The 72,089-nt window shown below is 38.1% G+C and overlaps 2 protein-coding genes across 4 annotated transcripts in view; one reads left to right on the top strand and one right to left on the bottom strand.

Annotated features, from left to right (window-relative positions):
• The first annotated feature begins 36,424 nt into the window (after positions 1 to 36,424).
• On the top strand, positions 36,425 to 62,521 carry LOC131948250 (NF-kappa-B inhibitor zeta). Of its 3 annotated transcripts, none has more exons than XM_059309783.1 (18): positions 36,425 to 36,724; positions 48,298 to 48,464; positions 49,370 to 49,510; positions 50,019 to 50,136; positions 50,789 to 51,027; positions 51,682 to 52,083; positions 52,337 to 52,528; positions 53,015 to 53,257; positions 53,562 to 53,645; positions 54,123 to 54,286; positions 55,092 to 55,228; positions 55,558 to 55,639; positions 55,951 to 56,065; positions 56,524 to 56,613; positions 57,110 to 57,251; positions 57,883 to 58,004; positions 58,474 to 58,593; positions 59,555 to 62,521. In XM_059309783.1, exons 1-18 carry the CDS (start codon positions 36,643 to 36,645, stop codon positions 59,657 to 59,659), a joined length of 2,745 nt encoding a protein of 914 aa, XP_059165766.1. In that variant the 5' UTR covers positions 36,425 to 36,642; the 3' UTR covers positions 59,660 to 62,521. The 3 variants fall into 3 exon arrangements, with proteins under 3 accessions (XP_059165766.1, XP_059165765.1, XP_059165767.1); XM_059309782.1 differs by having other exon boundaries at positions 36,426 to 36,724; positions 53,012 to 53,257; XM_059309784.1 differs by lacking the exon at positions 36,425 to 36,724 and adding an exon at positions 47,568 to 47,769 and having other exon boundaries at positions 53,012 to 53,257.
• An 8,650-nt stretch (positions 62,522 to 71,171) lies between these two features.
• LOC131948252 (uncharacterized) overlaps positions 71,172 to 72,089 on the bottom strand; it is a 1,974-nt gene continuing 1,056 nt past the window's right edge. The window contains exon 2 of the mRNA XM_059309786.1: positions 71,172 to 72,089. This exon is cut by the window's right edge and continues 612 nt beyond it. Coding sequence (XP_059165769.1) covers positions 71,172 to 72,089 — 918 coding nt within the window.

Raw genomic sequence — 72,089 nt, 5'->3', positions numbered from 1 at the left:
GATTTCAGAGGCTTGAATTTTCGGAGGGGGGGGGGGTACATGCAACTTTCGTGGGGCTGGAGACTGGTAAAACTATAATTTTTTTTTCTATAAAGTGTATAACTTTTCTACAAGATGTTGGTATTTTTTAAAAGTACCGAGAAGAATCACTTTTCTTCGTTCCACGGCGGAAATTTATACTCACGGCAAGGGTCATAGCTAAGGTAAGAAAAATTAGATTCGATAAGCTCCTCCGGAAAACATAAAATTTACCAGATAAATAATATGCCGAATTATTAAACCATGATAACTGTTAGCTGCGCATAGCTTTACCTTATGACTTATTCTAAATATTGCTCCTATAAAAAATTCTTATTCTAATACTATGCTGGATAACAGTATCGTATCGATATTTTATCTTACGAGTATCGCATTTAAGTCCAAGGTTAGAATTATTGTAACTAGAGTCGGAGTTAGAGTTACCATCACGGCTAGGGTTAGGCTAAGTGATGGGAGTTATATCCAGGGTTTTGGATACGGCAATGATAATAAAAGACAAGTTCGTCTTGTAATATTGTTTTGAAAATGTTGGTTGTAAAGGTTGGTTGTGGAACGGCGTGGTCGGGTAATAGTGCGCATGATTGCTACAAAGGTCCCGAGTTCGGAAAGATGAGGCCCGACAGCTAAGGACAGCAACTCGTCTAAGAGAGACAACTCAGTCAAACAACTACTGCGTGATAGTTTCTTCTTGGGTGGGCGATGGAGGTAAATCCAGAAAAAAAATCATGCTTAAGTCGGAGTCAACGGGCGAAATGACACATAGCAGGTTGACACGTAATACTTAATTGTGTTGGAGAAAATCCCTTCCAAGATTACAATTAAAAACACTAAAGTGGGTACGTTTGACCGATAAGAACCGGATATTTTGTCTCGCTTCCTATTCACTTTGTTGATAGCTGGCCAACATTACAGCGATCGTTACAGTTATCTTTCAAATTTTGAAGTACGATGTTCGCAATTTTCCGGAATGTTGTATTTTCCCCACAGGAAATCATTTCAAATCAAACCGCTGGCTAAAAATAGAATCAACTGTAACACCTTGTGTTGTTGTAGAAGATCTATATACTGTTAATTAATTCGACGAAGCTAATTCAATCAAATAGTCGGGAGAAAATATTAAACAATATCTTCTTTCTTCTTCTTCTTCTTCGTTCTTAATTTTTAGTGTTTAAAGGGATCAAGCTTTATCTGCCATAGGGTTTGAAATCGAGACTTTTTTTTAGAAATTAACAACCATGAGCTTTGCCGACGCGACCAACTGGTTATGCGCCATTGAGGCAATTGACTCCGATTTCAGCCTGCTTGTCTTTTTTAGAATTGCTTCCAAACTACAAGGCAGTTGTTTGAACTCGAAACTTTTCGTTTTAGCAACGATGAGCTTTACCGACTCGACCACGCCGACCCCATTTAAAGATTATCAAAGTCAGTGCTATATAGTATTTATATATGCAGCCCAGTCCCCATGCAAATGTGTATATCGCTAAACCTAATTATGGTAGTCCTAGATGTGAGGGTGGGGGTGATTAAGAGATGATAACCCGCCTGGTTATAGTTTTGTGAAATGATCAAACACACAGTGGCGTAGGCAAGGGGGGGGGGAGGCGCCAAAGTGAAAGTTTGTCCCGAGGGGGGGGGGCCAAATTGAAAGTTTGTCCCTGGGCGCCGTAAGGGTCGCTACGCCTCTGGTAAGCTGACCGTCCCACGTGACCGGTCAGCTCCTGCATTTCCATTGGTCTGTTGAACCAACTAAACTATAGTCTGTTTCTACCATCTACTCGACTTCTAACCTAAAGTAGCGTCATCACACTTAACATACTATGGATACCGGCTGTGATTTACAGCCACTTTATTTTTTAAAAAAAAAAGCCCTTGTTCATAGAAAATATGACGCCGCACTTCAGTCTACCCCATCAATCACAACTGTAATTTTTTTTCTTTTTATTGAAAAATTGCTGAAACCGGTAAAAATGGAATAGCCTACACTGATCACTTTTTAATACAATTTAACATAGGTCATTTTAAAAATGGCTAAAAGTTCTAACTTACTAAAGTGTCGTCGCAATTTCTGACCCCCCCCCCCCCACCCCTCCTCACCCATACTATCAACTAGTCTTACAGAGAATACAGACGAACCCTAAATAATCCACTTCCTATTTTTAACGTCTAAATAACCAAGGGAGACAACCCATAAGAATGTCATAAATGTCATTAAAATCCAGAAATTACGGACGAACCCTAAATGATTTACTTCCCATTTACTCTTCTGAATAAGAAAGGGATACAACCCATAAATATTTTATAAAAGTTATAAAAATCCAGAAAATTGTATATTCATAGAGATAGCATTATTTATCATAAGTCAACTGTGCATTTTAAAATTGTTATGTAATTGATTATTAATGTCTTCTTTATGCTCCAATATATAATTATTATAAGACTCTATTTTAAAATGTGGACGCTTAGCTTAATTTTAATATTTTTTAGACTAATGTAAGATCCACCATATTATCTATTAGTTACAAGCAATAGCCGTCTTTTGGGATCCAGAAAAACTTATTATCATTATTATAAAACCCAGTCTAAATTTAAAGAAAAAATTATATTTAGACGTTTTGTATTAGATCTATGTATAAGTAAACCATCTTAAATGAATGAAAGCAGGCTACAAGTAAGAAAGAAATATTACTATTGTAAATCTGTATCAGTCCTCACAAGCCGATGATGAAAACTGTAATACTAAAGCGAACACACAACTGACGCTATAAATTACGTGTCTGAGTCAAAAAAAAAAAAAAAAAAAATATTATAAAACCCAGTAATCCTAGATACGGTTCGTAACTTTTTTGAGCCGGAAGAACCTAAAGTTACAATTTATATAAGTTCTCAGTTTTCAAAGAGCCACTAACATATTTATTTCAATAATTTGTTATTTGAATAGGATTAGATATATACATTTGAATTTCGATTTTAAATAAATAGCTTTAAATATGAAATAATATTTATACTTAAAAAACATACTAATATTTCGCACAAAAAAAAAATAAGAAAGTATTTTAGTTAGCTCTGCTATGATAAAATTAGTAATAAAAAATATAACTATACGACTATCCCAGGGGTCGGCAACCTTTTGATACGCAAGAGCCAAAAGCTACAATTTACAAAAATTCCCAGTTTTTAAAGAGCCACTAACATTTTTATTTCAATATTTGGTATTTGATTAGGATTAGGTAAATAAAGTTGGTTATTTAAAATAAATAGCTTTAAATATGAAATAGTATTTATTCATATAAAAACATAGACACTTTTCGCCAGAATAATAAAATTAGTAATCAAAAAATATTATTCCAGGACCATCTCAATCCACTTTAGAAGCTGTTAATTTGTATTTTTTTCTTTACGGATATCACCGGCTCAGGATGTGTCTCCCATTAGCCAGGCGGGCCTCAACCCGGCAAACAACTTCTAACTGGCTTGGATATCGGTTTGAATAACTTGCATCGTTCGCTTCTGTCCTTTGGTTCTCATCTGGCTTATCTTCCACCCCACTGAACGCAGTAAAAATGAAATTATATAACTATTAATATTTGTCCAAGGAGCTGGAGAGCCGCATCTGGACGTCAAAAGAGCAACATGCGGCTCGCGAGCCGCAGGTTGCCAACCCCTGGACTATCCCAATCCACTTTAGAAGTCAAAAAGTTTTTTTCTTTATGGACACCACGGGCTCAGGCTCCCTAGCCAGGCAGCCTTTAACACGACAAACTCCGACTAACTTGCTTGAGAAATGGTTTGATTACCGTGTACCGGTCGCTTCGTCTTCGGTTGTCACAGGGCTTATCTTCCACCCCACTGAACGCAGGGGAAACTTGTATCCCATCGTCCGGTACGTGGCTCAACCGTAGGAAGCTAATAATTTAAAAAAAAAAACACGTCACTCAGGTCAAATAAATGCATACTGACCGATTGAGAAATCCATTCTGTTTAAAATAACATTCCACATTTAACGATATTCGAAAAAATCGGCACTTCGACAGTGGCAAGCATGGAATTGTTGCCATAGGGCTGGTCACAGCACGGCTTTGGGGCTGGGCCTGGTGTCCAAGCGGCTGTCAGCTGTCCATTTACTGTCTACCTCACCTACTCTCAGTTTTCTCTGATGAGTGTTTTAACCCTATTTAAAGTTGTTTTTCTTTATAATACTTTTAATGAGTTTTGAAAATAATATAAAAATAATTATTAATATTTGCGCATAGAACTGGTGAGCCGCATCTTGACATCAAGAGAGCCGGATGCGGCTCGCGAGCCGCAAGTTGCCGACCCCTGTCCTAGATAACCCAGGCGAAGCTCCAAATCCGGTTACTCAGCGGAACAATCAATATTTCTCTCCCTCCCCCATTAATCCATAGTTATCTCAAATAAGCGCCTCTGCCATTGGCGGTCGCTTTTTACCCAGTCACTGTAAACTTAAATTGTATGTTATTTTCACAAAATGGATGTTAAACAGTTAAATTAATCTGTCGTATTTAATTATCTTAATCAGTGAATAATTTAATAGTGCGACTCAGAAACAGCTTTTTATTTTTTGAAATTATTTTTATCCAGTTGGGCCTCCCCCCCCCCCCCTCTAAATTCGGAGCACTCCTTTAGCTACGCCTCTGCTAGATGACCCATATCATAAGGATAGTTTTCTGTAAAGCACCCGCTTGCTCTGATCACTAGACTGATCACTGATCAGTCTCCAGGTAGTACACATTTTCTTCTTCAACTTTATCACCGTTCACATTCTTTCCCCTCACTTTGTTGTCCTTCACTTGTATTAAGTTCGTAACCTTTTCATAGGTCATCCGCGCTTCTCCTCTTCGTCATAGGATTACCAACTTCAAATACAACATTGGCGAGACTAGATGTATTAATAGTTCCTTGTTTAGATCTAGATTCTCTATATTATTTTAGGCAGTAGCGTACGCAGGGGGGGAGCAGGGGGAGCGACCGCTCCCCCTCTGGCCATTTTAAGCAAAGTGGCGCCTTTTTGGAAACTTTTTAAACTCAAAGTTTTAAACATTGATATTGTTAAAAAATTATCTTTGGTCGGCACATTTGAAACGTAAATCTCTGTGAATATTGTTTTTGCAATTACCAGTAAAAGGTGTGTGAGCAATACAGTGATCTAACCCATACCTTCTCATTATGTCAAAAATTATGTTTAAAGAACACAAAAAGTCAGTAGCTAATAAAAAAGTGCATGATTTGAAATATAAGACCGATATTTTAGTTACGTGTGGGCTATTATTCCGATTCTGTTACTTCTACATTGAAAAGCTGGCTTTTATACCAACTCTGATTTTTAAAAACTTTTATTATGTTGTGATACTTTAGCATTTATGATGACAATATATTTAGTTTTGATTGTAGACAAAATATTTTTGTAAAAACGAATAGTGTTAAGCAACTTTATTAGATTCTAAAGTAATTATTGATTTGTTTTGATATTTATAATAAAATATGTAGACATATACATATTTAAATTAAGATATTGATTATTTCCCCTTTTCGCTAGTCTTAATAGATGTCCCAGGAATTATTATGTAATTTTTTTACAAGGATTATTACGAACCAGATTATGCCGCGTTAATTGTTTTTGTTGTAATATATATAAATATATAAATATACATATAAATATATATATAAATATATATATAAATATATATATATAAATATATATAAATATATATATATATATATATATATATATATATATATATATATATATATATATATATATATATATATATATATATATATATATATATATATATATACATATATATATATACTTGTATAGAAGATCTTACAAATTCGGCGCCTTTTTTTTCCATTTCCGCTCCCCCTACACCAAAAACCTGGATACGCCTCTGATTTTAGGTAAAGGTAAAAATACAGGAAGTTTCGTGGAAAGGGGGGTAGGGGGGGGGGACTTCTTATGTCGGGAATATATTCAAGGTCCTGATGTTAGGAAGTTTTGGTTTAAGTTTATTTAACTTATACAGTTCGAATCTAAAAACGAAAACAATATATATCGCGGTTATTAAAAAAGAGGTGGTGACATTATAAAACTATGAGGTGTTTATATAATATAAAGAGATGGTTGTATAAAACGACCGTAGAATAATAAAGGTATGCGAGAAAGTAGTTTTCTGTCGGTGTAAGTTAGGATTAGGGTTAAGTTAGGAATAGGGTTGACGTCAGGATTTCAGAGGCCTGAAACTTCCGGAGGTGGGGTACGTGCAACTTTTGTGGGGGCGGACACTGGTAAAACTATTTTTTTTCCTATAAAGTGTATAACTTTTCTACAAGATGCTGGTATTTTTTATAAAGTACCAAGAATAATCACTTTTGTTCGTTCCACGGCAATTTATACTCACGCTAAGGGTCAGAGTAAAGGTTAGGGCATTGATACCAGAAACATTAGATTAGGGTCGTCACAATTTCTGAAGCCCCCACACTCCCCCTCACCCATGCTATCTACTATTGTTACATAGAATGCAGACGAACCCTAAATGATCAACTTTCTATTTTAAACGTCTAAATAACCAAGGGAGACAACACATAAGTATGTAATAAAAGTCATTAAAATACAGAAAATACGGACGAACCCTAAATTATTTACTTCCCATTTTAATCTTTCAAGCAAACAAGGGAAACAACCCATATATATTTCATAAAAGTTATTAAAATCCAGAAAACTGTGTAGTAATGGAGTGATCATTATTTATTATTATTTAACTGTGCATTTTAAAATTACTATGTAATATTATTATGTAACTGATTACTAATGTCGTCTCAATGCTTCAATGTTGAATTATTGTGTGACTCTATTTTAAAATGAGAAGCCTTAGCTAAATTTTAATATTTTTTAGAAAAATATAAGATCCACCATTTATCTTTGATAACAAACAGTGTCCATCTGCTACAATCCAAAAATATTTATTCTTATTTATTCTTGCCTTAAAACACGCAGTCACCCTCTCCACGCCTCGTCAGACACATTTACCCACTCCCCCCTCTCCCCCTCTATCCACTTACCCTTAGACATGAAAACACCACTTTCCCTTTAACTGTTCCAACGACCCCACCACCCACCCCAACATCAATTTCGAATATCTATTCATTTACTTTTTAAAGTTCTAAATCTTGTTTTTTCCCCTCCTTTTTACACAGCAACCCTTTGAAAACTCAATGCGACCAGTACATAAATAAACACTCTTTTAACTAGTCAACTTATTTTGTTTCCCTACATTGAAAATGCTCCACTGGCCCTTTGTCATTCTCGGAAAAATATCCTTTCCACTCCCCACCCAGACTTTTGACACGTTTATTTGACCTTCACCCCTTTTACTGCCATCTTTTGTAATTTTTGTTATAATCATATACATGACATCATGTAAATATTCTTTATGTACATGTTTAAAAACTTTCGTTTTCTTTTGAAACTATGTAAAAAAAATGTGATGTTGATGTACTTGTTTTAATTGCAAATAAAAGTATTAAAAAAAAAAAAAAAAAAAAAAAAAAAGAATAAAAAAAAAAAAAAAAAAATATTTATTCTTATTATAAAACCTTTTAATCCTAGATCTGGGGTCGGTAATCCTTTGAGCCGGAAGAGCCGAAAGATACAATTTAGAAAAGTTCTCAGTTTTTTAACAGCCACTAACATTTTTATTTCAACATTGTGGCATTTTAATAGGATTAGATACATACATTTGAACTTTGATTTTAAATAAATAGCTTTAAATAAGAAGTAATATTTATAAATTAGAAATCAAATAATATAAGTATACGACTATCCCAATCAACATTAGAAGCATTAGAAGCTCCAAATCCGGTTGCTCTGCGGAACAATCAATATTTTGCTCCCTCCCCTATTAATCCCTAGTTATCGCAAATAAGCACCTCTGCCATTGGCGGTCGCTTTTTACCCAGTCTCTGTAAACTTCAATTGTATTTTATTTTCACAAAATAGATGTTAAACAGTTAAATTAATCTGTAGTATTTAATTATCTTTATCAGTGAATAATTTAATAGTGCGACTCAGAAACAGCTTTTTATCTTTTGAAATTATTTTTATCCAGTTGGCCTCCCCCCTCCCCTTTAAATTCGGAGCACTCCTTTAGCTACGCCTCTGCTAGATGACCCATATTATCCAAAGAATAGTTTTCTGTAAAGCACCCGCTTGCTCTGATCACAAGATTGATCTGTCTCCAGGGAGTGCACATTTTTTTCTTTAACTTTATCACCGTTCACATTCTTTCCCCTCACAGTACATGCAACTTTCGAGGGGGCGTACACTGGTAAAACTATATGTTTTTTCTATAAAGTGTATAACTTTTCTACAAGATGCTGGTATTTTTTATAAAGTACCGAAAATAATCATGTTTCTTCGTTCTACTGAAATTTATACTCACGGCAAGGGTCAGAGTTAAGGTAAGGGCATTGATACCAGAAAAATTAGTTTCGATACGCTCTACGGGAAAACATAAAAGTTACCAGATAAATAATATGCCTAATAACTAATGCATGATACTTATTCTATACGCCTAATTCTAAACATTGTCCCTATAGAGAAATTCTAATTGTAATACTATGCTGAACAATAGTATCGTATCGATGTTTTTTTCTTACGAGTATCGCATATAAGTCCAATGCCAGTCAGAATTAGTAATGGGATGGAGATATATCCAGGTTTTTGGATACGGCAACGATACTAAAAGAGAAGTTTGTACTGTATTGTTGCTGTCTTTGGAAGCTAGATAGTAAAGGTTGGTTGTAAAGGTTGGTTGTAAAGGTTGGTTGTAAAGGTTGGTTGTAAAGGTTGGTTGTAAACAGGGGCGTAGCGAGGGGGGGGGTGGGGGGCGGGGGGTGCGGACCGCACCGGGTGACACCATTTAGGGGGGTGACACCAAGGCAAAAAATAGCAAAATATATAGAAAAAAACTCGAGGGGGGGGGGATGCAAATCGAAAGTTTGAGAGGTGGGGGGTGCAAATCGAAAATTTGAAAGTTTGTCCCTGGGAAGGGTCTCTATGCCTCTGGGGGGTGACACCATTAAGTGCCGCACCGGGTGACACCCGACCTCGCTACGCCACTGGTTGTAAAGGTTGGTTGTAAAGGTTGTTTGTAAAGGTTGGTTGTAAAGGTTGGTTGTAAAGGTTGGTTGTAAAGGTTGGTTGTAAAGGTTGGTTATAAAGGTTGGTTGTAAAGGTTGGTTGTAAAGGTTGGTTGTAAAGGTTGGTTGTAAAGGTTGGTTGTAAAGGTTGGTTGTAAAGGTTGGTTGTAAAGGTGGGTTGTAAAGGTGGGTTGTAAAGGTTGGTTGTGGAACGGCGTGGTCGGGTAGTAGTGCGCATGATTGCTAACTCAAAGGTCCCGAGTTTGGACAGATGAGGCTCGTCAGCTGAGGACAGCAACTCATCTAGGAGAGAAAACTTCAAAATCAAACAACTACTGCGTTATAGTTTACGAGCCGATCCGCAGCGTATCATACGCTGCTATTTAGTTGTTTTATTTTCTACTTTTCAGTTATTCATAATTTGTGAATTCGACAATACCAACGCTGCCACTGAAATTGTTCGCCTTAAAACACTATCAGTAGCTCGTTAAGGACGATAACCCCCCCCCCCCCTCTTTCCCCCACCCCCTAACCCCTAACCGTGGAAGTAAACTCCTCTTAGTTACCTGCCCTAAGTTTAAAATCGTTTCAAACTAAATTATCTGCCCCTAATAACCGTCACTAAACCCGGTTCTACGATTGTAAACATTTAGCGTGAACCACAGCTCACCAGACCGTGTAGGGGTGGGGGTGGTATGGAGCGCACTTACAGCTTGGTGTTTTCTATCGTCTATATGAAGAGAATTATATATATACGAGCCGACCCGCAGCGTATCATACGCCGCTATTTAGTTGTTTTATTTTCTACTTTTCAGTAATTCATAATTTGTGAATTTGACAGTACCAATGCTGCCACTGAAAATATTTGCTTTAAAACACTAACCCCCCCCCCCCCCTTTCCCCTAACCCAGACCCTACACCCCCCCCCCCCCCCCCGTGAAAGCAGCCTCCTCTTATTTATTTCTTAGTTACCTCCTGTAAGTTTAAAATCGAACTAAATTATCTGCCCCTAATAGAAACCCGGCTCTACGGTTCTACGATTTGTAAACATTTAGCTTTGTAAACATTTAGCGTGACCACAGCTCACCAGACAATGTGGGGGTGGTGTGGGGGTGGTAGTGATAGTGATAGAGAGAAAGAGAGGGGACTGCAAGGAGGCGCTTGCAGCTTGTTTTCTAACGGCTCCCAGAAGAGAATTATATATATAGATAGATTGTTGGCTGGGCAAGGGATATGGAAACAAATCAAGGGAAAAATCAGGCTAAAGTTTGTGTCAACGGGCCAAATGGCGCATAACATGTTAACACGTAATACTTTATTGTGTTGGAGAAAATCCCTTCCAAGATTACAATTAAAAACGGTAAAGTGGGTACGTTTTACCGATAAGAACCGGAGATTTTGTCTCGCTTCTTATTCACTTTGTTGATAGCAGGCCAACATTATAGCGATTGTGACAGTTATCTTTCAAATTTTGAAGTACGATGTTCGCAATATTTTCGGGACGTTTTATTTTCCCCACAGGAAATAAAAATAATTTCAAATCAAACCGCTGGCTAAAAATAGAAACAACTGTAACCCTTGTGTTTTTGTCGAAAATCTATATAATGTTAAATAATTCGGCGAAGCTAATTCAATCCAATATTTGTAGAGTCGGGAGAAAATATTAAAGAATATCAAAGTCAGTGTTAAATAGTATTTGTATATGTAGCCCATTCCCCATGCAAATGTGTATATCTCTAAACCTAATTATGAAACTAATCTTAAACATACTATGGATACCGGCTGAGATTTAAAGCCAGAGGCGTAGAGAGCCCGGGGACAAAAATTCAATTTGACGCCCCCCCCCCCCCCCCCCCCAATTTTTTTTTTTATATTTGTAATTCAAAACTGCAGCTAAATTGAGCTTTTAATTTTTTTCCCAACCCACTTTGGCGCCCCTATGGTCGGCACCCGAGGACATATGTACCCCCCCCCCCCTTCCGCCGCTACGCCTCTGTTTACAGCCAAAAAACAGCCCTTCCTAATAGAAAATATGACGTCACACTTCACCCTACCCCGTCAATCCTAATTGTAATTTTTTTTTTATCTGCAATTTCTGTTTTGAAAAATTACTGAGCCCGATCAAAATGGAGCACACTGATCACTTTTAATTACAATTTAAAATAGGTCATTTTAAAACGCGAAAAACGGGCTAAAAGTTTTAACATACTCAAGTGTCGTCGCAATTTCTGACCCCCCCCCTCCTCTAACCCATGCTATCTACTAGTGTTACAAAGAATATAGACGAACCCTAAATGATTTACTTCCCATTTTTATCTTCTAAATTATCAAGGGAAACAACCTATAAAAATGTCATAAAAGTTATTAAAATCCAGAAACTTGTATATTAATAGAGATAGCAAACTTTATTATACGAAAACTGTGCTTTTTAAAATAGTTATGTAAATAATTATAATGTCTTCTTAATTGCATAAATGTAGAACAATTGTATGACTCTATTCTAAAATGTGGACGATAAGGTTAATTTTAATATTTTTTAGGTCAAAATAAGATCCACCTTTTGATGAACGATGATAAACAGTGGCCGTCTCTAGGAATAATAAAAAGCTATTATTATTAAAAATTATGACCCAGGCGAAGCTCCAAATCCGGTTGCTCAGCGGAACAATCAACATTTTGCTCCCTCTCCTATTAATCCCTAGTTATCGCATATAAGCGCCTCTGCCATTGTCGGTCGCTTTTCTTTTTACCCAGTCTCTGTAAACTTCAATTGTATTTTCACAAAATCGATGTTAAACTGTTAAATTAATCTGTAGTATTTAATTATCTTAACTAGTGTCGACCCCACCCCCCCCCTCCGGCAATCGGGGACAAACTTTCAATTCCCCCCCCCCCCCCCCTCCCTCCCATATATTTTATTATGTTTATTATTCAAAACTGCAGCTAAAATGAACTTTTAATTTTTTTTAAACCATTTTGGAGCCCCTAAGGTCGGCGCTCGGGGACATATGTGTGAAATCACGTGTAGGTCACGGAGGATTAATCACGTGACAGGTATATTGGTCACGTTCCACTGCACGTGACACATTACCTTTACGATTTATTGACGACTTGACGCTATGCCGTGTGCTTATCTTTATCTTCTACCTGTACAACGTGTAAAAACCTGCCTAGATCTACGCGCTGTACAATATGTCCACCTGACCTCACCTGTGTAATCATTTTAATGCCCCCCCCCCCCGCGCTCTTTAATTCACTGGCCTATTTAATCGCTGTAGGTGTCTAAGCAATGACGTCACAATACCATACCTGTCTGCCGATTCCTAAAAATGACAAAGTAAAAGATCCCTAGAATGGTATGGTTGGGCTGTTGTTATATTTATATTTTGGTAGATATGGCTGACCTGAGGACGCAGGTGACCTTTAGACTAGATTGGTCTTAAGATTAAACTGACGTAAGGACTGTCCTTGGCACTGAAAAAAAAACAGAGCCCTTGAGACTAGACTGGCCTTAATACTAGAGTGACCTTGAGAGTATAATTTTAAAACTCGACTGAGTAACCTCGAAACTATAACGACCTTAGGACTAGACATTTTAGCTATCAGCATTTTAGCTATCTACATTTTAGCTATCTACATTTTAGCCATCTACATTTTAGCTGTCAACCTTTTTAGCCGTCAACATTTTAGCCATTTACATTTTAGCTATCTACATTTTAGCTATCTACATTTTAGCTGTCAACCATTTTAGCCATCTACATTTTAGCTATCTACATTTTAGCTATCTACATTTTAGCTGTCAACCTTTTTAGCCGTCAACATTTTAGCCATTTACATTTTAGCTATCTACATTTTAGCCATCTACATTTTAGCTATCTACATTTTAGCTGTCTACATTTTAGCTATCAACATTTTAGTTGTGTATATTTTTGTTATCTGTGCCTACATTTTAGTTATCAACATTTTTGTCATCAACATTTTAGCCATCTACATTTTAGCCATCAACATTTTAGCTATTAACACTTTAGCCGTCACCATTTTATCCATATCAATACAAACAAGTAGCCTTAAATGTCATTCATCATCATCATTTTTCCTATGTGGCCCCTGGGGAGCAGAGGGCTACATCTCCATCGGACTTGGTTTTGGGCTGCTCCCTTTATCAGTGCCCACATGAGCCCAGCGGCCTTTGCCTTTTACTCTAACGTTCTTCTCCACGATCTCTTTGGCCGACCCACTTTCCTTTTCCCTAAGAATTCCAGTCCATAGCATTTTTTTTTCAATATTATCTTCTTCTTTCTTAAAGGTATGTAAATGTAGTAGCCATTAAAATGGTAGCCATTGTTAGCTTGATAGACAAGAAAGTGATACCACTAATATTGTTAGCCGTAAAAGTCATTAAATTAGTAGCCATTCACCTATTCGACCTGTGTACTTCTTTGAGTTGGTAGAAAGTCGCATGAAAACTGTAGCAGTTAGCCGTGAACCCGGTAGCCATTAATCTGGTAGCCATTAATCGGGTAGCCCCCAACCTCTGTACAGAGTGAGTAGTATCTGGCTGTTGATCTGCTAATCAAAACAAATCATACCTAATATTTGTTCTCTTGCAAGCAGACTGGCGAATGAATTAAATAGAAACACATAAAGTGATTATACGTTGAATAAAGCACACATTTTATACATAACCATACGAATAGAGAATGTAAACAGCTTAACATTTAGAAATTAATGTTTGTTTGATGATACCCTGACGATCTATAGGGCAAGTGAAGTAGAGTTCATTTGTTTCTGTGACCTCAGCATATGAGGTATGCCCAGCCTAATGTTGGGTGGACTCAGGGGCGGTCTACTGACTTGAATCCAGATTCGAGCTCGAGACTTACGGGTTAGCAGTCCAGCTCTCTACCGCTAGACCACTCCGTCTAATAGAAATTAATAGTTTTGCGTAAAATTAAAAAGCGTGTCAGGACTTTGAGCCAGGTTAGCAAGATGTAAAACATTTTAAAATAAACATTAGCTTTCTCTCAACACCTCAAGTTAAAAAAAAAATTATGCCTCTATATCGATAACATCATCGAAATATTAGCGAAATTAAAATGTAAGTGGCATGTTCTATCAGTTTAATTGCAAGTAGATCTGCAACATTTATAAAAAAAAATTAACGTTGCAGGTGTGACGCACGTGTCGTTACTTCCGTGTTTGCCCAGAGTAACTGAAACGAGAACTCGTTTAGTCACTAGTAGATCTGCTTATGGACGAACTTACATGAACGCACACACACACAGACACACACACAGACACACGCACACACAAACAGACACACACGCAGACACAGACACACACGCACACACACACACATACACAGACTCACACACACACAAACACACACACAGACATACATACACACACAGATACACACACAGAGATACACCCACCCACCCACACACACACACACACACATGAGGTGTCAGCTTATCTATTCCTGGTATACGGCCTTTTCTTGGCGGTCGGGGGTTTCTTGGCACGGCAGCGTTTCCAAGAAAATCACGTGAGCAGGCCGCCATGTTGGCGACCTAGTTGATAGTGTATAAAAAGATACGCAAACTCAGGTGCATAAGGCACACGCTTTGTTGGGTAAGGGGAGAGTATTTGGATAGGGGGAGGATGGGGGGGGGGGGAGGTCAAGAGTATGAATGAATGATTTCTCGTTTCTACTAGTTCAATAATGAAAGATTTAAATAAATGAAAGTAGTGGGTTCTTAATGAGAATAAAACGCCAGCTTAGAGTTGCCCTTGACGTAAGACTCCCCCCCCCACCTCCTGCTTCATACCACGACCACCACAATTCCCTTCAAACATACAGACGTTAATGATTAACAGTTAAAATACCTTACTAGACTTTACTTCATTGTATTAAAATTTTAGAATAATAAAATCTGAATAAAATGGAGACTGATCCGCGAAGAAGCGGTAGATAACCTATCGACCCCGTAGGTCAATGACCCGCTGACAAGAACACTACAGACGAACTGATACAACAGTCGCATTGACGTTGTTAGTAGATATCCATGACGTCAATAGGTCGGGTGTCACCCGGTGCAGTAGTTAAGGGTGTCACCTCCAACACCACAAAAAAAAAAATTTGCAATTTCAGTTTGGTGTCTCTATTTTTAAAATTATTTGACCTGAATCAAATATTGTTTTGATAGTCTTCTTTCTTCTTCGTTCTTAATTTTTAGTGTTTGAAGGGATCGAGCCTTATCTGGCAGCGGGTTTGAACTCGAGACTTTTTTTTTAATTTATCAACCATGCGCTTTTGCCGATTCGACCACGTTTCCATCATAGTAATTTGATAGCAATTTTTACGAATGTTTGCGATCTATTCAACCCCCTCTCCATTAATGGCGTCAGTCGATGTGGACCTCGCCCCCCCCCCCCCCCCCCCCATTGTGACGATATTGGTAGGTAGAGTTCTTACTAAATACAATTAATTGTGAAACATTTGTTCTAACCAGCCCCGCCCTTCTTTTGATGGGTCGGTTCTCAATGACATGATCAGGTATGATGAAATGATAAGCTGCTAGCTAAAAAGATTAGACGTACCAACATGTCTGGCGTGATAAGGTATGGTTAATGATTGGCTGCTAACTAAAAAAAAAATAGGCGTACCAAGAGGCCTGGAGTTGCCAGGTGGTCAATGATTTGGTGCTAAATAAAGATTAAACGTACCAAAATGTCTGTTATATTAATAAAAATCAGGTAATATTTATTCAAAATTGAGGGTGAAAGGTTCAAGTAAATATGGTACTGTCGGAGATGGTGATTTAGGTAAAGATGTTACCAGGCTAAGGGATAGGATAGTTTCGCCTTATATCCCGCATCTAGATATAGCGTAAGAAATAAATGAAAAATCCCATTGTGATAAAGAGTATAACAGTTAGATGAGGTTAGGATGCTCTGTTTTCGGTTACTTCGACACACTGTCCAGCCGTTTTTGTCGATCACCCCCCCCCCACCCTTATTTTCCCCTTCTCCTCGACAACCCCCCTCCCTCTCTCCCCCATTATAAAACATGTAGGCCTTCCAATAAGAGATGGTCAAATACAGTAACAGTTTTTGTTTTGTTTTTAAGGAATGCCAACTTGACCTTGAGAATTTTCACTTGCACAAAGAAACTGCGTGACATATGTTAATTAGCCTGTTGCATTAATTAGTATATAACTATCAATTCATCGGTGCCCTACATCACGCCCCTACTTCCCCCCCCCCCCCCAACCCGCACACACCACAAAGATGCTTGCAGCAACTGTTCAAACATTTCACACCTTCCATCAACGTCGTCTCGCATGACTAGGCAGCGGGTCGCCCGTCACGCTTCAGTCAACAACTCAATAATTTCAGCCAGCATAAAAACTACGATATCCGCCTTTGCTAGAACTGTTTAACGAACCTATAACTACCATTGAATAATTCACAATGTACTACCTCAGCCTAAACCCCCCCCCCCCCACACACACACACATTGTTGCCCCCACTCCCCCCCCTCTCCACCCCTACATTTTATTTATTTAAAAGATTTTTAGCGCAATTTCCATACTGGGGGATTGCGATTATTAACTCGTCATTTCCGGATGGATGTGTGTCCGCAGCGTGTCCGCAGCTTTAAGTCGTATCTCCTCCTCAACGAAGCAATATCGAGGACTAGTTCCAAAAGCAAATATGTTAAGCAAGTTCCGAGAATGAACATAAGCCCAAAAAATTCCCGGAATTCCTTCCTGGATTTCCCGGAAAAGCCAAAAAACCTCGGAAAAAAATGCAGTTTTTGGCCCATATCTCGGCAACCAGACCACTTAGCGACTTGAAACATTTACCAATCGATTCCTGCCATAATTTAGAACAATATTGCCGAAGAAAGTTTTCAAAAATATCCTTTCGTTCGATCACAATTTTTTTTTTAATTACATTATACATAATACACTACAGTACTATATAGCAATATAGAGAGCGCGACAACTAAATACCCCCTACACGTCCGCATTTTTTTTTTCAATCTCGTTAATAAATATTTTTTCTATTTTGTTTTGAATTATTATAACTACTTGTGTTGCATTACTTATTTGCTGAATATATGATTTATCTCGATTTAAAATTGTTATGGATAACATAAGAAAATTGCGCTTAAATTGTCACTAGACTTTTTATTAACTTGTTTTTTTCAATCCTGCTAGCAACATATATTATTTATTTAGTAAAAAGCTCCTTTTTTTCCAAACGTTTTTTTTTTTTTTTTTTGCACAACCGTGGGAAATTGTTAGGCCTTTTTAAAGTTCGAATCATTTCGACGGTTGAAATCGCTACAAATTATACCCACACATTACTTCTCCGCTGTTCTTAGTATTAAAGGTCCTTATACTCAACAGTAAAGAGCCGACTAAATATATTAGGCCTTGAGTCGAGAGTCATAATCGGTAGTATACTATATTATTTTCCATGTGGGGGGGGGGGTATATTTCTTTCTTCTTATTCAACGTAAGATGCGATCTTTTTTTTTTTACAACGTACTGTCACTCTGTCAATACCTTAAATATTTTTTATTTGTTATCTCCCTTTATTTCACGAGTCAATTATTTTCACTGTTGTTTTCAATTTAAAACTCCCAGAATTCACCACACTGCTTTCTTTTAAAATGACTTCATGCATTATTCACAGGGGAAGGCTGTTCTTGCTCTAGCCAAGGGCTACCTGATTTCCAATAAACCCCACGACTTAGCTTAAAAACAACAGCATATCACACTTCACACTTGACTGATTCAAAAGGTGATCGATTATGCCTACGGCTGTCTAAACTAGCTAACCGTTCTCTCAAGCATTTTACAAATAATTAGAATCTCCACCACCTGATAGGTAATTTGATTTTGATTGGCATATTAAATTGCTGTTCAGCTGGTTTGTTTTGTTGGTTAGGAGATTAGCAATAAAGATCCAACTATCGGGGGTCTTTTTATCGGAGGCACCTAAAATACAACGAAGCAGAATTTATTTCATACTTAAATACGCCCCCCCCCCCCGTATATATTTCTAGCAGCCCCAGTTTCTAGTTTAATGTGCACTTGACTGTATTTCAACAAACGGTTGATTAGTACAAATAGGCCGCGACCTTATCGATAACAAAAGGTACTTGTAAAAACATAAGTTGTTTCGGAACAAAGTACTAGCCTGCAATACATTATGGGTGTTCGTATGTGGGTGCGTGTGTGAATGTGTTTAAGCGTGTGTGTGTGTCTGTGAGTGCATATATGTTTGTGTGTGTGTATGTTTGTGTGTGTATGTGCATGTATGTGTGTTCGTGTGTGTGTGTGTGCATGTATGTTCGTTTGTGTTTGAGCGTGTATGCGTGCGTGTATGTGTGTGCGTATGTGTATGTGTGAGTGTGTGTCCGCGCGCGTGTGTGTGCGTGTCACTGTGCGTATGTATGTACTACAACTATTTACTATTTAATATACCATTCCGCTCTACGTCGGTGGCACCTCCAGATGTTTTAAAGCCATGTCCGATTATAGGAAAAGAAATGCATACGTCCTCGGTAAAAAGAAAAAGGGTAATTTTTTAACGTGTTCGTTCCAGCCATCTGTATGGTGTTACCTGGTACATATCCTCACCCCCCCCCCCCCCCACCTCAACCACCGTCTGACCCATATGCCTGTACAATAACCATCCCCTTAATGCCAACTCTCAAATCTGACCTTAACGCTAATCTTGAAGCTGTTACCGACCCTTGTAATAGCCCTAATCCTAACGCTAATCCTAATGACGAGACCGACAGAAACAATACATAATTATGTTAAATTATGTTACTGTCGCTGTTTTTCTAAGTCCAAACAAAGTACAACATAGTTCATTAAGTAAGACAAATATGGATTTATTACATAATTTATCTCGTGTTCTGCGCACGCTTATTAGTTAATTAATCACCTGTGATATCACAACTTAGGGGTCAATCAGGCTGCGGTTACATAAGCCTCCCTGGGGACTTAAGTCAGCAAGAAAATATCCAATTTGTCGCGTCTGCTACAGATCAGATGAGAGAGATCTAATCTGTCAGCCGTCTGCCCCGGGGTATGCGTGGACTGGGGTGAGCGAGTGTGGAACGTCCGTCATCGTTTGTATCGTCTGCTGATGTAAGTGGTTCCCCTATCCCCACAACGCTCCCACCCACACACACATACACACACTTTCATCACGCGATAGACTACATTTCTTTTTCTCACACTTGGAGCCTGTTTAGGTACTAGCTAGGGTTAGTTTAGATTAGTTGTACCCAAGTGCTGTGTACCACGTATCCATTTATAAACGCATCCACATACCCACATACCCATGTATCCACATATCCACATACCCATGTGTCCACATACCAACGTACCCATGTACCCACATACCCACATTCTAGACGGCGTTGTCGGATGGTAGAGCACAACATCTCTGAATCGATAAATTTCCGTAGGAACTCCCTGAGGCCACTCAGCTTTAATGGATACCTGTCTCCTGTTAGGGAAAGTTAAGGCGTCTAGGCATAGAGCTGACCACACTATTATTTCGGATGTTGAGGCCAGATAAACAGGTGAACTCTACTTCATCTGCCCCACTGACCGACATTTTCTAAAGGGTAGCTCAACAATAACATATTCTGTAGCGGGAATTTTTTAGCTTTTAAGACTATATTTAGTGCTATGACTAACTTAGGTTTGAAGATATGCTTTCGGCCATTGTTAGGGTTAGGCTATAGTTTGCAATATTATTTTTAGCGATACGAGTATTACTGATTAGCAGTTTCCTAGTAATTAGGATTTTTGATGATTATTCCCCCCCCCCCCCCCCCCCCACAGTTGCACATCCTCACAAAAAAAAGCCAGACACCCCCCAACCCTAAAATGACGTCACACTTCAGACAAACCCCATCCCACCAAATTTGTCGAACCTTTGATTTTATCTTTTTATCCAGAAATTCACGAAGTATTGTGTCACACCGCCATCTCTCATCCTACCCCCCCTCCCCCCCCCCCCCGGCCTACTACTCACGCGGAACCTAATCATAACCTAAAACCAACACCTCCAGCCCCTCCCCTCCTTCCCTCATCCCACATTCACATTTTCCATTGTGTATTTTAAATTTCTTTTTACGAATCTTATACTAGCTCGCTAATTGCTTCCCCGACATATCCACACAGTTTTGTTCTCTCTCTAAATAGTTTGCCTCATATGTAGAAAACTCGACGAAATTTATTTTAATCAAGTTTAATCATGTTTTATTAATTTGTCCTAATTACTCGCCCACAAGTTTGTGACGCAGTTGAAAAAAATTACTCTATTCTGGCTTATAAATTTCTACCGTGAGCCAACAATAACAACAGCATCACAGCGTGAACGACGATACACCATTAGGCTGCGGCTAAAAATAGAACCACGCGCGTTATTATGCTACTGCCTGACATTTAATATTTCCCACGACGCGATTGGATAAAAAATAAGCGAATCGTATTCTCGCTCGGTTTTTTAAGAGCCGCTCCTAGCCGGTTCAGCGTGTTGTGTAGGGGAAAAAAATTGACGCTACAAACTGTTGTGACGGGGGAAAATAAGCAGAGCGGAATAATATAAAGAACGATTTGTATAGAGGCCTAAGCTGTATACATTTTTTATTTCAGCGAAACAATGAATTGAACTTGTTAAAAAAGGAATGCATTATAAATAAGCTAAACCTAATCGGCTTTATGTAGGCTTGATTTAAATTTTATAGCGGTATTTAGCGTATATTTATGTTTTATTTATTAAAAAAAAACCCAGTGTTGGTATGTGTTAAAAGAAAAGTAAAAAGTTATCAGTAAAATTAAAAGTATCAAAGACATTTCAAATGGTATGTTGATTTGGCCATAATTTTTTTGCTTCTAATTTTTTAATAGTCCGGTATGGCTCAGAAATGTCAAGTTTAATAAATAATTTTTTTTTAAATAACTATTGCATTCACGTGTCTCCCCCCCCCCCCCCCCCCAATTTCCCCATATTCTATTTAAACCATCGACAATCAATACAGTAGGCCGTCTATATAATTTATTATAAGGTCTACCCTACAACGGCCGTCCATAAATGACGTCATTCTATTTTAGTTTCACTCCTTACCATATTTTAAATTATCATCGCAAAATGAAAGATTCATAGATTTTAATCAAATTGGACACAAAATTAGTCATTATAATTAATTTACAGATTACGTTATCTAACTTAAGGGGGAGTTAACTATGAAGCCGAACAGCAATGGGGACAGCAGATGATCAATGGTGTTCACAAATGTAAAAGTGATTTCACGAACGATCAACGCGTCTAACGATTGAACCTAAATCAAGGACAGTTTATTTCAGTGCATTTTAAAGCTAGTTTTTAAAAATAGTTTTTTAAATATAATTTTTAAACAATACAAGCTGAGTGTTTTTTTTTCTTTACAGTCAACATCCGGGTGAAGGTTTTTCTTTAAACTCTCCTAGCCATTGAGCTGACCCATCCCCCCTTTCCTCCCTCCACACCCCAACATAAACAAACTTTTTGACCTATGAGTAACCCGACTCTCCCGATTCTATGACGCATGTGGTCACCGGCCCTAAATATAGATCAGTTACTCGTTCACCAAAGTTCAGAGGTCACGCGAGGTCGTAGGCGTTTGACCTTTAACAACCATGGCCATCAACAGTGTAGCGGACTCCAGTCCGGATTGTAAAAAAATGTAAGGCACGTTTTCTTTTTGGTTGGCTCAAAGGCCTGTTCATTTCTTGTTATTTCCACCACCCCCCCCCCCCCAAACACACACACCTTCCAGTAGATCCGACGTGACCAAGTTCTTTAAAACACAATTTACATCCAATAGAACATGCAATATTAATGATGGGTAAAAAAAAATACATTAAAAAACACCAAGACTATACTAAAATGTGCTAATATGATTGTCTATTAAACCATTCTACAAATGCGAACATTTAATGTATGGTAGTGGAAAACGATAAATTTCAATTAGAAGGGCAAATATCACACATTTTCGTAAGTTATTGCCTTATGTATATTTGGTCGATGCCACACTTCTAATTAGGTCATAAAACCTTGTTACATTTGGTCGATGTCACACTACTAACTAGGTCATAAAACCTTGTTACATTTGGTCGATGTCACCCTAGGTTATTGCTCTAGGCATATTATGCCGATGCCACACTTCTCTCTTAGGGACCTTTAACCAAGGTCACACATCTCATTAGTGATCAAGATCAAATTTCCCCAAAAGCATGGGACACACTTGGCCAACGAACTTAGTGATGTGTACCCAGTTCTTCTGGTTATTTCAGCCTCTCCCATCTCGTTCTAAAAGGATCTCTTCCAAGATGATACGGGGTGTTTTTTTCTCCTTCGTCCATTGTCAACTTTATCCCAGCGCTAGAGTGTGGGTGTTATTTATCGGATATGACGAATTCAGCGTCTTGACTTGTCCTAGTCCTCTTTACTCCTTATGGAGCATGGGGTTAGGCCTCAATCATCATCTTCCATTTTGTCCGTCCCTCAGCTGTGAATTCTGCAGTCTCACAAGACATCCATGTCTTCAGTTCTTCAAGAATACTCCGCCTCCAGGTCTGTCTTGGATGCCTTCTCATTCCCGTTCTTTGTCGGTTCCACTCAAGCGCCTGGCGTGTCACAGATTTAAGTGAACCTTTCGCAATGTGTGCCCCACCCAGCGCCAACTTCCTCCTTGTCTGCGATACCATTGGTCCCTGCCTTTTCTTTCTCCACGAGTCTATGTAATGTTAGGCAGTTTGTCCTACTACCTCTTCAGCTATAGAATCTCTGGCATTCAGCTTTTAATTACTCTTAATTACCTTAAGTTGTGTTGAAACACACATGGACATCCAGTACAATATACCAGGTTGTCACAACTTTTGGCAAGTGTTTCGGCATAGCGATATGGGCAGAGTTTCTTCCAGGCATCTCTCGGGGGGGGGGGAGCTCCAACGAAATGGAATTTATATAGGAAATATATACTTTTATCAGTGTCCGCCCCCTCCCCGGAAATTTTACCCCGCCTCCCCCACACCCCCGAAAATATCAAGAACCCTCCCCCCCCCCCCGGAGAAAAAAGTCTGGAAGATTCTGGATATGGTGTTTCAGCGGCAGGGTTTCTTTCATACATTATTCTCGGGTAGGGGAGGGGGGATTCTGGGGGGGGGGGGGGGGGGGGGCTCTTACATTTTTGGGCGGACACTGGTTTAAGTACATATATATTTTCTATACGGATTATACATTTTCTATTTTGGTCTAACGGGCTGTGGGCGTGCTCCGTGGAGGGAGGTGGGGGTTGGGGGAGGGGACATTGCCCCAACGAAGAGATTCATGTAAGAAAATATTTGCTAGAGTTGAAGTGACATTATTTCAAGTACTTTATTTGTATTGTCTAGCCTTGAACAGCAAGACTTTAAAACTTGATATCTTTCTTTATGGTTTTCATTGTATTTATTTATGCATTTCTTTCTTTATTTTTTTATGTGGTCTTACTAGGTCTAAAAACTTTAAAAAAAAAATTGGGGCAGTGTCGAATTCACAAATTATGAATTGTTGTCAACAATTTGTTGATAAGTAGAAAATAAAACAACTAGATAGCGGCGTATGCTACGTCGCGGGTCAGCTAGTACTAAATTAACAAGCGATAAAAGGCGAAGTGGGTTCACGCGATAAAGTCTGTCCCACTAGGCAATCATCACCCCCGTCCCTCTCTTCCTTACCCCCGGGGCAGTAAACCAGTCAACTGGCAATAAAAGAAACAAACAAGACTAGTAAACAACTCAAGCACGTGACGTCTAGCTGTCACCAAACCTTTCTCTGGTGTAATCTCGAGTGCCAAGTCCCATAAAGAACCTCCCCCCACACCTCACCCCCCCCACACACACACCACAGTTTTATCACCTTTCTTTGTTCATAACACTTATACAATACCACACACAATCCTACACATAACCCCACACACAATCCTACTCACAATCCCACACACAATCCTACACACAATACCACACACAATCATACACACAATCCCACACACAATCCTACATACAATCCCACACACAATCATACACACAATCCCACACACAATCCTACTCACAATCCCACACACAATCATACACACAATACCACACACAATCCTACACACAATCACAATCATACACACAATACCACACACAATCCTACACACAATCCCACACACAATCCTACACATAACCCCACATACAATCCCACACACAATCCCACATACAATCCTACTCACAATCCCACACACAATCATACACACAATACCACACACAATCCTAGACACAATCCCACACACAATACCACACACAATCCTACACACAATACCACACACAATCCTACACACAATCACACAATCACAATCATACACACAATATCACACACAATCATATACACAATACCACACATAAACCTACACACAAACCCACACACAATCCCATACACAAACCTACACTATCCTTAATATAATCACACAAACAATGTCACACGATCAAGCACACAATTTCACATACACTTACACACACAATCAATCACACACAAAGAATCACATCAACTCACGCACACATGCATATACAAAATCACATACACAATCACACACAACGTCACATATACAAAAAAAACGGAATCAAGCACACAGTCCCACATATAATCAAACACACATACACACTCTAACTCACAAATCTCCAACACACATTTAATCCACATAGATCCAATTTTTATTTGTATATACAGTGTGGTTGAGGGACTTGATCAGGGGTCATTAACTCTTCTTTTCAATAAATATACCATACAGATTAAATTACGTTAGGCTATTAATTTATTATGGCCCAGATTTATCGCTTACCCGCTATTGGAATTAGGTTAAATTAGGTTTGTTGTCGCCTCTCCTGGCGTCCAGTGTTTCTTCCAGGCATCTCTTCGCCCCCCCCCCCTTCCCCCCCTTCTCCCGAATAAAGTCTACCGCCACCCCCCCCCCCCCCCCCCCCCTCCCCGAACGAAAAGGAAATTTATATAGAAAACATACTTTTACCAGTGTCCGCCCCCCTCCGAATATATAAAGTGCCCCCCCCCCCCTCCTCCCCGGAGAAAAAAAGTCTGGAAGAAACACTCAATGCGTCAAGTAGTAAAAACAAAAATTGATACAAAAACAAACGAAACTTTTAGAATCAGCATTGGTTTAAATAAACGTAACACGATATTTTAAAAAAAAATGAATGACCACTTTGCAACTTGTATGGGCTGATGCCATTAACAATGCAGTAATTCGAGAAATAGAGTGGGGAGTGGAGTTACGACACCCCCGGACCAAAAGTGCGTACGCCATTGAACTAGATTTACTTCTTTTGTCTTTTAACTAGACATATAAAAAACAATAGATCCCACTCGATTAGTCATTACCATCCGCATACGTCACTCCCAGTCTAGTATTGGGCCGGCCAATGGCGTGAGACGACACGACACGCGTGTTAGAGAGTAACTCAAAATGGCGCGGGTCAAACAACGTCATGAGGTCAACACGCAGCCCAGCGAGACGGCCTAGAAAAACACTGGCTAGAAAAAAAAACCTGAGATGCAGACTTGTTTTTGTGGATTTTTTTTTTACGCTCTGTGTACACGCGACCTCAGACAACATCTGGAGGCTAAGCCGTCACGTGACTGTGATAACCCACTTACTCATTCATGTCCTGAAATTAGTCTTCAATTAGTTGCATTTTTTTTTAAAATTTTTTTTTTACCTGCTTGCTTGACTGATTTATTGTCTATGATGCTTTTAGAATACCTTTTGGTGGTATTTTCCATCTGTTGTAGTCCTAAACGAACCAGGATTTCATTCTGATATTTTTCTCCTGGCGATACCTAGAAGAAACTATGAAACAAATGACATCATATATATATATATACAAAATTGACTCTTCTTCAGAAGTGTCCTTGGGATGTCAGTAATGATTAATAGGCCTATCGTATTTACCATAGACCAACTAGCCTCATCCGTTAATACCATAGTCCTAGCCCTTATTCTAAACACATATTCTCACAAAAAAAAAAAAAAAAAAAAAAAAAAAAAAAAAAACCCACCTCTTATCAATATCGTTACAGTGCAAGGGCACTGGATGCGGTCCGCATGGGTTGATACTATTTACGAGGATGATACAATTAGAGCGATGGTTTTATGCACAGAGAATACAATGCGTTGTTCATTTAATTAGGCGAATAGGGTACCTCGAGATGGCAATAGACTCTTCCGAATATAAGTGTGTTGTGTAATTAGTGTTGTATAATCAGGTTTCGAGATACGGTAATTTAAATAGGGTTAGAGTTATGCCCTACTATGTTAGGGATTGGATTAATAATCCTGCCCCCCCCCCCCACCTCTTTTATGAAGATTACACAATTATGACACTGGAATATAGGCTACGCTATACTGAAACAAATAAATCACTGATGTGGAACGGGTGAATTAAATATTTAGCCGCTTTATTACAATCACATGTACTAGAACTAAAAACATCACGCATGGTCTGTTACTACCATGACTGCTCATCCATAATTGACGAACCAATCGATGACCTCATAATTGTAACAACACAATCCCGACCTTGACGTAACTCACCCTTCCCTGACCCAACTTAGAGTACACCCCCCCCCCCACACCTTTCCAATGGGCTACAGCTGGCTAGTCATAAACTAAACCAAACAACGCCCTCCATTCTATCAAGAAGAAAACAAGCCCTCGGCCACAGGGACTTCTGAGAATCGGCGAGGTCATCTTTCTTCATCCGGTTGTCGTGCGCCATGTTTGTTTTCATTCGTACGCCACGTTGTTTTCTTTCTTCGTGCTATTTTTTTTTTTTTGTTATTTTAAAAACTGTATTTGTTTTTTTTTTCGTTTAGGGTTATCTACGGTTAACTAGTATCACGTATCTCATCTAGAAATCTTGATTCAATTCGCAAATCGCAATGTAAACAGAAAGTGTTATTTCAACGCCAAGGGTAGACAAAGGTACAGAATATAGTCCAAGTAAAGACAGAACAGACAGTCCCGACGGGTTCCGAACCTACCATTCCACACGGCACTAGAATGTGTGGAATGGTAGGTTCGGAACCCGTCGGGACTGTCTGTTCTGTCTTTACTTGGACTATATTCTGTACCTTTGTCTACCCTTGGCGTTGAAATAACACTTTCTGTTTACATTGCTATTTCAGTTAAAAAACGCCTGCTTCCACCCCTCACCAATTCGCAAATCAAACACTATCGCTCTTACGCTAACCCTCAATAATGAAGTCTAGCACTCTCAATAAAAATATCGTAAATTTAATTAAAAAACAGGGGTGGGGAGGTGGGAAGAGCACTTTAACAGTTGAGGTTAGTGGGAGGGGTGGTGGACATTCGCGTCAGATGAAATAATCGATAGATAAGATCAAACGGTATCCAATCTGGGATCTGTTGTTGTCTCTGATCTTGTACCGACAGGACCGGAAATACTTCCGGTGGAAAATTTTTTTTATTTTTACCACGTCGTAAATTGAAAACAGTGTAAATAAGCTAATTGGATAGGGTCAACGCATTTTCATTTTAATAGCAATAACAGAAAAGTTAGAAAATAATATTTTTCTAGAAAATTCGCTGCAGCAGAGTAGTACAACAAGGTGTCCTATAAAAATGTGCTCTATAAAAAAGTCCTATTAAAAGGTGCGCTATAAAAAGGTGTCTTGTAAAAGATGTCTACTTTATAAGTGTCATAATAAAAAGGTTTCTTATAAAATGTGTCTTATTTAAAGGTGTTCTATAAAAAAAATGTCTTATAAAAAAGAGATACTATAAAAAGATGTACAATAAAAGTCTTAAAAGGTGTCTATCTCCACCACTACCGTGACTGTTGTTGTTGCTGTTGTTACTCTACGCTGATAATAGAATTTAGTGGGACGTGGTATAGCAGTAGAACACGTACATGCACACTTTAAAGTCAGGAGTTCGATACCCGGGTCGTAGGTTGACCCTCGATGGAAGTGACCCTCACATACCAAGGGATGAGGCAAACGAACTGTGGGATTGCCCCATTCTACACTCTGGCTATACTATTCGAGTCTGTTATGCCCCTAGAATTTGAGTTAGGATTCTAACTTGAGGGGGGGGGGGGTAATTCTCCGTGGGGGTAATAGCTCCGGGGGGGGGGGAATACGGGGGGAGGAAATGTCCGGGGGGTAATTGACGAGGGGGGGGGGGGTAATGTCCTGTAGCCAGTAGATTATACGCAGACGTTTAGGGTTGTTTGGAGAAAAGGTAGTGGAGGGGGGGGGGGAGATGAGAAGGTTTTTCTGTATTTCCACAAAAATAAATGAAAAAAAAAAAGCTAAACTGATCAAGTTGTTAATATAAGTACAATAACATTTCAGACCTGTCAGTCCATATGCCAGATATAACACATTTAACATGTTTGTTTTAAGCTCGGCATACAACAAAATTGTGTTTTCTGATCTATTTTCAGCCGTCTTTACTATCTAGCACTGGGTTGAGGTACCCATTAGATCTGGGCGGACTCCACCGCGGGAACGAACTGGCGACTTTCATGTTAACTGATCGACAACTTCAAAATGTAACTCTAATCATGTGTTCTATTTTTCAGAGAACCCCCAGCTTAAAAGTTCTAAAACAGCTTATCAATTTTTCGGCGCTCATCATCATCACTAAAACCAACACCATCTTACAGTCGATTCGTAGAGTTCCAGAGGTTTCAGGCGAAACATCACAATAGAAATCCGTGGTCACGACAACCATCTACATTGTTGTATATATCTTTGGTTTAAAGTAAACATCGACTCGTTCGTTACATCATTATGAGCTAATCCAATTAACAATGAAATTCGCTTAAAACACCGAGAAACTCGTTAAAAAATTGGAATACATTTTATAATGGAACAGGAAAAAAAACGAATTTTGAAATTCTTTTAACCCCATCCCGAGACAAGAAAATCATGAATGATGCCAGTTATAGCGCCCAGGAGATGTACCCTTGGGGGAGATTCGCCAAAGGCATCATCAGCATCAGCGCCGCCATCTTGGTGTACAGTCTGGGCAAGGTCGGCGAGGATTCGTTGACGTTCACCGTGCGGCACATGATAGAAGGCACCGGTCTTCTCATGGACGCCAGCTTCAACGTCTGCAGGTGGCTGGTGTTCCACGTGCGGCGATTCTATTGGATGCCGACTCTGTTCCTGCTGGCCACGTGGTACCTGTTCCCGGATATTGTGGACGACTTCCTGTTTTTGATATACCTCAGCTTCACGCGCTACAAAAATATGCTCGCGTGAAAAAAAAAATGAATGGGAAAATAAATAAATAAATACATGTTTAACATCAGATATATTTTCTCAATATTCTTTTTTTACTCCGTTGATTTCACTGTTAAAATATTAGGCAATTTTGTAATATGGAAGCGAGATTGCCCTTTATCCTAGCCTATATTGAAAGCATCAGAGGCACATGCACAAAGTTTACTTTCAATGCGTTATGGTCGAAAATAACGTGTATGACTAGTACAAGATTATTTAACAAAATGGCCGCGCGATAAAATAACAACTAAGCTTGGCGAATGAGAGGAAATCCCGCACATAATTAATGAAGATAAACTTAGATTATCCCATCGCGAACTATCAATCTGTCCCCTCCCCCCCCCCCCCCACCCCAACCCCTATCTAATTATAGTCATTCACTTTAGCGAATCTCCATGGGGGGGGGGGGATTTTTAATGACCAATGTTCCTTAAAAGTTATTCTTTTGGTGTAACACAATTGATGTTGAAAAAAGAAATCCAAGTACTAGTCCAGTTTCTTAACTTAAAATGTGTAAGATTAAAAAAAAAAAAACTAGCTCAGAATACGTTGTTTTTTTTTAAAATAAATTTCTGTCATACCATTATCATCAACCGCCCTGCACATGCCACGCCTTTCCTAATCTAGCTTTAAGAAAATTACCATATTAATTTTTTCAAAGTTTTATCTTTAAAAAGTACGTCTTGCTAATTTAGTACTACTTGTTATTTTTGTAAGTCCTAATACCACATTAATTAAAAATTAAATGTCAAGGTCAAGATGGTTTCTTTCTTTTGCAAACGAAAGATCGGAAAATCACCGAAGTCTGTGAAAGATAACGGAAGTTGACGATGTCTCAGTGAAGAGTGAGAGATTAACGAGCCACTTAGGGGGAATCTAATATTATATATATATATATATATATATATATATATATATATATATATATATATATATATATATATATATATATATATATATATATATATATATATATATATATATATATATATATCGGAAGGAAACCTACTCATTGTTTTCATAGTCACCAAAATACATTTTTTTTTAAAGTGGGGATTTCTATTTTCAAGTCGCGAAGCAAAAACCGAACAGATAGGAATCTACTCTACCGTGTAACAGTTTGAAGGCGCTTCTTATCATTGACACATTGTTGAGTGGGGGTGGTGGACATTTCCTCGTAAAAATATAGATCCCCCCTCTCTTTTTATCAGAAACTTTTCAAGGACTTCGCTAATGTTGTTTTTTTTTGCTTGGCTAATGTTACAAATAAAAATGACTCATTAATATGATTAAGTTTAATCATAGGCGAATCTAGTTATGATTTTGGGGGCGTAGGTTGGCGTATTAGGTAATCTGTATTTAAATATATATTAGGGGGAAGAGACTAAGCCTCCTAATATTCATTCATAGTTATTCAAACATACATATATGAACCATATGAACAGAGCAAGTAATATAAAATAATATCAAAATTACAAGTAAGCAAATGATATGTTTGATCATTATAAGCATATATTGACCCGAAATCCGGATCCGAAATTTTAGCGATTACGTAATCCCTCGATTTACACTAAAAATGTAGTTGGCTAATCAAATACGTTTTACAAAATATATATGATAGGATAATTACTGATAAGACCTCTCTCCTTATTTATCTTGTATACGGGGCATACCTCAAGCAATGCTATAAACTCAGCCACACCATAACCAGGAAGTAGAGTGTAATTTCTCCCAACCATGATACCAGTCATGAGATTCATCGTCATTTGCTTTTACATGTATAGATCTAGTATACATGTCCAGGGGCGGAACTACCATGCCGTCAGATCATGCAGTGCGGAGGAGGGGGGGGGGTGGCAAGCCGTTTAGGGGGCCCAGCTTCCGATGAAAATAAAAATGCATTTTTTCCTAAGTAATCTTTTTCGTACACCTTAATAGTGGTTTGGTAAAAAACAAACAGGTAGGCTATATATACTATACCATTGCAAAGATTTTTCTACAGTGACTAACACACACGGTTGCGTAGAAAAATATTTTTAAAATCTACACACACACACGCACGCACACACACACATATTGGGGGGAGGCAAGTTTTGATTTTGCGGGGGAGCCCTTTTTTCTAGCTTCGCCACTGTTTATGTCTAGGGAAAGAAAAAAAAACTCACAACAATTAGGTATACACGTTATGTAAAAAAATATTTTCATTTAGAGAATCTAGCATTAACTAGCTGCGAGATTTTTTCCCCTAGACATGTAAAGGAACATGTATAGTATGTCGCAAGTGTAACGACGATCCGTGCAGGGCATAGAGTTGAGTTAGCGTATCAGTATCTCCGTTGGTGTGAAACATTGTTTATATACAGTAAATTATACAGCAAGGCTGGATCCAATTCACGAACTTAGGCACGAATCGAGTTCGTAAACTTTTTATCCGTTAAAAAAAAAAGAGGGGGGGGGGGGGTATTTTTCTGAAAGCTAATCCGTATGATGAAGTAAACTACTTGGCCTAACAGTTATTTACTGTCGAATGTCAGTTTAAATGTAAAGACACAGATTCAGAATAATTATTTGCTTAATTACTTATTTTATCTGAACAATGATTTGTCTAGTGTTACAACTTCTTTAATCATAAAGCGCGCGACCCCTTCAAAACAGGACTGGGATCGGCCGCCCCATGTACCACCCCTAAACTCCGCTTCTGTTTAAGAATTCGTTCTCCAGTGTATCTCATCACCTGATTAGGATGTGGGTATGGGTGGACTGGTATGTCCAGGAGGCCCCCAACGATAGATTAAAATTTCATTACTTTTCTCCACCAAAGCCTGATTTTTTTCGCCTTGAAGGAATATAAATAGTAAAATGGAGAAATACCGACAAATTAATTTAAACAAAAAAATCAAAACATTAATAAGACTTTACAGCACCTTCCTTTCCCACCGAGATTTTCCCGAGGGCCTATCGGGTTTTTCCGCAGTAGACCGTCATGACTGTACCTGTATGTGGGGGGAGTTCGGTCGGGTATAACCCCCAACTGTCTCGAACTCGCGACTTCCGTGTTAGTAACTGCGCGTTCTACTATGGGGGTCATCCATAAATGACGTCACGCTTTTTTTAAAACGATTTTTACCTCCCCCATCCCCTCCGTCACACATTGTCACATAGAGCCAGACCCCACCCATTAAATTGACGTCACACCTCAGTCTACAACCCCCCTTAAAATGGCTGTTGAATTGTTCTTAATAAAAAAACATCAATGTTTTTTTCCGAAATATTGTCAGAACTATGTAAACATAGAGTCTTTTGATAAATTCCTATAACAATTTATTAAAACCGTTTTGTAAAACGCGAAATTACGGCTAAAACTCGTTTTCTAACATTGCTTTTTTATAATGCAAAAGTGTGACGTAACACCATCTGACCCCCCTTCCCCCCACCCTCATCACACACCGTCACAAAATTACGGATCCCCCTCCCCCCCCCCATACGAGTGTGACGTCATTTATGGACGACCCCTATCAGTCCTATTAATATTGCATGATTTAATTTTTTAAAACCCAAAAATAGTTGCTAATTTAGTAATTCACTACTCCACCCTCTTAGAATCCTAGTTTGAATGCCTATCACGTCAAAGTACGTCCGTAACAGAAAGCGACGAGCACTTTTTTTGGTGACGTATTTCCTGCACGTGCACTTACGCACTGCATCCTCCATCTCCCCACCCCCTTCTCCAGTGCAGCTTTATAAATTTGATATTATCGAGGGGGGGGGGAGGGTGGTGATGGCTGACAATGGTATATTACATTTCTATACAAATGTATAGAATTTTTAAAATTGCGTGGACTTCCCCGGGGAACGTTAACTCCTGCCCACCCCCCCACCTCCCCAAAGAGAATTCTGAAAGAAACGTTGACTTCTTTTACACACCCCATCCCTAAATGTATGAAGTCCATTATAAACAACACTCACCATAATTAAAATAGAACGCATTGTTGGGTTTCTACTAACGTGGCCTCCGTTTACTACATCCTTATCATTCACCGTGGCTGTGATCTATTTAAAGGAATTATGCTACTGGCGATCTATTTTTAACCGTACGAAAGTGACTTTCCCAATCGTAGTTTTAATCTTATGTCGTCATCTACCACGCATTAAAATCTTATCTCAGCACCGCGTACCTAAACGGCAGAGTGGGTGTATGTAGACAGCATTTCTTTAAGACGTTTTTCTCCGGGGGGGGGGGGGGGATGGACGACACAGAGGCATAGCGACCCGTTTCAGCACTAATGTTGCGCCCCCCCCCCCCCCAATTCAAACTGTGTTATTTAAGTTGACGCAAAAAACCAATTCAATAAATCATTTCGTAAAACCAAGTAACAGCCTATTTTCTTAAATTAAATCTGATTGTGCATAATGCAGTAATGCTGCTTAAAACTACATTTTTTTTCCTACTACGTTTGGCGCCCATGGCGGCCGCACTATGCACCCTCTGCTAGTTACGCCTCTTGAACCACACTGGTTTAAATAGGCCCCTGTATACTTTCTATATGAATCAAAGATTTTTTTTTCTTAAAGAGATGTCTGAAAGCAACTCTGTATGTTAGGTAGTCTACCAAGGTCAATCACATAGAGGTTGTTGGTCCCGGAGGTAGTTTTGTGAATATGTGCTAAGCGTTAGGAGTACATGAGGGGAGGGTCGAGAAATGTCACGTAGCGTATCTTTGTATTGCTTAATATGAGGTTCTTTCAGACATTTTGCTCCTTGGCGGCGGGGGGGGGGGGGGGGGGGGTAGTTTCTTGAGGAGAGGCGGACGAGCACTGGTTGAAGTATGTATTTTATTTATAAATCATATATCTATTTTGCGCGGAGAACATGTCTGAAAGAAACACTGGAAGTAAGAATTCAAATATATATTTTTTATTAACTAGCCTTGGGGATTTTGATGATTGCAGTCCCTTCGCAAAATGAAATATATTTATAAATTAATTATAATTAGGGGAGAGCACCAGATTAGGACAAGTAAAAAAATATAGCAATTAGTTTTCTTAACATAAAAAGATGAACATTTACAATGGGATTCTTCAAATGTAATGTCCTTGTAGTTTGTTCACATTCGCAACCTGTCAGTGAATAGAAGAAATAATCCCAACTCCCCCCCCCCCCCCCACCCTCGCAAACACAAACGTAACTTGTCACAGTAACCTTGAAAAAAAAACTACCGCCATCTACCAGGCTTAATCAATTACTTTTATTATGGTAATTAACAGTGTGATTCTATAGTAAACATAGCATTTTCTACCACTAGACTATGTACATTTACATTACTTTCTTTTACTTAAAAAACTTCAATAACAATGGGCCGTTTTAATTGAAGTATTTACATTTTTATTGTGTGGTTAAACGCTAAGGACAAGCATCACAATGGGCATGAAAAGTCTATGTAATTATACTAAATTTTTGAAAAAAAAATGGTTTAAAAAATATGGCAAGGGACAAAATTGTATTTACATTTGTAAAAAAAAATAAAGCCCTTAGGACTTAGGGAACCATCGATTACACTCATTTTTATATTTCTGTATCATATATATAGGCCGCTGAAAAGTAGTTTAGAATTATTTTAACAATTCAAATATTTTCAAAAACTGCCCTCAACCTCTCCTTGGAGTCAACCGAAATGGCCAGGGAGAGTAAACAATAAATGTCAGACAATTGTTTTCCATGATAAAAATACACAATAGTGATCTATGGTGTATATCGTAGTTTAGCATTTAGATTAAAAATATAACATACCCAATCACCACAACACCCTGACTCTACTAATCCAAATTAAAAATATAAGATTTTGCTAAATTACTGTTATATTACTAGTAAATATGCCGTTGACTATTTCTAGCCTTAATGGAACCGGAAGTAATCTTGTACTTATTACACACATGTTATACAATATTTAATTTTGGTTGAAAAATATGCTTTCTGGCAACACAAATTTGGAACCATTTAGAACCAGCTATTCAAGTCTAATCTCAAATTTCGAGTAAAGAAACATTGTACGAACACTTTCCGCGAGAATCATTCTGTGAGCCACATAGATTCGTTATTTAAATTGTAGATAATCCAGTGGCGCCAATGGGTCGGGCAGTGGCGTAGGCAGGGAGGGGGGGGTCATAGCAAATCGAAAGTTTGAGGGGGGTGCAAATCGAAAGTTTGTCCCCGGGTAAAAATTTGACCCCCCCCCCCCTTGAGACGATCCTGGCTACGCCACTGGGGTCGGATGTTACCCGTGCGGTCATTGGGGGGTGTCACCCTATCCCCCTACAACAATTTACATTTTCGGTTTTGTGTCACCCCTCTCTTTTTACTATTTTGTTATATTAACTGGATACTTACTCCCCCCCCTCTCACGCCTTGTAATGCCACTGAGACAATTATTTACATATCTGTATTTTTTCCTCTATTACAGTATTATAATGCTAGAAGAATGTCACCGATGTTTTGGTTTCTTTTTCTTAGGGGTTGCCAATTGGTAAGGTAGGTCTGTGTTGTGACGCAACTCATGTAAAATGTGACCTCGTTCACCCTCGACCCTGCCCTCCACCAAAAACAAAACCCACTCACGATCGGATCAGCGTAAATGTTCCTCGGTTTCGAAGGCCTAATTTAATGTCCTGCTTAACTGATTTATTTTTTGTGTACAAATGTAGATATAAATATTATACAATTTAAAAGTAATTTCTGATATATTCGGTCAAAAAAATCTGATCTCACGTGCACGACACAGAGGCAGACTAGATCTTGTTTCAGCAGCGATGGCTGCCCATTGAAAATGATAAACAACTTCATGGAAGGGGAATTACCTTCTGCTATCGCATACCATGTGACCATGAGGCTAACCAATCAACAAAGCTTCCGGGAATTTTCCGTCTACGCCAAAAAACGCTAAATATTGACTAAAGTGATACGTTTTTGCTCTCAAAATTTTCTTACATTTTATTTAAATTACTTGGATAAAAACAATGATATTAAAAAAAGAGGAACAGGACAATATATTGGTAACTGCTAGTGATTTCGATAATAAGGATTTACAAGTCAATAAAGGTAATTTTGTTAAGATTTGAACACTACTCAACCCGCCCGCTACTTCTAGATCTAGATTCTCTCTAGATTCTAGAATTCTAGATCTAGATCTAGATCTAGATCTAACTACTGGCACTGGCTCGCTAGAGTCTAGCAAAACAAATTCTAGATTTTCTAGTCTAGAATCTAGATTAGGTATTAGCATTAGATTAGAATTAGTGAGTTTTATACCTTATAAACCTGTTTTTTTAGTTACTCACTTACGACACTTAGTGCTGAAGGTAAACAGTAGGACCCTAAACGGTAATCTTAAGTAATCTATCGTTTTAGGTACGTAAAATCGCCCGCGACTAGTAATGTGAAAAACAGGTGACTCCTTACATTTTAATAATTATTTCACATTTTGAGGAGGATTCATGTTTTGAAAAATACAAAAATGTTTCCTTGTTTCATTTAAGTACCTGTTTCTAAACAATTGAATTAAAACTTTTCAGTAATAAATGAACACCAGCGATGTTTCCAACAGATGCAACCATGCTCATTTACTATAGCAGCCATCTTGTTAAAGTTTTATTTTTATAGACTTATAGCGCAAGATTCAGGCGGAAGTCACTCTATTTTACAAATGGCTGCTGTTTATATAGCAAATCTTGCTTGCAGACACTGCTGTTTAAAGTTAATTTCTGGCCTATATTGATATATTTAGCCATTGATTTAGGTTTATTATTCATTTATCTATAATATTTGACACAAACATATCACAATATACTTCTATTACAGCCTTGACAATGAGGTAACGTTTTCGTACATTAATAGCCGCGGGCGATTTTACGTACCCAAAACGATAGATTACCCCCTATACATTATTATTAGACATACAGACATACTGACATAGAGATACAGCTTCATACTCAGTCATACTGTCATACTAACATACTTTATTGATATTTGTAGCTTAAGGCATAGATCTAGACTAGATTTATAATCTAGAAGTAGATCTTCTAGAGATAGATCTAGATCTATTACTTTACTTTACATTACTGATCTATTCAAGATCTAGATCTCGACTCGAGCTGTTTTGGGCAATAACTCACTCCTAGAATTCTCGGGGGAATTTTATACCAGTGTCCGTATAATATAGAATCTACTATAATATCATAATAGAAACTTCTTTAAAAAAGGCGTTAGGTTACTGGTAGTTAACTAAATATACACAAAGCTGGCTTATGTCAATGCAAACCCTGCCCCTAACCCCTACCCTAGTCCTTCTGTACCCTAACCTAATTTTAAACATAAAATTAAAATTAGTGGAAATTACAATACTACAAACAACTCAACACACTTGTTAAATGGAAGAGTCTATTATCGGACATTGGTTTCTATGATCATCAGAATTCTGACACTACTAGTGTAGAGTAGACCAACTACAGCCTGGCATAGCGTTCGCAGTTACTGAGTGAGTGTTAGGGTAGAGTCAGAATTTTATGCTAAGTGCTATCTGATTATTAATTAAGTAGGCCTTTAAAAAATAATTTTATACATCTAAGCCTTGATCTAGATTCTAAAGACCTATTCATGTTTTAGCAGTGTACGGTCTTACTCTTACACATCAATCATTAAATTCATTATTCATTAGGCCTACTAGATCTAACTAAAACTAAAATTATTATAGAGCGTAATATTCAATGGTAGCTTGGTAGATCTAGCATTCTAGATATATTTAGTTATTTAGAGTCTAAAATAATAACTCCCTCTCTCTACTTGTTTACTAGTCTAGATCTATTATATGCTCGGAGAGTATACTGGTATTTTTCTTGGTCTAGACTCTATATAAATCAAGATTTGAAAGTACCGAGCTTCACCATTTCATAAGCGCATCTAGGACCCTTCTTAATAGTTCTATCATTCCCACTGACAAAATCTGATTGTTAATCACACGAGTTGGGTTTGTGTCTTCACCTCCACCAAATCTCTGAGACTGAGTGTTATCGAACCCCTGGGGTTCGATTGAGCCCAATTTAAGAACCACAGATCTAGTGAACTAGTCTACGTCTGGCTTGATCTAGATCTAGTTAGATAGTTTTAGTAGACTAGCTAGAGAGTAGTAGTTGCCTGGCTAATTGATACAAATAATAGTTTTAATAAGAATTATTGTAGTGTGTAAATAGTCCTTGTAATTAAAGGCTGATGGTAGATCTAGATATAGAGATTTATTATTTAATTGAAGTTCTTAGAAATGAAATGACAAATGATTAGACTTAAACCTGCCCTCTTGGATCTATACTAAGTATCTCTCTATATTATATATAGGCTATATATAGCTTGAGTATGCCCTATCAAAATGCAATAATTATGAGTACTAGTAATTGCCTATCATCATTAACATTTATAAAATGATCTATCTACTTCTATTGACTTCTGAGCACCTAGATTCTGGGTCAAATTTTATACATTTAATGTTAATATTAAGAAATTTAAGTTGGTCTAGTCTGATGTCATAGTTTTACTTTACTACTAGTAATAGACTAGTAACTTATTAATATTTTATAGTTCAGTTCGACTTAAGTTTACTCTAAAGGCAGGCCTAAGTTTCATGCTAAAAGCCAAGGCAGCCTGACCACAGTAGCAATGAGCCTACTTTATTTAACGACTACAGATCAAAGCTGAGTCTTCTAAGTTCTTGCACCACATTTGTTATGCTGATGATTAGACCTATAAATAGACCCTATGATTATGTAGTCTACACAAAATAAGGCTTTACAAGCTAAATCTCAATTGTAGTATTGTTAAAGTGTGTGGTGGTGGGGGGAAGGGGGCATTAGTTCCTAGAAATCGTTTAATTTATATGATCAGCAGTGATCTAAATAAAGGTTGTAGAGGGTGGGGTGGTGGATAAGAAATATCATATTGGTTTTTGTTAAATGTGCATGATTCCTCTAAAATTAAACTGGATAAGGAAAGATTAATGAGATTATTAATCATGCAATTAATCCATCAGTTTCTGTATGAAAACAGTATATTATTCATTATAGCATTATTTTATACCTCTATATTGTCTTAAAAATTAAAATAGTTCCACTCCATACCAAAATTACCATTGATGTGAGAGGTACAGTATCCTTGTCTTTCATTCAACATCCATATTTATTTGTTGACGTATACTTGGCCAATACATAGGCAACCAATATGCCATTTGAGATGAGTGTTCATTGATTGTTGAAGGTAAAGGTCAACCTCTCTGTGTTTTGCCTTTCATTGCAAGCTCTCCAATTAACTAACTGAACAGTCAGTGTTTACCTCACTCCACATACTAACCTGCTAATCGTACAATAAAATTTAAAAAAATAATTTTTTAACTTTATTTTTTTGTGTTGGAATCTATTGTTCCTATTTTACTGTGTTAAAATAAAAATAAGGGTAGATAACATGTGAAAGAGCATGCGTTTATTTTGAAAGTATAAAAGAAGAATCAACAATATGTTGTGTTTTAAATGCGAGTTACGATTGGCTATCTGTTTAAACTACAAAAGGGTATGCATACTTCTGATTTAGCTAGCTACACTTTTCATTAGCAAATGTTTCCCATCAAAACACATTTTCCAGCCCCAATCTAGCTTATCCTAATGGCTAACCTTGAACATATTGGCTAAAACATCAGTATTAAAGTATTTTATAAAGCCTACATACCTTGGCCATAGGGGGCTCTATATATAATCCTAACTAACAATTTTAGTACTACTTTATTTTAAAATTTTCTAAAAGCAACATTTTTGTCACATGTGTTTATCGTTGATATTTTTAAAATTGAAAATTGCTTTATTTTATACACTATATAGATCCTATATATTTCTAAATAAACAAATTTAGTTTAATATTTCATTTAGGGTCTTCAGGATTTTTCTTTTGAAACAGTTACATATTGTGGTTTTTGTGTAGGCTACTTTGAAAGAATGGCGTTCTTAAAAAATAAAAATTGAATTTTCCCCTCATGTATTAGATTCTATATATTATAAACTGAAATGATTTCACTAATTAAATTACACTTTGAGTCATCAGTTTTTAAAGTGCTACAAATTTCAAATTTTACTAGAGAGTGATTTCTGCTTTTTTGCCTTTATTTAAAGTAATTTGAATGACTAACTTAAATATAATCTCTTGTCTTTTATAAATGTTACTTTTTACATTTCAGTATTTAAAGGAATTATTTTTTAAAATATATTTTTAATTATTTACTTGTTAATCAATCTTAATCATGATACTTTATTTCAAGATAGTTTTCACAGCTTTGGCAAAAAAAAAATTATCAGGTCGTTGCTCATAGGTTTTTTTAAAACCTATCTAGATAGTACACCAGTGTACGAATGTATTTAATATATGCTATTGTATAGTGATTAAGGTTTAAAGTGTTCAAGCTTTGCAAAAGTATGTAATAAATAAATATATATATCACCATTCATCTAAAAAAATGAAAAAAAGTTCTGTGTCTTAACTACCTATCCCTTTTTTCCCCAGTTAACATTAACGTTTTACCCCAAAATTTCATAAAATATTGCATATGATTCTTGTCACTTAGCATTAACTTCCGCTGGTTTACTGTTTTTTGTCTCCCTTGATTTATTTCCCCTGAATTATGTTCGCAATGGAACAGTGATCCACATTGTTGTTTCTGCGCACAAGTGATCCAATTTTGACTGAAAAAGTGCAGCAAACCGTAACCGAGTTGAAGTTGAAGCACAACTGATCTATTTGTTTACTAGGTTTTAAAGCTCTTACCGCCGAACTCCCTTTTTTAAGTCAAGTTACCCGTCGTTAGATTTGTGTGACATTGGAATTCCGATGCTATAAATTTGCAGTCGCGTTCGTGTCGCATTGATTTGTTTATTTTATGCCCCAGTAGCTTTGTCTACACTTGGTGTTTACGTGTCAGAGCGCCCAACCACCCCGCCCCCTTTCCACTTCCCCATTTTACTGTCACTGTGTATGCCTTGCCAACGTGTGCATGAGACTGACCTTTAAATTGTATTGAAAGCCTATACACACTATCAAGAATAATTGGTGCATGTCGATAAGAAATCCCAAACCACATCCGTATAGGTAGTATCGTTATCGTTGATACCACATAAACGAACTTGTTGACGTAGTAGGCCTACCGTACAATGTTCAAAAGAGACACACTTATTGTGTGTGTTGGCCTACACATTAAGTTAGCCGTACATTAAATTAAATGGTTACCCCCAAAATCAGACATAGACATATAATTTGTGTAGTTTTTTCATTTTTTTTTTGCCATAATTACCCCTCCCCAACCATTCAAAGAAACATTTTTTTATACCAGTATTTAATAATGGACTCCTCCATGAAATGGGTTGTTATATAGGCGTTATGTTAATGTTACAAACCCCAACATTAGTATCTTACTTTGCACCCAAGAAACGCCACCACCCCCATGTTTGGATGAGTCCATTGTCATACAGCTGTAAAGAAAGAAAGAAAAAACACAAAGCTAACAGGACTTTACCAACATTTGCCGTGTTGAGGTCGGCCATTAATTCTGTACTTTTTTTTTTACCTTTGGGTGTGGGCTCTACTGTCACGGCCTGGACAACACTGATGTAACAGGATACGACGTCATGACGCCGTTGTTAGTTACTCAACTGAAATCTAGGTCAACGTCTTTCGTATTCGCTTGAAACAAAATAGCATTGAAGCGAATTTAGTACAAAAAACTTGTTTAAAAAACATACAGCCGAACGCAATACTAGTAGATTAAAAAAAAAATCTTCCTTTCTTCTATTTTAACAGCGAAAGCTTAGGTCGTTAACAAATATTTAAAAGATTCCTTATCAACCACCCTATGTACTAATATTGATCTATGTTGAATGAAAAAAAAACATTTTCTTTTAACTCTTAACTTACTATATATATATATATATATATATATATATATATATATATATATATATATATATATATATATATATATATATATATATATATATATATATATATATATATATATATATATATATATATATATATATATATATATATATATATATTGTTATAAGAATTTTATTTTCTACTTTTTAGTTGGCCTATCTACAAATGGCTAAACTATAGGAGTTAATAGTAGGTTGATGTTTAAGTTTTAAAAACAATCTGTGCTGTTTTTACTCTTTCCATTCTAATCGTTCTTAACAAAGTCGATAACCCACACGACTACAATATTTCCGTTAAACCTGACCAGCAGCTTATGATAGCTTAAATCACAACAACTGTTATCTGTCCCTTGTTAGCACCCATTTGTAAACATCTAAAGCTACCTAAGTGGCTTTTGCCCCTTTTGTTATTGCATATAGTAATCTTATAATTATTATAATAAAGACTTATTTTATTTATAATTCACTTGACAGTTAGAGATTATTGCATTGTCGTCGAAGATGCATAGTTTAAATACATTGCTCCTTGAGATATGAGTAATACAATGAGTTTCAAGATGTGATCACAACCAGACAATCAACATGGACAGACAGAGTCATCAAAAGAACGCCGGCAGCTCATCATGTTTTCTTCTTCTATAGATGTTGGATAGGGTCAAGGCTAGGATCAGGAATACGGTTTTTTGGTAGCGATGGGGATATAGCTGGTATACTAATACTTACATTATATTTAGGTGTTTGTGGTATGATAGATACAATTTGTGGTTTTCTGATGACATAACCGAGTCATCTGAAAGAGGGCTTGTTAGTAAACCATGAACTAAAATTAACCCATGTCGACACAAACTCTAGTCATAGCTATAACACCCAAAACCGATGTAATTTTACTGGCAACCTAACATCCTCTTTTTTTATGATTCCAATCTTGGACAGTGCGTGGAGAAAAAAATTATCCTTTTACAAATTCACAAGTACCGGTTTTTCTTCATGCTTTTATCGATTTACTTTGTTTTGTTGTCGAGCGTTTTTTTTTTGGTTAGAATTTATGTAAAGGTAAAATTGCCGTCTCCAGTTTCATGTCCTATATTGACGTCACGCGTATCGATTGGGTCCTTGTTCCATTCAGGTTATTTTCTGTTCTTCGAGAAGTTTACTTGAGCGTTATCTCCCTTTTGTTGTGAAGGGCCGTGTAGCTCTTCAACAAACAGCTTTGAAAATAAAGATCGCAAGCAAGGGCAGGCGACACAATGCTGAGCTAGTGCTTTGTTCAGTACGGAAACTTAAACTTAAACTAAAGAAGAAGGAAACACTTAACTATCGTATGTCGTAGTTTGCTTTCAGCGACTAAGGTCAACGTTAATAATGCGTCAACAGGTTGGGGTGGGGTCCGCACCGGGTGATACCATTTAGATGGTGACACCACGACGAAAAATCGTAAAACTTTCAGAACGTTTTATGTAGTTCAAATTATAAAAGAAGAGGAAGAGGGGGTGACACCAAATAAAAAATCTGGCATTATTTGAGGGTGGTGGGGTGACATCCGACCTAGTGACGCCACTGGATCCACGCAAGCTGTATGAGGTTCAACCATTTCCCTTCCCGCAGTAATCCAGTAAAATTGTAATACACGTGCAAGTAGGCTACACATCAAGACAACAAGCCTACTCCTATACTACACACTCGGTCACTGGATTTGGCCTAACAATTTTATTTTAACTACGTTGTTTTTTAACAGGGGTGTGGTCAACATATACGCCCTTCATATGTCTTTAATTGCTGGATTCAGTTCAAGGAGGTTATGTTAAACGTTAGGATAGGTCATAGAAAAAAAAAAGGGGGGGGGGTGACGTAGACTTACACGCCAGTGAATCGTGCACTTTAATAATAATAATATATTTATAAAGAAAACATAAACGACTTTATCTCCAAATTCTTTGATGACGTTCTTCTAACAATGTCGTTTTATGGGCCCGCGTGAGGCTAGGATAAGTCAACAATTGCCATGTCAAACTATTTTTTTTTCTATTTGCCTCAGCATACTTTGAGGGCGTCACCCCAGCATACACGAATTACACCCCCACCCGTCTGTGTTACTTAGTGCTCCATGCACATCCTAGCACTGGTGCCATTGCTTACTGCTAGATAAACGGGTCTCTAAAAACTTAAAATTTCTAATATGAATATGATTACTCTCCAGAGCTTCTTCTGGACGAGCCCCCCTCCCCCTCCCAGAAGAACGTCTACCGCCCAACAGAACGAAATAGAATTATATAGAAAATACATACTTTTACCAATGTCCTTCTTCCCGGAGAAAAAAGTCTGAAAGAAACACCGCTCCAGATATTGCCTTTTTAGTTTATTAAAGGTTGCTAGTAATGCTAGTTTTCTTGGTCATGTGTACAGATATCATGTACGATGTACTATGCTGTATGAAATCATTGTTGATACTTTTCTTATAGCCACACCTCTATATTCGAATAGCTAGTGCTGCCAAAGCAAATACTTTAGATTTGTGTTTCAGTTTAATCATCAATACTACCCGTTGTCCTTGTCGTGATATGGGAAGCTAACCAGCAGTCTCCAAAGTTCTTCGTCCTTTGCTTTTTTCTTTTAAATTTCTATTTGGCTTCAAGTGTAACCCAACTTTATGTCAGGTGTTCCTTGTTCGACCTCTTTTACCTTTTCCTCGGAGATTCCATTTTATTTCAGTACCTGCTTGATAATACTGACTGACGTTCAAGATTGTGCGTAAAAAAGGATTATTACCAGTGGCGTAGACAAGGGGGGGGGGGGGGTTAGGGGGGTCATAACCCCCCCCCCATAGACCCCTCGGTATATAAATAAAAAGTATGAAGGGGGTGTGCAGATCGAAAGTTTGAGAGGGGGGGGGGGCAAATCGAAAGTTTGAGGGGGGGGGGGGTGCAAATCGAAAGTTTGAGGGGGGGGGTCCAAATAGAAAGTTTGTTTGAGGGGGTGCAAATCGAAAGTTTGAGGGGGGGGGGGTGCAAATCGAAAGTTTGAGGGGGGGGGGGGGTCCAAATAGAAAGTTTGTTTGAGTGGGGGTGCAAATCGAAAGTTTGAGGGGGGGTGCAAATCGAAAGTTAGTTCCCGGGTAAAAATTGGAACACCCCCCCCCCCCCCCCTCGAGACGATCTTGGCTACGCCACTGATTATTACAATCAATATCAGAAAACCCCACGTTAAAACAAAACACACCCTATTCTCGCTATACATGCACGCTCATTAATCTCAAAACATATTTCTTCGCCGTTAAAAAAAAAAAAAACCATTTATCAAAGTTTAAGGAGTTGCAAGGGCTTGCATTACCTGGCCGCCATTTTGTTTGTCAAGACCTTAATCGAAAATCAGGAGGTCGCGTAGTTTGTTTTTTATTGATATCGATTTGAACGGAAACACGCTGAACACATGTTACAAGAACAAAAATGTCTGTCTCGCTGCGATTAAAAACCTCTGTACAACTGAACATGTGTAACCTGTTTACGGTTTTTTACTTCCTTATATTGTTGTAACAGTTGGCTTGTGCAGTCTTGCTATGGTAATATGTACATTAAAATCACAGGAAAGCCGTTGGGCTGCAGCAGATTAAGCCTCTTCTCTTTTTAAATGGATTTCTCTATTGCGTCGCGGATATAGATCTATATTAAATAAGCCCACAAAATAACCATACCGTATGAACGATGGCAATATTCGCATATGATTAGGATAAACTAGTATTTTAGTTGAACGTGCCATTTAAGTTAAACGAACGTGACCCCCCCCCCCCCCCCATAAAACCATTTTCTTTCATTTAAAATATGAAAACTAAACAATGCCTAAATTTTGAATCATAGATCTAGTCTATATCAGTGGGGTTCTTTTCAGACTTTTATTATCGGGGTGGGGGGGGGGGGTATTCACGTAGGAGAAAGAGCCCTCCCCCTAACAATTGTTAATTTACTGTCACACAATAGATGTAGAAGAATAAAAAATAAGGGGTCATCCATTTATGACGTCCACAATTTTTTTTTTTTGGACTTGGACCCCCCCCCCTTATTAAAGTCCATATGCGTCCACCAAAGTCAGTTTTTTTCGGACCCCTCCCCCCATGTGGACGTCATAAATGGATGACCCCTAAGTCCGTACAGCCAAGAAGTCTATTTTAAGTTTCAATTTGACTGTGTATCATTCAGTAATGCAGTTCAGAATTAGCTCAGAATTTATACCCCGGTTGGCGCCGCCTATGATCGGCGCATAGAGCGTCATCGTCCCCGTCCCCCCCCCCCCCAACTACGCCCCCCCCCCCCCCCCAAGAGATGCTTGAAAGAAACTCGGAACTATGGTTAGAATGTAGGCCTATTTGTTCGTAAACGTTCGTTTACTACTACTACTACTGAAGTCCCTCATATTTTTTATTGATTGATCTATACAAGATCTTGATGTAAACAATTCTGCTGCCGCATTCATTAACCGTTAACCTCGCTTACGTCGCAGAGTTAATTCTTGCGTGTGTAAGCCTCGACCCAATAAAAGGGGCCAACAGCTAGCCTATATTTCAACGAGGACAGTGCGACCGCGACCATATTTAGAAAAAGAAAAAAAAACGTTTAGTAGCCGAATAATCTCTCGATAGCGCCTGCTTGTTTTGTTTTGTTGCCGCCATCTTGTCGCGGTTTTATTTAGTTTTATAGGTCAGGCCGAACTCAAGACATGTAGAGATCTACTAGGCTATTATTTTATTTAACTGTATTTAGACATGTTTATTTTGTAGAACAAACAACATAACGAAAAATTCTAAAGAGTAGCATAGATTATATTGTTTTTAGTGCTGGACTTCATTTGAATTCATGTTTTATTTTCATTATTATTTAATACTTGACACTTGTTGATTGTTGCCTAACTTGCCAGTGTGGGCCTTCGTTCAGATTTCATTACGGATTAAAACGTCGTGCCGTAGGCTAACTGCAGGTCATTGCTTGCAAAAACAAAATAAATTGTTCAGGGATAGGTCAGTCCCCGCCGTGTTCATTTTGTTAGGGTTTTTTTTTAAGAGGCCTTCACTAAAGCTTCAAGGAAAGGCTTCAACATCGGGGTTTAACAAAGTAGTGTCTATAATGAGTCGGCATTGTTGTAAGTTTTACTGGCACTAGTTTACATACATTTGTTACATTTCACTTGCTTTTTTAAGTGTTGGAAGCCAAATTCTGGATTAACTAGCCATTAAAAGGCCTAAAAAATAGTAATTAAAAAAAAATTAACTAGGCCCTTATTAGATATCTTTATAATAAGTTTTAGATCTAGGCCTAAATCTAAATTAATAATTATACTAACTTAAACTAATTAAATAAAATTTTATACCATATTTTTGTGGGTATGCCAGTAATAGGCATATAAAAATATATAGGTCTAGGCCTATGTATAAACATAAATATATAGACCTATATTACAGATAGGCTACTTTGAAGCTTATTTTTATGGAGTCTGTCTTATGTAGGCCCTATTTAATATTTGTAGTGGGGTGCATTTTTATCCTCTCTACATAGATTTAGACCTACTGCTCCCTCTTTTGCTCTAGAATACAGAATGCATTCAGTTTCTTATTCTATTTTTCGATTGCCCGTATTTAACTTAATGTTTTATGTCATCTTCTCTTCCTAGATAAAAATATAACCATGGGTTTGAAAGAAGGTGAAAAAGATAAGAGCACAGTGGATTCCATCACAGAGGGACTAAACTTGTGTAACATTGAAGATGGGGTCTCTAACATAGAGCTCACAGAACAGCTGAAGACATTGTCTTTATCTGACAGAGAACACTCTCCAGTGGTGAGTATTGGGTTAAAAATGCATTGTTTGAATCATCATCTTTTTCAGTTTGTAGTAGAGTTCATCTGTTTCTATGACCTTGACATACAAGTGGATAATGTGGTCAGCACTATGTTCAGCTTTCGGGGTGGTAGTAGTCCAGAGGTGTAGCAAGGGAAGAGCGGGTGGGGCGGCCGGATAGAAATGTACATTAAAAGCTTATTCTAAGCAGTATTACTGAATTATTCACAGTCGAGGCTAAGAATATAAACTCCTACATGGCTTTACAGACTTACTTAACTGCTTTCTACGTTAAATTTGTGACAGCGGAAAAAAAGAAAGAATAGCTGGTAAAAACGCCTCGACCATTCTAAATTGGGGGAGGGGGGGACGACGGACGTTACTAAACAAAACAAATATGTATGCATAATTGGGGGGGGGGGGGGGGGAGGGGCGCAAAAATTGATAGTTCGCCCCGGGTGCCGGAATGGGTCAGTACGCCTTTGTAGTAGTCAAGCGCTGTACTGCTTTGCCACGCCATCTCCATGTACATTTTTTTAACATCACATTTTTTGTAAAAATAAAAAAAAAATATTTTATTTAAGATTAGAACAATTTTATAAAAGTATGTTTTTTTTATTAATGATAGAACCATTTTATAATTAACCTTGTATTTTATTTTCAACCATACATTTTACTGATATGCTCGGATGTGCAAATGTTTTAAATGGGTAGTACAATTTTTAGTTAATCCTGTTTATGCTGGTTTTGAATCTAAGTAATATCATGCAATATGTAACATTTAATTTTTGTATTTGAACAGAAATTTAAATACTCAATTGCGTGATATAAATTATTTATTTGTCTTTACACAGTGATTTTTGCGTTAAAATGTTTGTTAACAATTATTTCTCTTCTTTGCTCAGAAACTAGAACCACAGGAGGACGATGAAAATGGCAGCAATGAAAACGAAAAAGATGAAAAGACAGATAATGATGACGTGAAAGAAGTGACCAAGTATGATGCACTCGTTAAGCTGGATGCACCTAGCTTTGATGACAATGAGGTATGTTTTTATTTCATTTTTAAAAGATATATTTTTAAAAAAAATCCACCCAGAAAAGTAAATTGATAAGGTGAGTGCACTTTTGGGCTAGTTGGTCCAGTGGGTAGATGAATTAAAGTATAGTTTATCTGATTCTCTGATGTTGGCATATGAAGGGATAGTTGCCATTTAGTTTTAATCATTGAGTTATATTTACTTTTAGTTCTTGAATGGTGTGGTCAGGTAGTAGAACACATAATTAGCTAGCTTGAAAATCTAACTTTTGGTTCTTACGAGTTTTTAGGGCATCCCTGAGTTCATCCAGCTGTAATTAGTACCCAATTTAAGTGAAGAAAAGTAAAGGCAGCTATACAATCCCTTCAAATGCCAATGTGTAAAAAAAAACAGATAAATTGTACTACATCTATTCGATTGGCCATACGGCCTTAAAGGGTTGATTGGTACCAACTTTTAATTGTTTGTCCTGTATTTTATTTATAGCACTTGTAAAAAAAAACCTTTTTTTCAGGATTGTGCTGAGAATGAAGCTCAACCAGACGGTGAGCTTGAAACAAGAGGTCCAACCAATGGTGTCCCATCTGTCAACTACAATACAATGTACAGGAATGTCATGCCAGATCACATGGGTAAATTATTGACATAACTCTTTTCTATAACTGTTTTAGTAATTACTATTATCCCAGATAACCATAAAAAGATATGATTACAGCTAAAAGTAAGTTTAGTATATTATACATCTATTTTTCTTTCTGTATTTATTGTGATTTTGGTATGAATTAAATATTTAAGTTTTGTTCCCCACCAACATGATTTGACATTTATGTCAACAAGTGTTCCCTTCATGGCCCAGTGACTGTAGCATGTTTTCCTTTTAGGATGTCCCCCAGCTAGCAGGCTTCATAACTTATGTTGAAGGGCTTGGGAGTTTGACTTTAGATTAGCAGACATGCACTGCACCACCCTGCTGCACCATTCCCCATTAATGCGTTTAGCTCTGTACAATTGTGTTTGATTGTGTTACTATCAAATTCTATTTTCTCATAAGTTCATTTAGTTTTATGTACAGTCCAATCCAATATTATACCAATGTTTCATTTTGTTGTGTGTAACAATAGAATCCAATTGTCCACAGTGAGGAACCTCCCACCCAACTACCCAGGCTACAACAACTACCACCCAACCACATAATCCCCAATGAAACCTTGAAATATGTACTAGTTTTTTTGTTCCAATTAAATATTATACCAAAGCTTCATTTAGTTGTCAAATTGTCCACAGTGATGAACCTGCCCCCCAACTTCCCATGCTACAACAACTACCAGCCTAACATGATGGCAGGGGCTTGCGGCCAGAACCAGAAAAGGATGATGGAACAGGAAGACATATACTTCGAGTGCCCCAAGTACGTCAAGCCTCCAGTCATGGGAAACAACTACACACAGATCAACACAAACTACATGCCAATGAACAACCTCAATGAACCTGCGGCTTCAAGAGCACTGCCACAGACAAAAAAGGTAGGCCTAGACAAGTCTGTGGTTCTCAAGCTTTATTCTTCTTGTATGTCTACCTGTTCGTTGTTTGTTAAAACAGCATTTACACTTGTGACATGTATACTAAACAGATCTAGAAAAGCTCACAAGTAAGTATACACGTTCCGTGGGTAAAATATTTTGATATAGCATTTATTAACTATTGCGAGTTTCTTTTCTAGACATGTATCGTATACATGTTGCAAGAGTTAACTCTGTAAGAATGTATTGGTTAAAAATGGCTGTTTTACTGTGCATCAGGAAAATTTAAAAAAAAAACAACATGAATTTTTAATGCTAAGTTGGTAGTATAGTACAGCACTATATTATTTATCTAAATGAGTGAACTAGGGACAGGTTTTCACGTGGGGTTTCTTATTGTGAGGGTTTGAGGCAGGTGTAACCACTTGACTAAAGGCAAAGGCTGCCTTGGTTCTGTGCAACTATTTGTTATAAAAATGTCTGTTGTAAAGTCCCACTTATCACTTTTTAAGTCTCGTTTCTTAATTTTAAAACAAAAACTTCCTTTATTTTTATTTTCTGTTAAAAAAAATAATGACTAAATTGTAATTTTAAAATAAAGTTTTTTTTTAAATTAAGTAATAACTTAATTATTATTAAAAATGTATTTCTCCAAAGGTTGTACTTCAAACCCAGCTGTCTGGCAGCACAATGATACAGTCTGGGGATCTCGTCCCTGATGCTAACCTACAGCTGTGCCAGGGCTTCCCAGATGACTTTCTGGATGACAACTTGTTCACTAAAGAACTAGAGACAGACTTCTACGCTGGATTCAACTACATCCCACCCAAGGAGTACCAGCCCGTCCAGCAGATAGAGGACTACAAGAACAAGCGCTGGAGCAGCGATGATGTTGCCAGCGACGGCTACGGCAGCGACCCAGGGTCACAGTCTTCACCGGCCCCCAGCCCATACTCCATGATGGATGCCTCTGGGGCATCGCCCTCTGGGACCAGCTTTTCCCCACCCCCCTCCAACTTGTCAGCAGACTCTGGTGTCAATAGCCCTATGGCAGATGATGTGAGTGCTAGTAATTTTTTTTTGCTCATCATCATCATCATTATTATAAATTATAGGGTCATTGTCTATTTTCCTATATAACCAAACCAGATTTATCTCAACAGATCTTTGTCTATTTTCTTATTTAACCAAAACCCCATAGAACTGATTGATAAATTCATCGACACATTTATCTCAACAGATCTTTGTCTATTTTCTTATTTAACCAAACCCCCATAGATGTATAAATTCATCAACACATTTATCTCAACAGGTCCGTAGCCCAAGGCAGGTTGGCATGAGCCCCCGCACAGTGAGGTCGCCCTACGTCGGGTTGTCCCACATGACGCCACCATACACCATGTCACCCCCACACCCCCAGTCACCCCCACAGCAGCCCACCTACTGCTCACCTGCCCATGAGATGACCGAGTACAACTACCCAGAGCCATTGCAGCTGCAGCAAGTAAATCCTTTTGTAATAACTTGTGATTCAAAAACATGCTTTTAGCTTGTTTCCCTCCCCTGATTGTTCTGAGAAGAAAATAAGAAATGATGGGGTGGGGGGGGGGGGGGGGAAGAGAAGAGGGTTTTAGTTATCTGGCTATATTGATTGAAAAATAAAAACTTAAAAAAAAATGATTGGGAGAGGGGGGGGGGGGGGAGATGTAGTATACACAAATGTGTATCAAGATTAAATAGTTTAGCTTGGTTCTGTATACAACAACCCAACATGTAGTAGATGGTCACAGATATTTGCAGAGAATAAAATATATATTTTATTAGTTATAATTAAACCCAAAAGTAGTCTGTTAGTATTACATACCTTCTCAGTATTTTAAGTTACACAGATTTTTAAAATGTTCATATTTTTCTTTAATGTAAAGTAGTTTATACATTTCTAAATATTTATTTCATTATTTTCAAAATGTTCATTTTAAAACTTCAGCAGAACTTTGAGGTCACCCCCCAAAGTAACCCCGCAGAGGATAACTACACGAGCTCCTATGTCACTGAACATCTGGCTCTCCTGAGTGAAGCCTTGGAAGTGGCTGGCAACGACCTCTTGACCTGCGCCAAGAGTAAAGTCCACTCCAACTGTGCCCCCGCTGACCACCTGGTCAACCAGTTCAAAGAAAACATCCCCAACATTATAGAAGAACCAACAAGTAAATTCACTTTTGAAGCTCCCAAGGTAAGTCTATGCAGCATTTAGTCTGTGTTAGAAGTGATGTTGAACAAAAAAATGCTATAAAAAAGTGAAATATTCATCATTTGTCAGTGACCATCATAAACATGTAGTTAATTAATTTTGTTGCAAAAGAACTGGACTTATTTTAGTTAAATGTTGTTGCTAAGGAACAGAAACCATTTTAATTTTAGTTTAATGTTATTGCTAAAGAACAGGAATTCTTTTGTTTAATGTGTTGCTAAGCTACTGGAATTATTCTTCCTTAATTAATGATGTTGCTAAAGAACGAGACTTTTTTTTTTTACAGCCTTCGGTGGATCAGTCAAAACAGAACAACATCACACTTCATCCCTTAGCGACTGTCTCCCCCCAATTCCCTGTACTTAACCCGGTGAGTGACACAGGCAGATATCTGTCTTTGATTTAGTTACTGGGGAAACACTTTAGCACAGGACACCAATAAGCAATTGAGATGAACAGCTATTAACAAATTTTTGGCAGATATCTGTCTTTGATTTAGTTACTGGGGAAACACTTTAGCACAGGACACCAATAAGCAATTGAGATGAACAGCTATTAACAAATTTTTGGCAGATATCTGTCTTTGATTTAGTTACTGGGGAAACACTTTAGCACAGGACACCAATAAGCAATTGAGATGAACAGCTATTAACAAATTTTTGGCAGATATCTGTCTTTGATTTAGTTACTGGGGAAACACTTTAGCACAGGACACCAATAAGCAATTGAGATGAACAGCTATTAACAAATATTTTGTTGTTTAAAAAATTTTTTTTTTCTTTTTTTTTGTGTATTTATTATTTGGAAATAAATAAAGCAGTGTTGTATGAATGAAAATTTTCTCTAGAATGCCACCAAGATGTATCAGCCTAATGGAGTCAGTGTTCCACAACAGCAGCCCACTGGAAAAATTCCCATACCTCCCCTCAACAGGAAGCCACAGCAAAGCCAGCCTGTCGTTGTCACCAGTAGAAATTTGATTTTCATTACCACGCCCCCAACCAAGCCTAGGTGAGTCTTACCTTAGCGTTGGTGCCTGACAATCTTTTAGAGAAATCTGGCGCTGATAAATACAGGGTGATAGGTCGCAATGTGAAATGAGGGTGATAAATCACAATGTAAATTAAATCATCTTTAAAAAAGGCTTAGGTTAAAGTAAAGATATGTGAACATTTTGACAATTAGTCCACTGATACTGAGTAACTATACCTTGCTTCTTAATAGTATTTAAGTTGTCGATTCTACATGTAAGGTGTTACCCTACATTTTTTTCTGTGTGGCACATTCTATTTACAGATATGTAAATGATAAAAGCTATGAAAAAACCCACTAGTATGTGTAAACTCTTTCCATTAAAGATTATTTGTATTATAAAAACACTCTCTGCTACTGTCTTTCTACAACTAGTTATGACAACATACAGACTTATCTCAGTGTATTCAACACTTTGATTGCTGTTGAACTAACAGGAACTATTTTGTCTCTTTTTTCTGCAGTCACAACTAAAACCTCTTCTTTTCTATCCACTTCTTTCCTACAGCATCATTCATCTTTCACAGCTTCTTTCACATACTACACATATTCTATCACAACAAACTGCTTATTGGGCCCCTTACCGTCAATCCCATATATTATACAAATATATGCCATCACATGTGGCAAATTAAGTACTACTAATTTTTAAAATCATTTTAGATTCATACTATTATTACCAACTGGATAATTTAAAAAAAATTGTTTAGGTTTATGTCAATACTACCACAGACTATGCCATTATTACCAACTGAATAATTTAAAAAAAAAATATTTTGTTTAGGTTTACGCCAATTCTACCAAAGACAGAGACACCAGACAAGCCTGTGGGTGAAGTGACCCCTATTGTCAACAACCCAGTGACCCAAAACAAGCCCCCCACCCCCCCTGTAGCCCCACAGAACAAGAAAACAAATGGAAGTAAGTTGGACTCATGTGTTCTCAGGTGTCTGAATTATTCTTGATTGGTTAGGTTAGACTATTGTCCCATGGGGACTTACACCCATCAGTAGAAATTTCTAGCTATCTTTATTACAAACTACTCTCTCTGATATTTGCTGTTTTGTTAAATAAACCTAAACATAAAACATGTTAAAAAAGCATAATTTGATTACAAAAATGTTGAATGTTTAAAAACTGCTAAATTAATTTTAGATAATTATATTAATGTTAATTTTCTAAGGAACATTTTTTAGTACAATAAATTGTTATAAGGACATTTCATGTTTTATTTTTAAATCTTTTTTTAGCAACACTGCTCAATCTGGCCAGGCGAGTGGTTGCAGGAATGTCCACAACAGATCTTCAGAAGAAGGATGACGACGGAGACACGTAAGTTAAGCCTTTAGTTAAATTTCTATGTAATTTCTTTAGGTTTGTTACTGGTTGAACTGTTAACATCTTATCAAATCTCTGTGTTACAACTGTGATTTTTTACTCTTTGAACTTTAATCTACAGTAAACATGTTACCCTTATCAAATGTCTGTGTGATAGCAGTAACTTTTTTTACTCTTTGAACTGTAAACTACAGTAAACATGCAAACCTTAACACATGTCTGTGTGATAGCAGTCACTTTTTTACTGTTTGAACTGTTTACAACATGTTATGTTGTAATGATTAAATTTTTGTTTATGTTTGCAGGTACCTGCATGTGGCAGTGTGTCAGGCTGACTGCTACATGGTGCAGGCTCTGCTGGAGAGACTTGTCAGGGAGAAGCTCACAGACATGATTGATATACAGAATACAATGGGGCAGGTTGGTGATATAATTATAAGGGGGGGGGGGGGTCACAGACATGATTGATATACAAAACACAATGGGGCAGGTGATATAATTATAAGGGGGGGGGGGCTCATAGACATGATTGATATACAGAACACAATGGGGCAGGTTGGTGATATAATTATAAGGGGGGGGGGGCTCACAGACATGATTGATATACAAAACACAATGGGGCAGGTGATATAATTATAATGGGGGAGGGGCCTCACAGACATGAACACAATAGGAAGGTTAGTGAACAGTGTATGACTATGTATACTTTAGGGGAGGTGATTACCAAAAATTGCTCTAGAAATGTTGCCCAGAGTGCTAGGCCCTTGTAGTATTGGAGTCAGTTGAAATATTGTGTTTTGAAAACATTAGTTCTTTGTCAGTTGAGGTATTGTAAGCAGTCAACTTAACAAAATCAATGTTGTTTCTTTATTTTTTAGACTCCACTTTACCTGGCAGTGAGTACCAACCACCCTGAAATGGTGACACTGTTGATTGAGCACAATGCAGACATTAACCCTTTTGCAGAGGTATTTGTTTTTTTTTTTTGTTTAGCATATTTTTCTTTAAAATGCACTTGTGAATAAAGGTTTAAAAAATTGATCTGTACAGCATATTTGCCCATAATTATATAGCAGCTAACGTTATTTTAAATTAATCTGCAACCAAATTATAAAACAAAATTATCACATTTGCCATTAAAGTTAACTGCAACTTTATGTTTAAGAAAGTTATCCTTCTAGTGTAATTGCCTTTAAATTTAATTGCACCTAAATGGTTAAAAAATATCTTTCCAATGTATTTTGTCCTTAAATTTAACTTCAATAATACGTAAAAAAAAAATCTTTCCAATGTATTCTACCCTTAAATTTAAATTTAACTTCAACTGTATGTAAAAAATATCTTTCCAGTATATTCTTCCCTTAAATTTAAATGCAACTATATGTATAAAAAAAAATTAATTTCTCGAGTGTATCCTTCCTTTAAATTTATCTGCAACTATATTTAAAAACAATATTCCTCCAGTGTATTCTGCCCTCTGGTATCCGTGAAAAGTCGGCTGCTATACACTGTGCCTCGTCAAAGGGAGAAACCTACCTGGACACACTGAAAGCTTTACTCCATGCCTCCCATATCAGCTGTTGCTTGAACCAAGTCAACTCTGATGGTGAGTGTCTAGACACAGCTGTTGTTAACATGTGCTGACATGCATGGCTTGTCTCAGGTGTTTGAATATGTTATTGTTCATTTATGTTTACTGATATGGCATATTTGTCTTTGGGTTAACATACATTTTCATGTCTTAAGTAAAATACACATATTTAAACATAACATACATATTCATGTCTTAAATATAATGTACATGTTTAAACATAACACACATATTAATGTCTTAAATATAATGTACATGTTTAAACATAACATACATATTCATGTCTAAAATATAATGTACATATTTAAACATAATACATTGTCTCAGAAATGTATTCTACATGTTTATACATAACATACCTATTCATGTCTAAGACATAATTTCATCATGTCTATGATAAATTTCATCATGTCTAAGATATTACTTCATCATGTCTAAGATATTACTTCATCATGTCTAAGATATTACTTCATCATGTCTAAGATATAGCTTATATAAATACATGTTATACAAATTCATGTAATAGTATTAGATGCAGCATACATATTCATGAAACTTCAATAAGACATCAATTATAAAAATATGAATAAACAGAGAGTTAAAATTATTAGATGGCATAATGAAAAATTATTTTTTTCTTTCCCAGGTCACACCGCACTGCACTGTGCTATCAGGTCACACGGTAAACTGGACGCAGATGGAACACGCCTGAACAGCATCCCCATTATACAGTCTCTGATTCACGCAGGGGCTGACCCTAACATGCAGGTGAGATACACATCTTCTAATGGGGATCATCTATTTATCACATCTACATTGGACACATCCACAGAAGTGCTGGGGGAGGGAGGTTCTAAAATTATTGTTTTTCTTTCTTTTGGATGTCCTTTTGTAACGAATTCTTCCAAATTAATAATAAAGTTTGCGAAGACTGGGTTCTAATCAATTTCACCTCTAAAGCACAAAGCATCTATGTAAAATATGTCTTGTGCACTAAAATGACTTACGTGAGGGTTATATTTTAAAAAATGACTATAAAGCTGTTTTATAATGACTCAACAGTTCAGATGTATATTTCTTTTAATTTTATACTTTTGAAATTAGTTTACACATTAGATTGCCGTGGTTAGCTCCCCTGTATATTTTGCCTTGCTACACGAGAACTACCTTTTATGTCGCTTTGAAAAAATTATTGTATCTCTGAAATGTGTATCAGTGGTTTGTGTTTGTGTTACAGGTCCAGCAGAGTGGGAAGACCTCCCTCATGTATGCTCTAGAGAGCAGGGACATTGACTTGATTGAGAAAACATTTCAGCTGGTGGACCCATCAAAACTTGGCTCCTACCTAAAAACACAGGTAATACAATCCTACCTCACCACTACCTTAGTTAAAACACAGGTAATACAATCCTACCTCACCACTACCTTAAAACACAGGTAATAAAATCCTACCTCACAACTACCTTACTTAAAACACATAATAGAATCTTACCTCACCACTACCTTAAAACGCAGGTAACATAATCTTACCTCATAACTCCCTTGAAACACAAGTAACACAATCCTACTTCACCACTACCTTAATTCACAGGTAACACAATCTTACCTAACCACTACCTTAAAACAGGTAATACAATCCTACCTTACCACTACCTTAAATCACAGGTAATATAATCTTACCTCACTACCTTAAAATACAAGTAATGCAACTTACCTCACCACTACCTTAAAACACAGGTAATACAATCCTACCTCATCACTACCTTAAATCACAGGTAACAATCCTACCTCACCACTACCTTAAAACTCAGGTAACTGTAACACAATCCTACCTCACCACCTTAAACTAGAGCAATCTTATTTAGTCTTATTAGAATATATCCATGACTGTCCTGCCTGATCTGTCAGCTGCTTCCCTGCCATGCGCTTCCACATCTCCCTTGGCCTTCCCTATAATGTATCACTAATGTTAAAACATTGTTATCACAACCCACAATGCTTCTCCACACCTTATAACACACTCCTGTACACATTAAAACATCAGTGATTTCTGATATAAATTTAAAAAAAAAACTTAGCTGACACATAAAACCATATAAAAAACTCTTTGTGGTAACTATAACATTAGGTGATTAAATTATAATTTAAAAGTATTAAGCAAGAAATTTACTCAGAAGTTTTGGACTGTATGACTGTATAAACATGAATTATAAAATTGTTAAAGGGTAGCTTTGCTTAGTTTGATGTGTTTTACTGGAAAATAATTCTGTATGCTGTATTGTGAAGATAATAATTTATTTTGTTTTATATTGCAACAGGCTTTTGACGGATCAACTTGTCTGAAAATAGCCGAATCATTAAAGCAATCTCTGAGCCCTGTGGATCAGCAGCGCCTGAACAACTGTCTGAAACCTGTTCGATAAGTTACTGACACAGAAGGGTCAAAGGTTAGGTGTTAGGTAAAAAATAATACTTGAAAGTTGGAACTAAAATCAAAAAAGCTTTTTTTTTTGTGTGTGGACAGTTTTTAATGAACATTTTTTTAATGGTTGAAGTTTGAGAGTTTGTCAAAGTTTTGATGTATGAACTATATAAGAATTGACATTATTTACAAATTTATTTTTGACCAGTCATTCTGATGCATAATAATTTTAACTTGGCATAACCCGTAACTTATATCAGACTAACTTGTAAAGTGACCATCACAAGAAGTTTCGTATTGTATCAATGTTATTATTTTTATCAGCGTGTAAATATTTTTCCAGTTATCTGTACATTAGTTTTGTTATTTGTACATACTTTTTTTCTTTAGCCCTTCACCGAAGGCTTAGCCATAGATATAAAAATTTATTGGGCCCATTTAAATGGGAATGATAAAAAAAGTTGGGGAAAAAAAACAAGTGGAATTCAAAAGTTACCTTTTTTTTTAAAAAATGTGATATTTAAAGTTTACATTGTGCCTTTTTAGGTCAGTGCATATAACTTGTAGTGTAAATATTGTGTACATTTAAACATTGGCCTGTCCATCAGTTTTGTAGATACTTCTGTTTATCTAGACACTAGTTATAATCGTATATATTTCATAAAAATAAACAAGTTAACATGTATTTAAGATAAGGAATAAGTTTACGTTTTGACCAGTCACAATTTGTGATTGAATTTTTTTTTAAAGGAATGATAAAGCATGCGGCAGCTTCTGTTGAGTTTTTTTTTTACTATAAGATTTGAAAATAACACCTTTTTGTTACTAATGATTTTTTTATGCAATTGTTTGTTATTTCACCAGCTTTGCTTACATTTTTTTCTCTCTTCAAACCATGAGTAGCATTTATTTTAATCAGTTTATCAATTTTTTTTTTCGGGTTTTTATTTCTTTTACATGGACTTAACTCATTAGCATTGAAATTTGTATAATAAAAAGCTATCGGCATATAGAGCGATGAAAGAGAGGTATTTATAACTTACATTTTTTATCTACGTGTGCGGCCATATTTTGTTGATGTTTCTTTGTCCGCCTGGGAAAAACATTGATTTGTTTGGGGAAATTTGTGGCTGTCCATGGTAGAGCGCACAACTACTAACCCAAAAGTCTTGAGTTAGGATCCTGGGCTTGATTCTGTAGGATGTCCCTGAGTCAACCCAGCTCTAATGGGTACCTATCAAAGGTTGGGGAAACTAAAGGCGGCTGGGCATAGTGCTAATCTCCCTATTTCCAGGACAGTTTTTGTATATGGTCAATTTCATTTCTGAAATTATTATTTACATATAGTCTAGTGTTATATTAATGTATTAAAATGAAACTAACATATATTTTCACTTCAAAATCAATCTCTAAGAAAGTTTAGTTACATGTTTGTCTCTAGCAGGATTTAAAAATGCCTGTCTTCATCCTGTATATCAGTTGAATGAAATGCCTTCTTTTAAAAAAAAATGTATAACATTCTTTTTTTCTCAGAATTGTATGTTGAGTTATAAAATTTAAGAAGGGGATCTAAAATTATTATATGTTTCACATTAGATGGACACAATAAAATAGCAAATTTTTTGAAGTAGAAAAAAAAATCAAGGCACTTTTTTGTTTGTTTTTTAATTAAAAAGCAGGGGATCTAAAATTGCTATAGGCCTATATATCTCATTACACTGGCACACATATGGCAAAATATGTTTGAAGTCTATTTTTAAGGAGAAAATCACAAGACATTTGGTTTTTTTATTATGAACAAGCAGAGGACCTAAAACTGTTGAATATATCTCATTAGATGAATACTCACATTGAAAAATATTTTTGAAGTAGAAAGTCTTAAGTTTCTTTTTCATACAGTTATGCCTATAGATATTACATTTTTTTACTACTCACACAGTTAAACACAGGGGGGGGGGGGGGAAATCATTCAGAAAGGTGTAGAAATCTGGTTTGGGTTTTAGTCCTGCATTTCAATTTTGTTATTCAAAAATCACTGTAAACACAGTATCTCTGGAGCCTCTAGTGTTAGGTAGATTTAAAAAAAAATTAAAACATATCAAATAAAGCCTAGAAATAAAAGAAATCAATGTATGTTTCTAGCCTTGGTTTAAGTGCCTGTTAATTTATGACAGAATATATGTCTACAAAACCGTTAGGTGAAGTGTGTCTTTCAGATATGTTTTTTTCAGCTTGGGTTTATCTATTGCTATATCGATTAGTGCCTAATTTAGTTTTTTATGTTCAGTTCAGTTCATTCCGATATTTCATAAATATTAACAAATTAGTCCTGCATATCAGCAGACCTACAAATCCTGAGCTCATAATTATGTTGTCATCTTTTAGTATATATGTTTAAAATGTGTTACTAATTAACCTAATCGTTTTAAAAAACAAATTGCTAACAAATATCAGTGTAAACAATTGTGTTAAATCTTCACAAGGTAAATAATTTTATGTTCACTTTTCACATTGTAAATATTTTCATATTGTTGTAGAGAACTTTCCTCTTAAGTAATTAAACAGTTAAGGGAGACAACCACTATTACAGTTGAACTAATGGAACTGATTACCACAACTTTGTTAAAAAAAATGTGTGTCAAGTGTTAAAATAAATATTTAAATTAAAAAGAAACAAATATTTAAGTGCAGGCTAGGCTAATTATTTTATGTATTACAAAATTGTTTTTTTTGTATAAAGGAAATTGTATTGTGTATAAACCTGTTATATTATTGTATAACACTGACTGTTGTCTGTTTCTTCTATCTGTAGTGGACAATGCCTTCTATTGAATATACATTAAAAAGCTTCTTATACACACCAGTAGTTTGTTTTCTTTCTAAAAAATTGCTAGTTTAAACATGTTGCCAGTCTAAAAACTACAAGAATCATGTGCCCCCCCCCCCCCCCTCCCTTCTCAAGAATACACACTGATTTAGGTATGATGCCACTCTAAGAATTACAAGGATTCTCGTCTGGTTTTGATATGCTGCCACTCTAAGAATTACAAAAATAAAATGCCCACATCTCAAAAATACATACTGATTTAGGCATGATGCCACTCTAAGAATTACAAGGATTCTCGTCCTCCCACCCCCATCTCTAAAATACATGCTGGTTTAGATTTGGTGCCACCCAAAGAGTTACAAGGATCAAGTTAACTGACAGTAATCTATCACCCCTTGCATTTATGTGGCATTACTGGACACTGTCATAACACATACTCCCCGACCCACCAAAAAAAAAAAAAAAAAATTACCAAATTAAACCACAGAGGTAGAGCACTTTGTTTTTGTTTTAAATTGAAATTCGTTTTCTTGAAAGACATAATAAATAAGCTGCACAAACCTTATAAATTTTTCAGTTATTGTTGTCAAGTTATTTGTAAATAAAGAAATCTCTAAATGAATAAAATGGCTTCCCAAAGAATGTATAGAATGTACATATATATATATATATATATATATATATATATATATATATATATATATATATATATATATATATATGTGACCTTCCCCGAGTCTATCCTGCCCGACAACGCCAATTGTAACGAGTTGAACCACTCATGCTACACAACATCGACTACAGTAGAAAGACTCGAAGATGCAGGTTCGCTATTGATCCTTTTATTACATGAATCAAGAAATGCTTCAATATAACACAATGAATCAACAGGAATGTTTCACAATAATAGTCTGAATCAACTGACCCCTAACAGTCCTCACTAGGCTTCATATAACTGAATCCACATGTCTATTGTCCTTCTTAACACAATATAACCAACTTGATATGTCACACAGACTGACTGATCTAAAGCGAGCGATGAAGAGGGAAGAGAACGAGTTCAGTCCTCCCCTCCTATTTATCAATTGTATTCGTACTCGTCCTCGTACTTGTACTCCTCCGTAATCGATACTTGTACTCGATGTCTCCGACTACTAGTTGCGCAGTTCCAACGTACAGTCCGTTTAATCACATCTGCATCCTATCAATCAAAGTTGACAGGCCGTCTGAATCCCCTCGTACCGTTTCCCAAAATAGCACGCGTTGGCTTTGAGATTGTTATCAGTCCGATCCAATAAGCCACCTGCTATGTTGCGTCAGACTGTAATACTGCGTCTCGGCTTATCGTTCGTTATCAGTTGTAACAGATTTGTAACTAGTAGCTAGGCCTACCCTAGTTACATCCACCCCTGCTTTTTTTGTGTGTTTTCCACCACAAACAACGCCTGGCAGGTGCACTCCTTCAAAGTCAATCGCACAATCGTAAAAAAAAAATTTTATTGTTCCACTCACTGTCCACGACGTCCCATTCGTATACGATTGACAGTTATACCTATTTCACATATCAACTGTGTCTACATCATCTTCCTGAGACACAAAACAGTTCTAGAATTCACATCCACCTTTTTTTTCGTCTGGTGCCTTCACCAGTTCACTTTTATGACTGTTTGAACAGTCTGTTTTCATACCAGCGCGACCATGAAAGAATTGATGGTTGCTGACAAAAAATTTAGTATTCTTTCTGTTTCTCAAACTTCTCCGCGGACCACTTATCTGATGGTCTATTGTCTCTCTGCCTTTGGAAGGAACGGGATCCTCTTTGTTGCCGTTATCCTCCACTTGTGTATCGCGGTTGTTCTGTTGATGGTGATATGTTTCCGGGATGGGTATGTGAATTTCCGTTGTAACTTCCGGTTCCCTAATTGTCTTGGATTTCCTTGTGTGTAACTGCTCTTCTTGCCTATTCCAATATTTCTTTAATTGAGCAATATTCGCCCACCGATCCGGTTTGGCGTGATCGATGGGTCTTATCTTAAAGGGGCCACCTGCTACTTTAGGCATCTCCACGACTTGCCATATCTCCTGTCCCCAGAGATCGTGGATTTTGTTTCTGCCTAACGGGTGGCTACGCAGTAATACCCTGTCATTCAGTTTGAGTGGCGGGTCCTTTGTCTGTACCGGCGGTTCCCTTCGCCGTGCTTCATGTTCTAGTCTTTCCTGTACTACCCTGTACATTTCTCTAATTCTTCTCATATGTTCATTCACATATTCCAGTGCGGTGTATGAGCCAGTCATACTCTCCCTTTTTCCTAGGAACAAATCAAGAGGGAGTCGAGCCTCCCGTCCGAACAGCAACATGTGTGGCGCAAAGCCGGTTGTGGCATGGGGTGTGCAGTTGTATAGATATACCAACTCTGGGAGAAAATCAGGCCAACGTTTTTTCTGTTCAGGTTCTAGCGTACGCAGCAAATCATGCATGCTGCGGTTGAACCGTTCACACTGTCCGTTTCCTTTCGGATTAAATGTGGTTGTTCTAGTTTTGTTGATCCCGTAGTGGCTGCACAGTTGGTTAATTACTTCTGACTCGAAAGCCCTTCCTTGGTCAGAGTGTAATTGTCTTGGAATGCCATATTTGATGAACCAATGTTCTATTAAGACCTTTGCCACTGTTTTGGCAGTCTGATCTCGCGTGGGCACCGCCACCGTCCATTTGGTGAATACATCAGTCATTACCAACACATGTTCCGTCCCATCCGATGATTGCTCCAACGACGTAAAGTCCATAGCAACAATCTCTAGTGGTTTTGTCGCTAGTAGGTGTCCTGATGGCTGTCTCATTTTGACAACTGGCATTTTCGCATGCTGACACCTCACACAAGCCTCACAATGGCGTTTGACCTCCATTTCCATATTGGGCCAGTAACACCTCCGTCGTAATATTTTGTGCGTCCTGTCCTGACCCTGGTGTCCTGCCCTGTCATGTGCCAACCTTAGCACTTCTTCTCGTAACTGTCCAGGCACCACCACCTGGTGTATTGTCCCATCAATTTGGTCATGAATTCTCCGCATGAGAACACCATCCTCTATACTGAGACGGTCCCACTGACTCAGTATTTTCTTTGTTTCTCGACCAAATTGTTCTCTTTCCCTTCTTCCTGGGAATTTTTGTTCCTGGACGTATTTCAATAGCGGTTGTAAGCCACTATCCGTTCTCTGGGCATCTCTTATCTTTTTGTGATTAAGGCAATTAAAATCACTACTGTCCATATGTCCGGGCTCTGTGGATATGTGCTCCACCCCGGTCTGTCCGTTTTGCATCACCTGCACCCCATGAGGGATATCTGTTGACGCTCTGACCTCACATATTCCTGTCAGCGTTTCTTCCTCATCACCCGGTCTCTCGTAAGGATTCCTTGATAAGGCGTCCGCATTGCCATTGGACCGCCCCGGGCGATATTTTATCTCCAGGTCAAAGAGTGCCAATTCTGCTGCCCATCTCTGTTCGATGGATCCCAACTTTGCTGTCTTTAGGTGACTCAGGGGGTTATTGTCAGTGTATACCACACATTTAGCACCTAATAGATAGTCCCTGAATTTTTCAGTCACAGCCCATTTTAATGTCAAAAGTTCTAGTTTCATGGCGCTGTAATTTGTCATGTTCTTCTCTGATCCCTTCAGAGCTCGACTGGCATACGCAATAACCCTGAAACCTTGCTTTTGTTGTTGTGATAGCACAGCTCCCAGACCTTTAGAGCTGGCGTCAATTTCTAGCCGAAATGGTTTGTCAAAGTCTGCGTATCCTAATATCGGCGCCTCTGTCAAAGCCTTTTTCAATAGCTTAAACGAGTTCAGGCAATCATCAGTCCATAATTCACCTATCAGTTGTGTTTTGCCTGTCTTTTTCTCCTTACTGTGTTTCTTTGTCATTTTGTTTACCAAGTCATGCAATGGTGCGGCAATTTTTGCAAAACCAGGTACAAATTTTCTATAATAGGAAGCAAAGCCCAAGAATGATCTGACCTCTACCGTAGTTGTTGGTTGTTTCCATTCTTTAACAGCTGCAATTTTATCTGGGTCAGTGGCGATGCCATCCGACGAAATCACATAACCCAAAAAATGTACCGATTTTAGACCAAAGCAGCATTTGTCTGGGTTCAGCTTTACTCCTATCTCCCTAAGACGGAGAAACACTTGTTCTAATCTTTTTAGATGGTCCTCCCAAGTTTTTGAGTAAACTAGAATATCATCCAAGTACACCAACATTATTTGAAATAGAAAGTCACTCATAGCACTCTGCATTACTCGCTGGAATGTAGCAGGTGCATTAGTCAAACCAAACGGCATACGGGTCCACTCGTACAGTCCCAGTGGAGAAATAAATGCAGTTTTATGTTGATCGTTGGGGTGCATGGCCACTTGGTGGTAGCCACTAGCCAAATCCAAGGTAGAAAAAAATCTTGCTCCCCCCAACGCATCAAGACATTCATCAATACGAGGCAAGGGGAATGCATCCCTTCTTGTGATATTGTTCAATTTCCGGTAATCACAACACAGTCTTATCTCCCCTGACTTCTTTTTTACCACTACTATCGGTGCCGCATACGGGCTCGTGCTGGTTGTAATAATTCCCTTTTTTAGTAGATCGTTCAGGTGTGCTTTCACCGCCGAGTAGTGACTCGGTGGTAATCTTCGATAAGGTTGCGCCACCGGCTTGTCTTGTAGTAAGGGTATCTGGTGTTTTATTACTTCCGTGTACCCCAAGTCACCCTCATACGAGGCAAATATATCACTGTATTTATTCAGCAATTCATTTAGTTTTGGGTCCTCAGTTTCCGGGAATGTATATGATCGGCCATCCTCTTTCTTCACCTCGGCCGTCACATTGACCGACCTAATTGTTACTTCATTACTGCTGGTATTGCTCAGTTCGATGCACTGTGCCGACCTTAGTACCTCGACGTTCTGTGGTACTCCTACCAGAGTATTAGGCGGTATAAAAATTTCCTCATCCAAAACATTTGCCACTAATCCTTGAACTAGTCCATTTTCCGCTGATGTGTATGTCCGCAGTAACACGACGCCTGCCCTCAGTGCGGCGCCACATGGTTCTATCATCACATCACCATTCACGCTTCTATCACCAATTTGTAATGTGATTGCCTTGACCGTGTTTGCCGGGACTGATATCCTTCCTCTGGTCTTGGCAAACCTGGCCAACTTGGATCCCCGACCTGGTGTGGTCGATCCGACAATATTTGTAAGAAATTCTGGCAACTGGCCAAGAATATTCATGCCCAACAGGCAAGGTATATTTGACACATTTGTCTCTAGGTTGTGTTTCGTAACGAACACCCCAACCTGCTTCAACCTATGTCCCGACACCACGACATCCGCCAGAAAATAACCACAGTATGGAATGGTTAGTCCATTCGCTGCCGTCAGGCGCATGCATGTGTCAGACCTCAACCTATGGTCTTTTCCTTTCATCCATTTGGTGTAAAAATTTTCCGTGATTGTCGTCACCTGGGAGCCTGTATCCACAATTGCCTTCACCGCGATGTCCCCAATCGTAATCACCATTTCGGGACAGACTCCCATCATTTTGTTTCTTGGGCCATAACCTCGCCCCTCTGTAGCCTGACCCTGCCTTACAGAGGACGACCGTTTCCCTGGCAGTACCGTGCCATGTGTCCGGGTTGTGAACAGGACAAGCAAATTGGTCGACCGTCGGCCGTCCATTGGAGTGATGGCTTGGCAGGACGCGGCCGTCCAACCCGTCTCTGTTTTGTCCCGTTCTTTTCCTGATTCTCAGCTGTTGACCTGCTTTCTAACCTCTCCAAACGTTGGTCAACCTTATCTAGGTGGGCCAACAGTTGAGCCATCATGGTCTCCATCGTGTCGGCCCCTGTGGGTGGGGATTGTCTCTGTTCAGGCACAGAGACTTTGTCCACCGAACAGTTCGATTGGTCCTCATCCTCGGACCTGCGGATCGCTGAGTTCCTGACCTGAAGGAAGGTCAACTGCGGGTCTTTGTGGACCTCCTCTTTCAACTCTCTTCTTAGGATCGGGGTTGCCAGCCCCTCGATGAAATGGTCCCTCAGTAGGCGCACATCAATGTCCGGTGTTTTGACCTTTACCGAATCAAAGGCACTGTTCATCCGGTGTGAGTACTCCATCACACTCTCCGCCAACCTCTGCCTCAAGCCTACGAACCCTGCTAGCAGTTGCGATCCCGACCGTCTCTCCCCAAAGGTCTCCATAATCAGATCCAGCACCTTATCTGGATCTGATTGGATGGTTTTATCGTGGCATTTGACCTCTGCCCTAACCGTCTCTCCTATGCTGCCCATCAGCAGTCTTAATCTTTCCTCTGGTGACATGCCTCTCGAGGCCCAGGCCGCTTTGACCTCTTCACTGAACCTGTTGGTTAAAGTGGGATCACCGTCCCCGTAAAATTTGTTAATGTGGGACTCTCTGGGTAGGACCACTATATGGGTCTGCTTCTCGTCCAGAGTAGACATTTTATTCCGTAAGTAAAACAAAAGAGTTCTTTCTTACCGTGTGTATATGAAAAAATTTTCCTCGATTTTCACAGTTCCTGAATGTCCGAATTCACATACACACAAAACACAGTTATGCACAAGGTTGACTATGGGTGCCTAAAACGGCAAGTCTAGTTGAATTCATCCTGTTCGCAGCGCCAAATGTGACCTTCCCCGAGTCTATCCTGCCCGACAACGCCAATTGTAACGAGTTGAACCACTCATGCTACACAACATCGACTACAGTAGAAAGACTCGAAGATGCAGGTTCGCTATTGATCCTTTTATTACATGAATCAAGAAATGCTTCAATATAACACAATGAATCAACAGGAATGTTTCACAATAATAGTCTGAATCAACTGACCCCTAACAGTCCTCACTAGGCTTCATATAACTGAATCCACATGTCTATTGTCCTTCTTAACACAATATAACCAACTTGATATGTCACACAGACTGACTGATCTAAAGCGAGCGATGAAGAGGGAAGAGAACGAGTTCAGTCCTCCCCTCCTATTTATCAATTGTATTCGTACTCGTCCTCGTACTTGTACTCCTCCGTAATCGATACTTGTACTCGATGTCTCCGACTACTAGTTGCGCAGTTCCAACGTACAGTCCGTTTAATCACATCTGCATCCTATCAATCAAAGTTGACAGGCCGTCTGAATCCCCTCGTACCGTTTCCCAAAATAGCACGCGTTGGCTTTGAGATTGTTATCAGTCCGATCCAATAAGCCACCTGCTATGTTGCGTCAGACTGTAATACTGCGTCTCGGCTTATCGTTCGTTATCAGTTGTAACAGATTTGTAACTAGTAGCTAGGCCTACCCTAGTTACATATATATATATATATATATATATATATATATATTCTTTGGGAAGGTGAGACCATGAGGTAGCGTACCAGATGGAACCACATAAATTGAACAAAATGTGACATAAAAAAACTATGATATTTATGGACAACACTAGCGGCAAGTAAAAACGTCACATGAAAGTTTGTAAAGAAACTTCCATCTAATATTCCATATCATCAGTGTAACTATCGATTTCAGTTATATTTACGAGTTTTGTTTCTTAGAACTGATCGTCGCAGGCGATATTTTTGTGCGGAATCGATCCTTAATGCTGGATATAAAACATTCATTAGCTGAACCTTGAGGGACGAAACAATACATTTTATCGCGTTTCATTAAACATTAACGCTTGGGTGTTGCGTGAGAAACGGAACAATACATAACTGTTGCGTTTCCCACCATCGACGTGTTACTCCTAAATAGCCAAACAGCAAAGGGAGCTAATTTATTGAAGTAGTATGTAACCCTCACTCAGTGGGGATGCTTTTACCCACTGAGGTGTTGTGGTTAAGACGGGCTGACCCTGAGATTAAGTACACACCGACGCCGACAGTTGTTGTCAAGTACTCGTTTATTTATAGCATCGAGCCATGACGGCGATGCAACACAAAACGAACTAGCCAAGGTAGACCAAAAGATCCAAACAATCCAAAAGACCAAAAGATCAAAAGATCAAAAGATCAAAATAGAAACAGAAACAGAAACTGTAGCCCTAAAACAAATGTAAAATAAAAAAGTTACATTCAGGACAACACCACGTGTAAGCTACAATATACACGGGTACAATAAATTATGTTTTCGGCCAGCACACAGTACTGCCAACAAGTACCAATAAGTAGTACTACAAAATAAATACTTAATTTAATACATCACCCTAACTAGTGTGCACATGCAGCACTAGCAGGAATACATAAGTATTTAAACAAACATAATTTAAATATCTACACTACCTTCATTAGGTCTACATCTTGGTCCACAGACAGCAGCCTTGCGTGTGCGACACGACTAGGCACATGTCACATGACATGGAACACAGGTAATTTCGCTCACAAAAGCATAAAAAAACGTCAACAGTTCAGTTGCAGTCCCACAGGGGCCGCAACCCAATGAATAAAAACTTCATAGTTTTATCCCCCTTTTGGCTGGTAACCATATGTGTTACACAGCCCCCCTCACAAATAAATGTACAATGGAATTCACATTTACATTTACATTTACAACTCATACTTAATAGCACTTAAAAAAAAGTTCAGTACACAAGTACACAGACATTAAGTCCTTTCAACTCAAATAGATTATTCCCGGCAAACCGGTAGAGGCTCCAGTGCAGGTACTGGTCACCACTTGATGCGCCAGGTTGAGTCGCTCGACGGGTCGTCGTTGACGGGTTGACCTCCGCAGCTCCACTGGTGGTTCTGGGTTGATCAAAGAGTCATCCTCGTCCGATGCCTCATCCCTCGCATTCACCTCATCCAGATGTGGGGCTGGCCTGACCATCACCTTGTCTTGTCCGTCCCGAGCGACAACCTCTGGCACGAAAGGCGTTGCCTCCGGCCGAAGTCCAGTTGGGACGACTACCTTGATTGTCAGTTCCTCACCTTCATCTGCCTCACTGGTTGGGACGATCTCTCTCCGTCGCTCCCCCTCCGCCACAGTGGGTTCAGCACTCGACATTGTATAGTCGGGTCGCTGCCAACCACGGCGGCGTCCACCACGTCGTCGGCCTCTCCTCCGGCGGCGTCTCCGACCTCTGCTTGTGTCATGTCTGTCTCCCAAGCGACGATCTTGCTCGCGCTGAGACTGATATTCATAGTGTGGCTGTCTACCCTCCTCACGCGCACCCTCCGGCTGCAACCCTCCTCCACGGCGGAACACCCGACAGCCGTACCTCCAGCCGCTAGGCGAGGTAACCTGAGCTGTGGTTGCTCGACACTGTGATGATCTCGGTGGCGTAAACTTGGGCTGGGAGCTTGGCAGAACACGCATCAGCATCCGCTCCCCGACGCTGACAGACTGGCATTTCCCCTGCTGCTGACTCCGTTGCCTAGCAGCTTTCCTAGGACAGTCGCGGACGAAGTGCTTCCTGGACCCGCACCCGTAACAAGCTCCTCTGTAAGGCCGTTGTTTCCGGGCTAGGATAGCTGCTGCCACCTTCTCCGCCAGACGGTCAAGTTGTTCCTCCGTGAGTATCAGCGGTTT

The sequence above is a fragment of the Physella acuta genome, unplaced genomic scaffold (assembly GCF_028476545.2).
Source record: "Physella acuta isolate Inbredline_101_S28 unplaced genomic scaffold, ASM2847654v3 ptg000634l, whole genome shotgun sequence".
In the NCBI taxonomy this organism is placed as follows: domain Eukaryota; kingdom Metazoa; phylum Mollusca; class Gastropoda; family Physidae; genus Physella; species Physella acuta.
The sequence above is the reverse complement of the archived record's forward strand: the minus strand, read 5'-3'. Positions and strand labels throughout refer to the sequence as shown.

Coding starts and splice junctions, on each gene's coding strand:
- LOC131948250 (XM_059309782.1), top strand. CDS start 36,643: ATGATATTAAAAAAAGAGGAACAGGACAATATATTGGTAACTGCTAGT. Junction 56,614..57,109: donor ACATTAACCCTTTTGCAGAG/GTATTTGTTTTT, acceptor ATATTCCTCCAG/TGTATTCTGCCCTCTGGTAT. Junction 58,005..58,473: donor GGGCTGACCCTAACATGCAG/GTGAGATACACA, acceptor TTTGTGTTACAG/GTCCAGCAGAGTGGGAAGAC.